The 72089-nt window shown below is 38.2% G+C and overlaps 1 protein-coding gene across 3 annotated transcripts; it reads left to right on the top strand.

The window, feature by feature from the left end:
• The first annotated feature begins 37161 nt into the window (after window positions 1-37161).
• On the top strand, window positions 37162-69921 carry PJA2 (praja ring finger ubiquitin ligase 2). 3 transcript variants are annotated; one of them, XM_041468345.1, is made up of 9 exons: window positions 37162-37189; window positions 48865-49056; window positions 53959-54985; window positions 59847-60032; window positions 61454-61639; window positions 63702-63810; window positions 67944-68058; window positions 68347-68462; window positions 69737-69921. In XM_041468345.1, the coding sequence occupies exons 2-9, from the start codon at window positions 48867-48869 to the stop codon at window positions 69815-69817; spliced, it is 2010 nt and encodes a 669-aa protein (XP_041324279.1). In that variant the 5' UTR covers window positions 37162-37189; window positions 48865-48866; the 3' UTR covers window positions 69818-69921. The 3 variants fall into 3 exon arrangements, with proteins under 3 accessions (XP_041324279.1, XP_041324278.1, XP_041324280.1); XM_041468344.1 differs by lacking the exon at window positions 37162-37189 and adding an exon at window positions 37211-37382; XM_041468346.1 differs by lacking the exon at window positions 37162-37189 and adding an exon at window positions 47937-48362.
• Window positions 69922-72089: the final 2168 nt, after the last annotated feature.

Here is a 72089-nt window from a genome sequence, read left to right as displayed (position 1 = left end):
TTTTCTTCAGTCTTCCTCTCTGCTATGGAACTGACTGTCAATTCTTCCCCTCAGGACCAGGAGGAATTTCTCTGTTAATGGAAATGCTTCATTTAGTGCATGTTGTTGACATTTCCTGAATATATATTCAGTGCTTTTCTTGTTCTAAAAATGGAAAGTGGTTATGACTACTAGTTGATAGTTATTTTCTAATAGATAATTTCATCTGAGTTTTGTACAACAGTAATGTGTAGCAGTAGCCTGGGTATGAAACTAGAAGGGACCATGCTTGTAAGAAACAGTCTTAGTCTGATGAGGAAATGAAAAAAAAAAACATGGAAACCTTTTTCTTGGTCTAAGAATTTGCAAAAATCAGTTTCACAAAGCCTGTCTCTCAGCTATGTTCGCTTTGATGTTGTGTTTCAGAAGAACACATGAAAGGTGTGTAAAAAGGAAAAAGGATTTAATCATATTCTGGAAAGTGCTAACAACTGTTACATCCTTCACAAAGGGACAACAGCCCTCATGCATCTCCATAGCACTGAATAGACTTTAGGCTTGTCAGTAGGACCATGTTGGGCAGACATAACCTTAGCGCTACAGATACTCCTTCTGTCTCCAGCAACACTTATTCTTCTTTTCCTTTTTGGCAGTACTACAAGGTTAATTTGAAAGAGTCACTGAACTGTATCCTGTAATCACAAGAAATTGCCACAAAATGGATGAGTAGAAAGAGGAGAGTTCAGCAACCTTTAAACATGCGTTTTTATGCAAAAAGATATTTGTTTCTGAAATAATCCTAAAGAACCAATTTTCAGTGGGTAGACATGTGGATACACACGTCAAAATTGGACAAGAATTATAGGCCTGAACACATAAATAAATACCTACTAAGCAAGCATTCGAACACAAATGTCCACCTAGCATGTGATATCATCAGTTACTTATTTTGCAACTTTTGTTTGTTGGACATAGTCTCCTGTTCACAGACTTCAAGACTGACCAACACTTCTACCTGACAGTTAAGAATGGTTTATTTGTTATCTGTGCAAGAATATGAACAACAATCATCTCCAGCTATTTCCTCACCTCTTTTGTGACTAGCAACATTTCAGAGAATTTATGAAACCAGATAAGACAGTAAAATCTTTATGTAATTTTAGCATTTCTAAAACGTTCAAATTAATTGTTTTCCTATTTTTATCCACAGTGTGCCAAGATCAGTAATTCTCTCCACAATGGGGGCAGTACCTTAACTCAAAAGCAGCTCTAATGAGTTTAGTGATTTCCTTCCAATTTAGTTCAGGGCACTGAAGGAAAAATGTCACAGGATTGTACTGTTCTTACAGTTGGGAATTCATTATGGAGGCCTCTGAAAATAATTTTAAGCAAATTTAAAAAGACACATTTTGAAAATGTTTCAGCAGTTAGTGGTATACATCCATTTAGACTCTTCTGAACAAGACTAAAGAGAAATCACCAGTACGGATCTTTCTCTTCAGCTCTCACTAAGCTTGTCAGCAGGACACAGCCTCTATGAGATGGGACAACACATGCAATTTTGAGGAAGACTATGATGGTGTGAGAGTGCAATGGGAGATGGACGTCTAATATCACCTTCTCTAACACTGACTTAAATTAAAGCTTCATTCAGCAAGTCCAACTTTTGCCAGATTGAGGTGAAATGGAGAAAGTGCAGCAGTCTCCCTGGAGAGCTGTGTGTTCTCTGGGCTGCAGTGAGTTCAAGCAGACTGTGTGAACAGAAAATGGGAGCAGTCAAATGAATCAGACCAAGTATCATCTGCATTCAATCCAGTCCTTTGTCTCAAGCCTACATCCTGGGCTTAGATGTCTAAGGATAAAACAAGGACTAGACAACTGCACAGTGATAACTCCCAAGAAGAGGTCCTTGCACTCAGCATTTTCCAGATGAAGGCAGGACCTTCTTCCAGGGCATGAGGTATTTCTCTCAGAGCATGAGGTGTTTTTTTCTCATTCAGAATCAAGTATTTGAGATGCAGGAGGCAAAGGCAAATGTCTCCAAATTTCACATAAATAAACACCAGTCTTGAAATTACTTTTAATAATTGTTATACAATAACAAAAAAATAAAACATGACATCTCTGCACCTATCAAGAAAAGGTTTTTTTCCTGAAAATTTTATCTTATATGAGATATATATCGTCTGGTAACCATTCTGTGCTGTAAGATCACATATTCTGAGCTTTTAAATTGCCAGTAAGAGTTTCTAGATATACCCTGTAAGTTCAGGGTATATCATAGCTTTAGATACTTGAGGTCGTATTCACCTCCAGAATTATGCTCTTGAAATTCCATGGATTAATTTTGCACAGAGTTAGTGTGATTTTTACAAAAGTTCACCCAGAGAGCAATTGCTTCATGTTGGATGATAAATTTAAGTCTTTTATTCTTTCTGACAAATCACTTCGCTGCCAAAGCATTTGAAAAGTTCACAGCTCTTCTGTTTCCAAGGTGCAGTATATTCATCATTCAATCCTTCACTGGACTACAAGGTATCAAAGATTTCAAGATCATGTCCTAAAATGTTGTTATAAAATTATTCAGGTTATAAAAAGTTTATGAGATTATTTCTGCTCTTATTTTTTGGTGTTTTTTCTGCAAACAAGTAGTAAAATTTTGACTAGGAAAATATCAGAAATATCTGTGGTCTTGTGCCACTTTACTGTTGACAGAGCAGCCAAAACGCTTGAGTGTGAATGGGCATTGCAGAGCCATATACACACTTGTGCATCTGTATTACTCTCTATATGTACACTTACCTTACACAGTCATGTGTATGAACATATACATGTATAGCTCTGCATCTATATGCACACACCTATGAGTAATAAAAGCATCTCCTAGCATTTTTGTAAAATATTCAGTTTAAACTATTTCTGTCATTAACTGATCTATTGAAAAATGAGAAATGAAAGAAGTCTTGGCAGATTGTCATTGAAGATTCATGCAGTCATAGTCCCCTCAGTTTTTATGGGCTTGCAAGGAATATGTTTTATCAAAAGAATAAATATAAATATACATGCCCAGCTGACTGTTTTATATCTTTATTAAAATAATGTGTGATATTTCCCTAAAGCAACTTTCTTTTCTATCTTTGTTATCAGAATATCAGAAGCTAAGGAGGAAAAATGAAGGCATTGTAACATTTTTTAGTACTTCAGTGACACTTGTTAGTCTAATCTTTTTCCAATCAGATTTTAAAATTGTTACAAGCAAGTTTAATTATCTTGGCAATAAAGTAATTAATTTTCTTTAGAGACTTAACATTGTGATTCAAAATACCACAGTGGGTCTATAATATATCTCTAAGACTCATTCCACAAAGATTACTAGGACTGTTCAAAACACAGCATAAATAAAGGAGTTAATGGAGAACTATCTAACACAAAGTAGTCTTCATCATTACTTGGACATAATTCTAATATAATAACTTACAAATAGAATAGCAGAAAATAATAGAGAGAACACTGTAACTTTTCTTCTTGCGATGCATGGGAAAATATTTTTCATAAAGAGAAAACACCTAAATTATTAAATAACCTCTTCAGAAAATAAGAAAAACAGACACTTTTGTGGCTGATTACACCTAGTATTTGTGCATTGTTGGCTACTGTACTTTCCATAGTCTACAAGAAAAAGGTGTTTGGGGTTTTTTAAGAATTCAAACACATGAGGACTTTCTATTCACCCTTATAAAACTTGCAGGCACAGTCATGTCATGTGTGTGACTGCACCATTCACAGAACCATTCTGTGTTCCCAACTCATTCCATGGACCCTGATACAAACAAGTTAATTATACAGCTGCCAAGATTTCATTACTTATAACTGCTAAGTTTTCTACCTGCTGGAAACAAAATTGGTTATGTCACATGCAGACTATGCCTGGTTGGGAATTAGCCTTGGGGAATTGTGTTAAAGGTGTTAAAAAATGTGTTGTTCCTTGCTGCAGCAATGTTGTCAATCTGCAGTACATAAAATATCATGTCACTTTTATCACCCAGAATCTGTATTGTTTACCCATTCTGATCACATAATCGCTCACATGTATTGCAAATCCCATTGTTTGAGAATACAGCACTTATCCACAAGGTGCTTCAGAAGCTCTACTATTTGTGTAATTGGACTAATACTAGATTTGGCTGCAAGCCTGAATGATGATGGATATTGATCAACCACTCACGCAACATTACAGTCTTCTTTTTCTCTTTATGCCCAAGGATTTAAAAATATTGAGGTTCTCCACTGGCAGAGAACACATATACTCAGAAAAAAAGAAAACTGGTTAGTATAGTTTCCACCCCATGACACAGGGGAAGAGGGGACGGAGAACATGAAGAGGAAGAGGAAGGGGAAGGAAAAGGTGTAAAGAGTGTCATGAAAATGACAGCTGTAGTCCTGAAATTCTCCACTATTTTCTGTCTTCCCTTCTGAGGATATCAGGAGAATCAAAAGCTTTCCATAGATGAGGCACATCCGGGGGAAAGAGGATGGGAGTGTAGGACAGGAAAGTCCAGAGCAGATGGAGAAGAGGGATAGAGAGAGCAGAGGAAGGGGTGGGAAAACAGCAGTGCTACAGGCAGGGTTCCTGGAGTGAGACTGAGCAGCAGTGAGACAGTAATATATCATTCCACAACAAATTACGTATGTATTTTAAATGCACAAAAAATAGTAGAATGGTAAACAACTACCAATGCCCGCCAACACAACCTATGAATAAGCATTTAAAAAAAAAAAAAAAAAAAAAAAAAGGGGGATTTTTTTTTTTTTTCGTGGGCTTGCAGCCTTTTATCAAATAAAGTCAGATCTTAAATCAGGTTCTTACAGCAGGACTTCTTGAAAAAGCTCATGGGGAGTTTCAATAGTGTGCTCAGGCAATAGTTTACTCAGGCAGCTACTAGATTTACGAGACTTGCATGTGCAAAATATTTGAGTTCTGTGCACATTTATGGAAAAGTAGTCAGACTGACATTAAAATACATTAGAGAACAAGATCTCTTAGCCAGGCTTTCAGTGTGCCATTAAGTGTACTGCTATGCCAGTTATGATTAACAGAAGAAAATAAAAAGAAAATTAGCTTTTAGCAGAAAACTGTTACCCTCAAGTGAGAAATAAGAGCTGTGAAGGGAATGACACAAAATCTCTGCCTTTCTCATAATTACTACAGAGTTAAAACATTGTGGAGTAAGTGCTTCCAGGAATAGATCAAAAGAATTGGATTTTCCACTGAGAAGTAGAAAGAAAAAAAAACGGTCATCACTTTCTGTGGTTTATAACAGGAGCACTCACTTATGGGCTACTCTTATAGTTTACATACCTATCTTGCTGGCTATTGAACACAACAGCTGAAGAGTTATAGAATATATCTATCTACATGGGAGGCCACATTTAAATTGATTTTTCCTTTTTGAAATTTTAGTTCTTGTCTAACAGTAGAATTATTTGAAGATGTTTATTATTGTGGTTGTTTTTGATTGCTTTTGTTTAAAACAACTTTACATGAAAGGCAGGCTTTGTAACATTGTGTTTTCAAAAATTATTAGGTTCCTAACTTTGCATTATACAAGGCTCTTAAAAACTATGTACAAATAACACTTTATTGACTAACCACATATGAGACCTCTATGTTTTATAATGGGTAGGTGGCTGATAAATATGAAAATCTGTTTGCAGTGGTTTATCTCTGGCTTACATGGACAAATTGCTTTATGACTCTCATGCTGCCCAGTATTTAGGAATGTGTTTCCAAACACAGTAAGTTGAAAGCTGTTGCTGCCCATGAAAATATAAATGTCCAGCAATTTTTTTAAGCTTTTTCACTTGTCAGTCTAGATAGTGTCTGCCCAGTGATTGAGTGCCTTTAAATCCAGCAATAACTCCACAAACAAACAGTGCAGGTGTCCCTCTGTGTCTTACAGGTACAGCACTCATAATTCAGTAAGTGTACTTGAATGAATTTTAAGGTCCCTGTGGAGCAGAATAAGAAAAGTTTTGCTGGGAGAGGTTATGTCCCATATTATACTAACTGATACTGCTGGGGAAAAAAAAAACAGGCTAGCAGACATGAAATCCATTTTTCATATCTAAAAGAGAAACCGCAAGTTGTTCTTCAGCCTGGGAACAATTGCTATGGCTCTAAATGAAATGTTTCAAGCAGTTATAAAACCTGAAGGGGAAAGAAAAAGGAGGGTGAGGGGTGGGAGGGGGAAGAAAGGAGCTTGCTTACATAAAAGAGCAAATTATTATTTGCCCCCTTATTATTACGAGGGGGAAACGTTGTGATGTGTATTAGTACTTGGAGACAGTGAAGAGAGATGACTTTGGTAGCAGGGCCCTGACAAGGATGAGTAATTAGCTGGCAATGGATTTTGAGATAAATTCTGAGGCATTGTGAAACCAGAGGTTTTACATGGTTAGAAATTTTCTACTTAACATAATTAGAATCTTTTCTTTTCTAGACTATATTGTCTCACTGGGTTCAACACACTGCTGTATTCCAGTGGCCCAGGACAATAGTGTTTCTCTACTATTTTCCTTCCGATTCATGGGCAATAAATTACTGATTAACTTTTCCTCATTAAGAAGATTTTCCTCCACAGTCACAACCAGTAAGCTGTTTTCCTAGAGTAACAGGTAACCAGAGTTTTCCCACACCAAAATCTTTCTTTTCCCTACAGTTTCAGTTCAGATGGAAATTTTTCAACAAACAACCCCGCTGTTTTCTTCCCAGGACCATCACTGAAAGTTCATATATTCCACACTCAGCAATGATGTGAGTAAGAGGACTGAAGACTTCACTTTGTTAAGCCTCTCAGAGTAAATGTAGATGAGCTTGCTAATCTGGACTCTCCACAATCATGTACTAACACCATCACGTCATCACTGGTTCATGTATTTTCGATTCCCTGCCACTGTCCATTATGGATTCAACTGTCCACACAGAAAATTAACTCTATGCCAATTTCTATTTTTAAAAAAAATTTGGGTTACACTATTTTCAGTCAAAGCTGTGAAGGTTTCCAATTAGCACTTGTTCTCTTCAGAGTGAGTGAAGACAGGAAGACAGGTGTCTCCATTTTCATTCTCCCGAGAGTTCATATCCTTACTTGAATAACCATTTAATGTAAGCTTAAATGTTTTTTTCCCCACAGGAGGTGTAGATAATAGAATTAATTAATAAAATCCCTTGAAATAGTAAAAGGTGTTGGAATGAACTCCTTAACAATGTGCTTATGAGCCCTATTTCTGTAACACTTCCTTCTTGGCAAAGGACTTACATTAAATCCTGCTTCAGTGACAGCTGAGTACAAGTTTAAGTATTATGTTAGTGTGTGGCCATCATATTCTCTACAACACAGAACCTAGCTTTTAGACAGATCTACTGGGCAAGAGAGGGGACGGGGATGGGTATTAAACTATAGGATACTGTCACCCATACCTTTTTTTAATCCATACAAAGGTTCAAGTAATATACTTTTGAATATGAATATTCATATTCATATTTGAAGGTGAATATTAAATTTAAAAATCTATAGGAAAATGTAAAAATTAATTTAAATATTATTACTATGAGAAGGTAGTGATGGAAAAAATAATCATTAACCATTTAAAATAGTATATCACCAGATGCCCTCACTCAACTATTAAGAATCCATTTGGCAGCCTTCCTTAAGTGTAAGTGTATTTATCCTTGTACAAAAGCAATCTCTTTAGGTACTCTGGGCTGTCAAAACATGACAGAAAATGAATGCGCCCTTTTCTGTGCTCTCTTTCCTTTAAATCTGCCTCGTCAAAATAGCAGATACTTCCAATGGCATATTTGTGGACTGGCTTCACTGCTTAATTGCCAATGTTCTGAATCACTGTAAATTAAACCCAAAGGCCAGTACAATCTATGGAGCTTCAAGGGGAGTAATTTTTTTATAATGTATGACATTTCTGAATATACTGTGTAGTTGCAGAAAGTTTTCTGATGCAATTTATTTCAGATGGCTTTGTATTTAATGATGAAATTATAATGATGTAGTACATTAAATACATGTATCTAAATTTCAAAACTTCCCAAGAAAAAGAACTATCTTGTATGAAGATAATAGTGCCCACTGCAATCATGTTCTATTCAGGAACATGAAAGGGATTAGATTAAAAATGGATTATCACACACACCTGTATATATATATATATATATATATATATATATATATATTTCCCCCCCCCCATTGTATGGATTAAAGAAAAGCAGTACAAATTTTGATAATTTATGCATGCTGTGATCACTATTTACCTTTAACTCAAATGAATCTGTAGCTATTTCCAACAGAAAACATGGTCCAAAATGTTCCTTGCCCAGTCGAAATCCTGCAGTCAAATACAATCCTTAGCTTATTTATTTTTCGTTGTGTTCACAGATGGAGGCAGAAACTGATGACCTGACTTTGAGCAGTTTGATGTTCATTAGGAATGTGAGAAAAAATTAGTAGTGCTGTGATAATGCCAAGACAAGGCTTTAGGATGCTGACAGACAGCTTTTCTGACTCACTGGGAACTCTGTAGAGCCAGCACAAAGACTGTGCAGCACCACACTCAGTCTTAACTATGCTTTCACCTCAAGTTGTCAGGCAATGCAAGATTAAGCATAAGAAGTGGCATCCAAAATGAAGAACACATAGGTAATTATGCAAAGTCAAATCACAGTCAACAGTGGTAATACTGCTGTCCTCCAGAGATTGCTGCTTCAACATTGTATACAAAAAGGTTTCACAATAAATTGCCATTCTCCAGGAACTTGCAGGCTGAACACAACACTAGAGGCATTGTACAAACCCACAACAGAGGCAATGACTAAAGCCCCTACGCTAAAATATCTCCCCCCAAATGTCTGTTCTAATGGCTCTCACAAATACTCCCAAAACCAGATTTTCCAAAATATAGAGCAGCATTGAGCCAATGATTACTGACTTCTGCCTCCTAATCACAGTGTGCAGCTGCACAGAATTGTGAAATGAATTTGAAGTTTACCCATGCAATAACAATGTTTCCTGGAAGATGTATGCATATTGCTTCAGATCAAATAAACAAACTACTGGTCAGTCTCCATATAGACAAGTTTACAGCTGCAGTACCAACTCTTTGTACAAAGAAATACAAAAATATAATGTCTTCTGACAAAATATAATGTATCCCTCCAAAGGAAAGGGCTGCACTGATATATTCTGTTGAACAAGGTAGAGAAGTTGTGGCAGCATTGACTAAAGCAATAAAGATCAATAAAAGTGACAGTACAATCCAGAAATGTGATTTTCTTGTAGAACAGAATGGTTTGCAATAGGCACTATAAAATGTAATTGAAAGTTTTGGATATGCATTAACAGTATAGTTACTTAAATGGCAATTCCTGTTTCAGAGATGGTTAGAGTAATAATTGTTCAATTCTGATTTTATGAAAATTCAGTGTATATTTCAGAAGTTGTAAGAAGTAATGAGTATTGTTTTAAGAGAAACAGCAAGTAACAGACAGTGCTGTGGAAATCCTCACTAAAGCTTAGCTGAATTGTTTTGAAAGCATGCCAGTACACATTGATTACATACAAGCTGATATTTCTATTGTTATTGAATACATTTACTCCTACAATGTTTACTCCTATTATTCCACAATTACCACTGATAAGAATAATACAGTCTAGAGAAGCACAGTTTCACTTAAGCAAATAATTTTCTGTTTTCTATCATCATGCTTCTATCATTCTGGCTATTTACCCAAAGGAATATCATAGCTAATTGATGTCATCACAATCTGAAGACCTGTTATCTTCAAAGCTTAAATGTATGCATCAGTACAGCAAAGGGCAGAAATCCTTTATTTGAAGGGTTGGCTTTTTGAGAATCTAAAGGCAGACCAAGAGCTGAAAAATAATGATAATTGCTCAAAAGTCATTAGGTGTTATTATGAATGGAAATCTATTTCATTCACTGCAATGGACTAGTAATTTACAGCCTTATTTTAAGTAAGATAATTTTCATACAAACAGTGAATAATGCTGCAAATGTCTGTAAACCATGCTCTTTGGACCATTCCTCCTGTCAGTAGAATTTAACTCGTGGGAACTCAAAATGAGGAAGGAGGTAATGAAAGCATTAATTAAAATTACGTTGTTTTTAAAAAAAGTAAATAGGGTACTTCCTGCACACATGAGGAATGCATGGGTGGACATAAAAAACAAGCCATAAAGGATCAACCTTTCCACCCAGATGAACTTCTAATGGAGGCCAGAAGCAGGCAGCAAGAGCAGAGTGTAAGGGCAGAGCCATACAGGATTATTTCAGCAGTAGCATCCCTGTGCTCACAGACCTCCTGGGAACTTTGTACAGACAGAAAGTGCTGTGGAAAATGCCTCAGAGGAAGGAAGAACCTGCAAAATGAAATTGTTTCAGTGCACTTGCTTTGTGTCAGGAAAAAACCATGGCTTGGACTTTGTCAGTCTACTGTCTATAAAACACACAGAGCCTTATTCTCACACTGTGAACAGGTTCACATGTATTTTGTCAAATGCTTTTTCTCTTTCACGCTTTGAGGAACAAACTCCTGGCCAGTTTTGGTGAGATTGGTGAATATGACACCTTACTGAAGTGCTTAGATCCTTGACAGGTTTACCAGGTGTCAGAAGACCAAGGGCTTGTTCACAGATTCTCACAGGTCCTGCTACTTACCCCTTGCATAGTGATACCCACATGAAAATCCCAATCCTAGGCAAGAGGACATACTTGCTGAGATCACTAATGCAACATCTCAATCGTAATTCAATTTAAAAGTAAGCTTTTGCAGGGTGTCTGCAGTATACATTTTCATTATATTACAATTAGCTTTCTGTCAGCCTCTCAAATAGTACTGATATTTTGGCTACGTCAGCCTTATGTTTCAGTATCTGTTTCAATTAATATGTAGGCCCAGGACAAAATAATGAGGCGCTTTCTAGATAAATTGCATGTTCCAAACAGAGGAATAGTCAATATATCTACTTGATAGCATAGTTCAAGGGGAAATGCAGAGGAGAAGAGTTAATCTGTTTTAAATACAAAAATTACCCAATTTTCACCCATACTAAGTCTATGATTTACTATTGCACTACTGCTCTTAGACACATTGTAACCAGGCTGTTATGCTCGTGGCTCTGCACTCCATTCATTCTGGGCAGTATTCTGCTCTAAAAATACATGCTTCTCATAGGTGTGGGGGAAATGAAAGTTTGGGAAGGGAAGAAACTCCTTTACTGCTAGTAACACAGCCAGGTACAATCTGGGTTGGCTGCTCGATCCAGGGGAGGAGGGCAGAATCCAGCTGACATTATGCCCAGGCACCTTGGTGCATGTGGACAGCATGGTTGATTAACACACTGATTAACACACTGATTAACACACCCAGCACTGGTCTGCAGGGTTGGCTGAGGTAACAGATGCAATCCTGTCCTTCCAAGACATCGCCTTCTGCTGGGAGCAGTTATCAAGGAGGCCAAAAGTGCTTTTTTGAAAGCTCTTGGTAAGGTTCTCTTCTTTTCTAAGTGTGGCCTCACTAAGAGGTATGAATCATGGAGAGTTTACTAATTCACCCATGACAATACATGGAGCATGAAAACCAGGTTAGGAGAAAACATCTCAGGCCATGCTGCCATCTAAGTTCTTCAAATAAATATTTCACAAGATGACACAGGTCCTCTCTTGTTTACTGCTGCACAATGGCACAGCTTCAGCAGCTTTCCTTTCCACGTACTCTTCTAACCACAGCTGTTTATACATAGCAAATTCTTAAGGAAAAAGAAGGCAGAAAATGTATGTTTGTATTCTTTAAGGGGGAAAACAGAACGGATTGTGGAAACAGAAGGAAACAGTGCAGCTCACTTCAAAATCACGTAAGTGCTCTGAAATGGGCTCTGAGCATTTGTCCTGAACTCATCTGCAATGGGCAGCAACAGGTCTTCCCCTTAGTTTTACCCAGGATCAGAAAAAGTTAGGATCACAGTTTAATATCCAAACTTACCTCAAAATGCTGAAATCCCCACACACATACTTGTCCCACTTTAGGTGTATAACTCTTCTCTCACAGGATTCTATCTCAGTTCACCAACCAGTGGTGTTTAATGGATCAGTGACTTTACTCGGTCACACTGCTTACAGTGCTCATCTCTGAAAACTGTTAAGAAAGGGTGGTTCATCTCTGAGTTTGATCATGTGGGACCTTGTTGGCCTGGGGTAGCTATTCAGGGCTGGGGTGATTTTTCTTAATGGCCCAATCATATAAGGCCATGAGTTAGATAAAACAAGTTCAGCTGGGAAAGCTCATGAAAAAAATAGTACTCTCTAGGCTCACACAAATAATTTGAAGAAATGTACAGCTTAGAAAGATGGAGACTTTGCTGAAGAGGCAGACATTGTAATTTGAGGTTAATGTATCTCCCAGTGTTTCTAGGCTGTTAACATAAAAAATATTTATAAAATATATTTGAAATGTTTTAAAATGAACGTTGGGAAACCTTGATGATTTACTATATTTGATAATGATAGTGCAGTAATTACAATTTTTTTTACTGAAAATTATGAATTATCAAGACCTAGAATGAAAAGCAATGTTACAAAATTGAAAAGGGAAAAGGAGCTATACCTTACCTGTGTTATTCTTCGTCATCTCTTTTAAAAATACACCTTAGTGCTTTGTCGGCATTAGAATGTAATTATTGAAATTTTGCACTTCTCAAAATATATTTTCTCAATGTTTCAGAAGAAAATGATAAAAGAAATTTGGAAACTTATCTGAAGCAATAAAGTGAAGTTGTAATCTACTGAGTCCAAAACTACTGCTTTGTGAAAAACAAGGTCTGAAAAGCTGATACTGGTTAAGGTTTCATTAAGGTATCAACTGTATAAGACAGAGAAAATAACCACTTCATTGAAAAAACAGTTGAAAGAGGAGAACAAAATTATCTCTGTTATTGCATGCACACAATTATGTTATGTCATCCATGTATGCAAATGAAATAATAAATGTAAAGCAAAATATTACTTTGGTGAAATCACTGAGGTTTTGCGAAAATTCAGAGAAACAGATTAAATGCATGTTACCAGTGGATGTTCAGGTGCTTTCATAAAATTAACATTATATATAAACACAAATCAGTGCTTAAGTGCCAGATGGTTAATGAAGACCAGCCAGGAAACTTCCATAATTCACAATAATGAGTATGGTAATGAGCCTGCATTATAAACTGAACAGCCAAGTGATACATAGTGCCTACTTGAAGTAATAAAGCATTTGGAGTGTTTGATATTACCAGAAAATATTGAAAAAAAAAACCCCAAAAACTGAAAAAAAACCTGAAAAAACCCCAGCAATAAAAACCTGCCAAAATCAAAACCAAATCAAACAAAAAAAAAAAAAAGGTCAAACAAGCAAAAAACCCCAACAACAACACAAAAACCCCCCAAAAAAACAGGGAAGAAAATTGTCAGATACTCTAAGTTTTTTACAAATTTTATAAATAAATATCTTCATTAATAGCAAGCCATAGAAATAAAGTGATGGAAATTTAAACATTAAAATTATTTCCAGTATTTTTTGATTTCATTGGCATTGTTAATGGCAACACAGACTACTACTGCTTTTTGGGGGGCTTCATTCTTATAAAAGTTAGATTTGGTACAACTGTGAGAGAAACACATCTAGTACTTGTCTATGATAGTGGAGCAGTTTCAAGACGACACCTGCAGATCATTCCTACAGCTGGAACCAGCCATTCCCACTGTGGCCTTTGCATGGATATGCTTTTTAAAAGAAAACAAGTTTTAACTGTTTTCTCCGTTATTGGCAGGACTAGCTTGGAGATCACAGATTGTATCTCAGACACTTGACTGGGTGGGAGGTGATGGCAAGATGCAGTGATGGGATAAGAAAATCCTCTGGTTCTAGGGGAAAGGTTGTAAAGGTGTTTCCATGTCTTCCATTCCTGGCTGGTCTCTGGTGGGAACTCTACTCTCCAGCTGTCAGAATGCAGGTCCACATCCACAGACATGGCTTTTGTTCTCAGACCTTACCTGAACAGCTGCTTTAATCCTTACTGGAAATACCTTCACCTTGATCTGTTTTTTCCCCCTTCAGACAGCTTTGTAGTCTTCTGAAACACTCATAAGATCTCACACATCTGTTTGGCTTTTCCTTCTGAGTAACCTTCAGAGAAGGTAATCTGCAAAAAAAACCCCCAAAGGCTTCCTCTTTCTTTCCTCATTTTCTTCCAGATTTGAACATCTGTTTTACCAGTGCTCCCTTCCACATTTCTGACTAGTTGTTCATGGGAGAAGAGATTAATCACAAGGTGGTGGCGTTTTCATCATCCTACATTAATATGTTAGTAAACATAGGCTCAGCATATCTATACTGCTTCTAGTTCCAATGTAATTAATTTTAAAGCATTTATTCATAAAATAGCTAAAATTAGTTAGAATGTAATTTAAAATTCTGAACAAAGTCTTATTTGAGCCAAAATGGGACTTAAGTATAAAATTTTCAGGGGATTCATTAACTCTTTTATCAGTTATGGAAATTCTTACTTTTTCACTAGAATTATTGCATTACATATTGTCGATCTCTTACAGCAATTACTGTTTGTGTAATTAATCATAACTTTAATTCTGATAAGTTGTAAACATTCCTTACCCTTGTACAGTCTCCATTCATCTGGAGCCTGCTGACTTTTCTGGTGTCTGGGCTAGTGAGAAATATGCTTGACACCATTTCGCTAGGAGTCAGCTTGAAAATGAAAATGAAAACAGAGTAGTGGCTCTCTGCTTCCTCCAACAGCTCTACAATCTGCCTCCTTTTTCTATTCTACGTCATCCTTCCTACCCTTCTGTCTTCTCAAATGCATGGCATGACAGTGCATTGTTAATAGAAAGAAGTGTATAAGGTGTCTATACAACAATTCTACACCTCTGTAAATTGGGTCATTCCAGAAACAGAATTCAATATTCTCTTTGGGTTTCTCTCAAGGAGGGTATCCAGCAGGGTGCAAAGACATTGTTTTCTTAGCTTCGTGCCTTGGATTAGATTCCTACATAAAACTCTTCTTGTGCTAAATACATGTCAAAGCAAAACCAGGCAAAATGATGGGCATTGTATAACATATTTGCTTCAGATACACTGCACTTATATTTCCTCCTTCCCTTTCATCATTATTATTATGTACCCATTTTTCTGTCTGCCTCATTAATCCTTTTGTTATATTTGGTATCCTGTTTCAGTCATTTCTGCACATTATTGTATGCTGTTTGGATTTGCTTGTTCTGCACAGCATGTCTTCCATCAACCAGTTTGTTTATATTTTGTTTCAAGCCATGTGGTTTCCCTGGATTCCTTTCTGGATGCTTGCTGTTGGTTGCTTTGTTGTTTCTCAGCATTTCTGTACGTGTAATTTTATTTTGGCTTTTGACTCTCTTGTTCAGCTTTGGTGTATATTTCATGAGTATTATATCACAGTATGTTCATCATTTTAATGCAACTATTATTTACTTTTAATCTAGGTATATCAAGGAAATTTTTAGTATTAGCAATAGGAATTCAAGCATGATATGATGGGAAGATGATATTATTGCAGGAGTGTTAGCAGATTTTGAAGATGCTTTTTCAGTATTTTACATATACAAACAAGATAAATAAAATTTGATGACTAATAGATTCCTATGTAAGTGAAAGAAAAATACTAATCTTCTGTGGGAGGAATAATGACTGATTACTAGCAAGATAGAAATCTTTGGAAGAAACATTAGAGATGTTTAAAATTCCTGACAGTAGAAACCTGCAAGATTTCAACAGCTGCCTAAAAAAGGGATCAAATAAGAAGGATAACACATTACTGACTTAAATAGTCTGAAAATAACTTCAGATAGAAATCTTTATCATAAATACTGTTGGGTTGGCTTTGCTTTCTGCATTTAATGAACATTTGTAACTCTTTCTCTTGCTTTTTTGCATTCCATTTTTTCTCCCCTCCCCCTCTCCTTTTTCTCCTGAATATTTCTCTTTTTTCATTTCACTTATCTGCATTGATTGTTATCAGAATTATAATAATCCACTTGTATTTTATTCCATTCTGATTTTACTACAAGGAAAAACCAAAAAAAACAGAGTCTTCAACCACAGGCATCTAAGACAATAGCTGGTTTTAAACTGCCAGCATACACGTGGTGTTTTCTGTCATGCATATATTTGTCCATATAAATGGAATGATAATTTGTTGCATTCTGATTTGAATATAGGAAAAAATATAATTAATGATTATATTTTATATGATTGCTACTCTTGCTACTATGTTTGTGTAATGAGCTTGTGGGTCTCGGTAGTACCAAGCACCATACAGATGTAAAGCCTATGTTTTGAAGAATTTGTAATGTGTTAATTTCATTCAGGTAGACGTATTTCACTAAAAAGTTACATGAAGTTTATATGCTCAAGCTAATATATAAATAAATAATTTTCATACTAATCCACTCCAGAAATACAATTTTAAAAGGGAAATTCAATGGAATTTATTATCTCTAAATGGGATTTTAGTCTCTCAATGGAATTTAGGCTGTCTTGAAATTCAAGCTTTGTGATTATAAAATTGTATTTTATTAAATGTCTCACAGTTAAGAATCTAAAAGCAGTTGTCAATATTGCTTTTCAATGTTATTTGTATAGCCAACTTTCTTTATTTGAGAAAAGGCCAGGATTAGCTATTTCTTCTTAAATGCTTTCCTGAATATTTTGACACACTTTGATTGAATACACATGATTTTTCTTTACTTTCCAGGGATTTTATCTCAGACTTGTGTCTGTGAGAATAGATCAGTACAACTACCTATATAGACACTGTAATTTTTTGCAGAGCATTAGCTACTGTATATATAATTTAAAACATTTTCAATTAATTGTGAATGACAGGGAAAAATTAAATATGCATTCAGAATACAGATGCTTTTTTATGTGTAATATGTGAAGGAAGAAAGCAGGGAAAAGAGATTGTGTTCTGCCTTATCATGATTAGATAAAAAGCAGGAATAATTACCAGCTCAGTGGGTATACTGGTACAAAGGAAGAAACACTCATCAAGCAGTTGTTTTTTCAGCTTCAGCAGATTGTGCACATAAACACACACACCCCCCTTGGTGAGTTTTGCTATCCTGTAAAACCTAATGAATTACCTCCATGGCACATTTTGATGAATATTGTTTTATATTACCAGTTGATGCTATTTCAGTTTTTGTATTGTCTAAGACATTATAATGGCTGCAATTCAAATTAAGGATAACAAGGTACTTGTGGAAATGATGAGGGCATTTTCCCAAGTCTTTCCAGATTAAGCTTGTTAGCAGCATGAAATGCAATGAAGACTCATTGAATAATACTTAAAAATCTAAGTCTAACATGTAGACCAGTATTGATAAACCCTAGTGAAACAAAGATTTGTTTTCCCCACTTGCTATTCTGGAATTTGTTGAAATAAGAGATTCGTTCTTTTTCAAGTGGTTATTCAAGTAAACTTCAGAACAGACCAGGGAGTTCTGTAAACTGATACAGAGTAAATACATTAATATGAAACAGTATGCTTTTTTATTTGAAATTGCTCAATGTACTTAACATTCTTTGCCAAAATGCCCTGAAGTGTGTCATATACATTGCTCACAGGAAGAAGGAGGGACCTTCAGAAAAAAAGGTTACAGAAATACAGACTTGGTACCCAAAACAGGAATGGTGAGAGCAACACAAAAGATCACATACAGAACCAGGCTCGTCAAGTCAGATGGTTTATGGGCCACTGTTCTGTTGGAAATGTTTGTTAGGAGTTAGGTAAATGTTGCGCAGACTTTTAAGTCTGAGTCTACCAACATACAAAGTTCCCTGTCTCTCATAACAGCATCGTTTCTGAGGTTTTAAGTATCTGTAATTCCTGCTTAGGTAGTGTGTATCATTAGTTTTAAGATAAGGATTGGGCAAAGGACTAGAGAAATTAACAATGGAGATATACAGATATATAAGCAAGTACCAGAGATGAGGAATAAGAATATTTTTAGAAGCATCCCTCTTCTAATCATTAGCAATAGGCCTAGAGCTATAGATTCAAGGGATACTGTCAGCAGAGAAGAAATGCTTACTGAAACTCATGGTTTGTGCTTGGTACAAAAAGCAGGCTTAGATTATGGTTGCTTCACATTTTATGTTCTTTGTCACTTAAATAAATGCTTTTTTCTCTTTAGAGTAGTAGGTGTAATATAAATCACAGAGTACACATACCTTCTTTTCTTTTATTTTTTAGCTTCATAAAGTCTTTCTCTTCCTATAATGATTTGAGGAACAAAATTATTTGCTCACTATATGGTGTTACACACAGTTAATAGACTATCCATGTTTCTTTCAGTGAAATATCCAATTGATGAACCTAATTCCTTTCTCATTGCTACCAAATTTAAACCCATGTTTAAACTCATGGGAGTACTATATGACATTTTACTGCTACTCTGGTTTGTTCTTCTCAATGATGCATGCCCCATAATTGTATTGAAATAGATCTTGAAAGTTAGAAACACTCAGTACTTGTTATAAGGAAACACCCATCAGTTGATTGTTTCAAGATTCTAATTTGTATTTAAGAGAAGGACACGTAAGGTAGGAAACACAGATGTGTTCAATGCATAAGACAATAATCCACAAGCAGATGAGGAAAGTAGAAAATTTTCCCAAGCAAGAAATTATGATCTGTCATCTACTGACTCACCTAATCTATGCAAATTTGCAATGTGCTTGGCAGAGAGTAAATGTGGTATCAGTAAAAATGGATGTTCCATATAGACATAAAGCAATGTTTATCCAGATGCTGCAAAGCCATCTTAATTTGTGGCTCCTTTAGACCAAGAACAAAGCAAATGGCCTGCAACCATAGCTACTAGTTCAAATGTCAAATTTCTCTCCTAAATGGACTGTGGAGGCAGCAGCAGCTGACAGGCAGTCCAAGTGTAGAGGATAAGTGGGTAATGGAAATTCCAGGAAAGAGCCTGTGCAACAACTGAGGAAAGCCAAAGGTGAAAAGAAATGCTTCAGTCACTTGTGTGTGAATGTTTGTGAATATTGCACTGAGCAGTTCTCAGTTCTGTTTCTGTTGTCTTCCTCACTCTCTGTCAGAAGACACAATTCTTTTTTCTGCCTTTATTACTGGAAATGCAAACAACAGCTATAACAACAACATCAATAAAAACCTAGCCTACTCAGCAAAAACGTATGCAGGGATTCTCACCTGCTGCCTCTAAGTGCACAGAAATTCTGCTGTCTGCCGAGGTAAAGCATAAAGCTGGAAGGATCCTTCACATATGGTGATCCTGCAGGAACACAGAGCTCCACAAGTCAGCACCAGTGCCTTGCAGGCTTACTGGACCAGGTAGTAAAACACAAAATTTTGACTAGGTTTATCTTTTGTCCTTTTTGATACTATTTTTGAATGGGACAATACTAATGGACAAATCTGACCATCCTAATGCTTTGGAAGGTCATTCATTTTTTTGTAACTCATATTTGAGCAAGAAAGTGAAGATTTATTTAATATTATTTTCTCATTCTCTCTCTCTCTCTTTTTTGGTTTTTTTTTTTTTTTTTTTTTGGTTTTTTTTTTGTTTGTTTGTTTTTGTTTTGGTTTTTGGTTTTTTGTTGTTTTTTTTTTCCCTTTTTTTTTAACATAAGAGAAGATAAACAAGACAGCAGAGGAAAATTCCAGAAACAGCAAAGTTCATCTACAGCACATCATATTTTTAAATTAAGTTCCTTGTCTAACATGTGTCTTAACCATTGTCATGCTGACATCTGGGGTGCTGTTTGGGATACAGGCTAGCATTTGCATGTGTATGTTCTTATGTGTAATTTACATAGGGGGTTTTTTGAGATACGTCAAAATTTACATCACTTTTTCTAAAGTGCTTGCAGTATACCAGATGGAATAACTGTTTTCCTTTTCTGAAGGATTATTTTAAACCAAGATCCAGTGCAGTACTGTATTTATAATTACAGAGAAAAGAAAGAAGCAAGGCATAAAGGAACTACATTAAATACTATTTTGTCAGAATTCTTAGGTGACATTTGACCTCTGTGAATAGTTACTGCTTATCTTCTCTCTGGAATAAAAAACTCTTTTATCCATATCCCATGTTGTATTCTAACAAAGACAAATGTTATAAATGCAAAGTGAAATGCATATAAATGAATTAAAATTTGAAATGGCTCTTTTTCACTGACACTACAGTGTTCTGACAGTAGTATCACCTTCTGCTTTGGGTTTCAAAAGAAAGCACAAGTATTCCTGCAGCAAGTGACTTAGGGAGAAAAAAAATTATTCAGTAGAAATCTCCTTTAAGAGAACAGTTTAGTTCCATAGTCTACTTTAAACACTATTCCTGAAGGGAAAGTTACCCATATGAAATTTGGGTTTAGTCACCTGTTTGAGATACCTGAGATGGCTCATACAAAACTTGCCATGACACCTCTGTACCTCTGTAACCCCTCACCTTTGCTTCAACATTCCCATCAACTTTTCAATATAGAAAGGTTACAAATTCAGTTTGTTTACTGACACTCTTCTTTTTTTTTTTTTTTTTCATTTTCAACACATTCAATTTGGTTACATATCATAAATATCTGAAAATCTACTTCAGAACCTATCTATCAGCTGATGGGTCTGGCTAGATGGCATAAAACAAATCTAATCTGAGAGACAGGTAACTCTCCAAGTTTCATTCCTAGAGATGGTTGATTCCTAGAGTTTGTTGATTAGATGACAGACTGGCATAATAGACAGACATAAATAAAATTAACAAAGGAGTCTTCCATCTTGGAGCAGTATCTGATCTTCCTGCAGCTCTGTGTGAAAGCAGTCAAAATTCTAAACAACAACAACAATAATAATTTCCCCATATCTTCTGAAGGCCTAAGTAGTACATATCCAGTTATGCACACTTCTTTTGGCCAGGTTTTCATATTTTGAGATTTGCATAATGCTCATGAAAACTAAAGGAAAATAATCCTTTTGAAACTACTCAGCAAGGCCATCCTGAGAAAAGAAACTGAGCTATTTAAAATTGCCCTAATTTTTTTAAAAGATAATAACCATGTAAAGTATGTTACCTAGATCCTTTGCCTAATTAAACCAAACCTTTCCTAAATAATTCTTTAGTTTGAAATGTAACCTATGAATCTTCCACATAATTAAGCTTTACAGTAGATTGAAAACAAGGAAAAGCCTGTATTTGTCTTCAATTTTTAAAAATTTGCCATCCTATTTCTGATAAATACACCTGTTTCACACATATTCCCCAGCATGCAATCAGTGAACACAGTGCTGTCACAAGGATGTCACTCTTCACAAGCACCAGAACCAAGATACTCTTTGCAGTAGCAAATTATAGACTATTATTTTTCCACCACTTCTCACTCCTTAGTGTTTACCTGTAATGTACACACAACTTATTTAAGAGACCACATATGACTTCACAAGTCCTATGCCCTTAAAAAGACTCGCAATATTACAAGATATAACATTATGTAAAAATGGTGCCAGCAGCAACAGCTTTAAACAGTTTATCATTTCTCATCATTTTTTTGAGGCTCAAAATATGGACAGCCTACTACCTTGAGTGTCATGCCACTGTTTTCTGAGTATAGCAGTATTATTCATAAAGAATTAACTGTAACTATACCAGTAGGAGGGTATTTGCATGATGAAAGGAGCATAGATGTAAGAAAGACTTTTTAATGTTTTGGGAACCAAGAATATATGAGACCAAATTTGTATCAAAAAGTGTGCAAGAACTGCTGTTGGTGTGGGGTATTTTTCAAAGTCATCACACTATCAAAGATCATGACACCATGTAGCAGAAAATAACACTAAAATACAGAGAAAGCATAACTTATAGTACTTTTTTAAAAAACAATATTCTTGTAAAATAGTTTTCCATTTTCCAGGAAAGTCATTCTGTTTCATTTTGTTCCTCATTAAAATTCTCATAAAATAACTTAAATTGAATAAATTTCTGTGGAAAAACTTGCTTTGTTACTGTGACTGGATGCTATTACCTGATGGCTGCTTCCCAGCAACAAGAGAAGTCAAATTCTGGAATATGTGGATGGTGTGGAAGAGATTACTATTATTTGATAACTACGAAATTATTAAATAAAGAGAGTACAGTTCAGAGCCATCTGGCCGCCACTCTGGTTAACTGCTCCTCACCAAAAAAATCCTGTTTCCTTTTGACTAACTTGCTTTGCCTCTCTCTTTCTTTATTAGCTGAATCCACACTGAGTACAGTAATGGAAGTTAGTGTAAAGTACATATTGCAGAAATTATACTGAAGTATCACATAATAAATTACTCTTTCACATATGACTGATGGAGAAAGAGAAATTCGTAGACATGGGAAAATGCTCTGGTGAGACCCCACCTGCAGAGCTGCCTCCAGCCCTGGGCTCCCAGCGCAGCAAGGACACACAGAGCTGTTTGAGAAGGACATTAATGGAAAGGCCATGAAGCTCCGGGGAGGCTTTTAGCAGCCTTCCAGTACCTAAAAAGGCTACAGTGAAGCTGGAAAGGGACATTTTGCAATGGGCACATAGTGACAGGACAAGGGGGGGGAATGGTTTTAAAAGCAAAGAGGATAGTTTTAGAATAGATTTTAAGAAGAAATTCTGTACTGTGAATAGGATGAGGCAGTGACACATGTTGCCCAGAGAAGTTGTGAATGCCCTATCCTGGGAAGTGTTCAAGGCCAGGCTAGATGGGACTTTGAGTGACTTGGTCCAGTGGCAGATGTCTTTGCCCTTGGCAGGGGTGTTGGAAGTAGATAATGTGTGAGCTCATTTCAAACCCAAATCATTCTCTTATTCTGTCAAGTGAAATACAAGTAAGCAGTCAGCAGTGTCCTCAGAATCTTCCTTACTCTCATAATGCAACATCTTTAGAATTTTCTGGTGTTATTTCCAGAAAAAGTCAGCACACAAATCAGCAGCAGAAATCAAACAAAATTTGCAAGCTACTCACACTGTCTGCTAATTGCAACAGGGTGAATGACCACTAATGAGATTCCCATTATACTTAACATCCTCTGAGTTTAACAGCCTCTCTCTAGCTAATAAATACATTTTAAGCATTGAAACAGAATGGCTGCATTTAAAAAAAAGTTACTGGAATACCTAATTGTCATGCTTCAATAACAGACAGCAATTAAATACCATGCAGCTTCTTGTTCACTCCCCCCAGCTCATCCTAGCAGGGAGAAGAATTGGAAAAGATAGGTAAAATTAATGGGTTGAGATAAGAATGATTTAATAATTGAAACAAATATAGCAATAATAAAAACAATTTTGAAAAATAGTAAAGCCAAGCAGAGACAGAGTAAGAGAACCCAAGAGAAACAAAAAATACACAATACAATTATTATCTGCTGACTGATGCCCAGCCTAGCCTCAAAGAGCAGCCACTTTCTCCCAGCCAATTCCCTCCAGTTTATGTACTGGACATGACAGTCAATGTTGTGAAATATTCCTTTGGCCAGTTTGGGTCAGCTGCCCTGGCCATGCTCTCAAACAGCTTCTTCTGCAGATCCTCACTGGCAGAGCATGAGACACTGAAAAGTCCTTGACTAAGGATAAGCACTATTTAGCAACAACTAAAACATAGTGTGTTAGGAACATTATTCTCACACCGAAAACAAAATCCACATTATTGTAGCAGCTACTGTGAAGAAAATGGACTCTGTCTCTCAGCTGACAGTAATGTTAGTGTGTTTACACAGCAGCCTTCACACTTCCGCATACAGGGGTTTTCACCCTGTGCTTGCATCCTGCTCTGTCAAATGCTCTGGAACATCCAGCAATCAAGAAGTCAAAAGGGAGTCCTAAAGTCATACTAACACACAAATTATTCCTAAGCCTCACTCATTTTTTAGAGGATTGGGGCAGTACTACTGTTGTAATGACATTTACTCAGGTGAAGAATTTCTCACAAACTTTGTTCAGCATTAAAAACAAAAATTTGTTTCCTCACCAGCCTTTCTACAAGAACTGTTCTTCCATCTTGGATACCCTAGATGCTTATTTCCAGCTTCCTGATTTGCAGACTTCTCAGCATACTAACTTTTTGGCCTGTCAGCCAATGTCTGCTGACCTCATGGAACACAGCCTTTACGGATTTTAGGCATATGCCAAGCTCCCATGGCAACAGCAGCAGTGGATTATTGCAAAGGCCCTAGAGATAAGAAGTGGCATCATGCACTATTGTTACTGCTTTTGCTAGCTCAGCAATACATGTATCCATACAGCCATACACTTTGTGGGCTTCCTCTCCATGTTGTGTTTCATCTCTTACAGATGTGAGCCCTGTGAGAGTCACGGACTTATCCAAACAATTAGTTCTTCAACCACAGTTGCAGTTATGATGTAAACTGCTTGTGTTAGATATTTTTTTGGTATGCTAAGAGCTGTAATCTGTATGTGTAGTCCTCTTTATGTTGTGACGTAGCACGAGTCCACTGTCAGCTATGGTATTTGTATCCTCTCTGGACATAAAAAAAAAAGGCAGCTAAATCACCATAGTGTCATGAAATTGCAGCATATTAAGTTGCTTGTGCCATAATGCTTTGGATACTTCCCATATTCTGAAAAATATGGATTAAATTATGTTTCCCAAATCCCCCACCCCTGAGGAAACTGAAATGGTAAGTAAATGTTATTAAACACAATCACTGAAAGAATTCATGTAAGGGCTGCACAGGTGCTGCCCCACACCTTCCACAGCTCCTCCACTTGTGCATGTGAAGTGTCCCTGGGTGTGATGTCCTGCCACGGCAGAGCCCGGGAACACAACTTTCCCCATTAAACAGCTCATTTTTCACGTCATTGTGTCCAAATCAGCATTTCCAGAAACCAACAGGGACTTGACTGAGGGCAAGAAGGAAGGGATGGGGTTTACAAAAGAGAGTTCGATCCTTGCTTATCTATTTATTTATGTATTTGTCTGGCTAGCTGTCATCCCTTCACTTACTTGTTTCGTTAATTATTTAATTAAGGCTGTCCGCGCTCCCCGCCCGGCCCGGGGTCGGCCTCACGGCAGCCGCGCGACGCCACCTGGCGGCCGTGGAGGAGAACTGCCGGGACGGGAGCGCGCTCGGGCCCTGCATCCCGGAAATTCATGGAATACCGACAGCTGCTGTCCGCGCCCCCGGGGCAGGCTTTTCCTTCCCTCACCTGGCAGAGGGAAACTCGTCCCTGCTGCAGGCGGGGCCCGAGCAAGAGAGCGGCAGGCCCTCAGGAGTACTCGGTCAGAAAAAACATCTTTGGCAGCAGCTGCAGCGCAAGGTTGCGGCACCAAAACAGGTGTTGGTGGCTGGGAGCTGAGTAAGAGCTGGCTCTCTTTTACTCCTGTGAGCCGCAACTGGATCCAAGCCATGTTCTCCAGATTGTGCTGGTTTCCTCCTGGAGCTGATGTTGTCAATCATTTCCCAGTGGCTACACCAAGGTCTCTGAGAATTGGTCTAGGGGCAGCCCACACCCCTGCACCTCTGCAGCTCAAGGACTAAGACCTATATATGCTACTAAGCATCTTTGTCTGCGTCTTCGTCTGCGACCAAAACCTCACAGTTTTGTCCTATTTAATAGCTGGGTGCTTTGGAGCATTGTGATAGTCTGTAAGTTGTGTCAGATCCTTAGACTTAACCTTTAGTATTAGCATTCCTTCTTGTTAACGGCAGGGATAAAGTGTGTATGGAGACTCTGCTACAAACCTTGACATAGCTTGCTAACAGGCCCATTAGGCAGCACTGCAATTCACCCCCTGATCCTCTATAGATCTCTGCTCTAAGTGGGGGGGATAGACTTTCAGCACAATAATTGGCTGCAATTTGGACTGAAGTGCATACGAGGCTAGCTGACCATTAGTGTTAAGTTGTAGGAACACATTGCATACCAAATCCTTTGAAAAAAACTCTTCCATTCTAAAATTTTATGCTGAACATATGTGGCCAATTGCCAGCTGACATTCTTCTCTTGTACTGTAAGAATGCTCCTCTCTTGGCTCCTCACCTTTACACTGCAAGCTCTTCAGGGCTGGAACAAATATTTATCTTTTTTGTCTGAAAAAAACAGAAAACATAAACCAGGTAATAATAGATAATAAGTATTCACATTGTGCTATGATGTTTGCATATTCATACAGGTGAAGGAAATGCAGGGCAGAGATTCTTGAACATTATCTATCTCTCTTTTTAAAATATCAGTTTTTCAGAATGAATGCCTCCACAGAAATGTCTCTATTTAGGAAAAATGCATTTAGAAATGTATAATATGAGGTGACTGTGTCATAAGGCAAAGCTGAGAAATTCAATTTTGGAATTTCAGCATTCAACTTTTTTCTGTTTCAACAGCATATTGTGTTATTTTAAATTTTTATATAAGGAAGCCTCTAAAAGCTGGAAATATACACTGGTTTACAAACCATTCAGTCTTTACTCACTCACTTTTTCAAGCTGTATAAGCTACTGCTGAAAGAAATTCCAATGAGTCTTTGCAAGCAGAATAGATCACCAGGGTTTCTTCCTTGAAATACTGCTCAAATGAGTATACACTCAGATTTCATTGTTGATGTCTGCAAGTATTGTGAGAAACTTCACTGTATTTTATTCTAATTCTCCTTCTAATAGTGAGCTTCACTGTTTTCTGTTTACTTTTAACAATAAGATCCTAAAATCTGTAGATTATCCACCTATAATAATGTCATTATATTGTCTATTATTTATTTTAACATAAGAGATAAGATTTGGGAAATTTTGCAAAACAGTGTGATTTGCTGAGTTTCTCTCTAAAGCCTGTCTCTCAAGGCAGAGAGCCAGACCTCTTCCACAGTATTTATTCTCTGTTTACATATGGACAGTATTATTGGATCTCATTCCTTAATGTCATCTCAGGGTCACAAAGGTCTGAATCATACCTCTTTACATATGTCCTGTGGTACAGCTTCTTAATGAGACCTAACTGGTACCTTTTCCATGCCTACATACAGAGTACGTGGAAAATACCTAAACTTATATATTCGTAGAAGAGTAGAATGGTTGTCAGTAGACTTTCCTCCTTTAAAATTAGATGAGATGTTGCTGCACTGAAAACATTCTTTCACTGCTTATTTCCTGGATGATACATTAAAATACTGGGAAAATCAACACATATTTGAAAATGTATAGAAGCAGTAAAAAAAGGGATGAAGAAAGTTGGGCATAATTTTGCATGTTATAGCAACTGTTTTAAGTCAGATAACTGTGTTTTGTGTAGTTATTAACTGGCTGAGTTTGAATAAGTAATCTGACTGGCCAGGGAAGATTATGGGCTCAACAAATAAAGAAAATTCAGACTGTTTATATATGCCACTTTCTTTGCCAAGAAACAAATTAGCTTGAAGTGTGTAACAGAATAAACAAAACAGACTTGGCCTTCCCAGCATGATCTGTGAGGGTTGCAGAAGCCATGCATAACTTTTAGATTCTGCCAATGATCTACTAATGTTTTACACATAAAAGATATGAACACAGCCAGCAGATTCTAGAGGATAGGGAAGGATGTAGCAATCAATAGCATAGTAGATTATCAACAAACATAACAAGGTGGCTTGATTTAATGTAGGTCAATATGTACATCCAATTTAATATTCCCCAATTGTCCTACACAATGACTGTATAAAAAATCAATCACTTCCTCCCAAAAAAAAAAAAAAAAAAAATTAGCAAAGTTGCCATCTGGTTTGCTAGTTACATCAATAAGATCTTGCAGGTGTTGTTACTGAAACAGAATGAAGATAAGTAGCAAGATAATTCCTATAATAACTCCTAGGTTCTGGTTGCTGAAAAATCAAACTCTAGCAAATGCTTTATGTCATCTTATTTAATCTGGAATGTTTCCACTCTGAATTTTCAGTTCCTCTCTTAATTATGTTGTTTGTATCATGCTTAAATCAGTTGTGCTATGAAGAGAAGCTGATGGGTCAGGCCTCCTGTGGATAAAAGAACAGGTGCTGAACAAACATAGGAGTTACTCCACATGGACTGTGGACTATGTGTTTTCGCAGTGAAGCCTGTTCTACTCACTGCCTTCGAAAAAAATTCTGACACAGGCAGACAGACAAATAATCAGAGTAATTAGGGAACCAAACTGCAGATATGACATATTTAACCACAGAATTTGAGTATTTTAACTTTCTAATAAGTAGGCCATGTCAATTTTTTGATCAGTTATCTTTTTGATGAAGCTATACCTGAGAACTGAGAGATTTTACCCTTTTCATAAATTAGTTTACATTGCAATAATATTTGCCCTTCTTAGGTTTATCTTAATTAAAGGGATAAAAAATTCTGTTTCCAAAACAAGTGCAGACTGTGTTTGTGACTTCAGCCACAGTATCTCACACATTTCTGCTGTGCAGTGTTAGGGAGGGAGAACTCTGTGGTGTTTTGTGTGCAGCAATGCTATAAATGTTAGGAAGCAGTCCTAGTTTCTCTGGGGTGGTACAAGCTGAGCCTCCATAATTTCAGGATGTGTAATTATAGTAGCCATCTAAATTCCTTCTTAGCCATTCACACGAAAACTCATTATAGCACTACCTGCAGAGAACAATTTGTAGTCTTGAGTTTGAGGAAAAACATACTAAAAGGTATGGGAGAACAAAATCTACTAAATGTAAGCTACTCTTTTTGGGGGAAGGATGCACACAGCTCTCTTGAGCCTTTTGGAAAAACCTTAACCACAATACCTACAGGTAAGATCACCATATGAACATTTATCATCTCAAATAACTTTATTCCACTTTTTTAAGCCAAGAACATCTTTTTCTACATATGATTGCAGTCATGCTTAGAAAGTTCTTAATATCACCTAGATTCAGTAAGGAAAAGTATACTGAAGAAGTGAAAAATAGATTCACAGCACTACAAATTGGTGTCAGTGTGCTGGATGGGGATTCTTCAACTTCAGTAGCTGAAGATGGAAAAAATCCCAGTTCACATGTAAGCAAAAAAATAAAAAAAAAAAAAACCAAAAAACATCAGTTCTCTGTGGACATAAACACATATTCTCACAGGGGAAAAAAAAAAAACCCAAAAAACCAAACCAGGCAGTTTTAAAATATGGGGGCATTTTGTAGTACTTTCTGTATAAATATAGCATACAAGTTTTTGAAAGACATGTTTGCAGCAGCTATACAACTCATACAGTTATTTTCTTTCCATTTTAGGATCAAGACTTCTTCACCCACAGCACCTAGTAAATGAAAGAGTACCTTAATGAATTAGTCTCCCTTCTCTCACGTAAGATATTCCATCATTTCAAGAAGGAGAAGGGAGTGGCTTGAGCATTTGTGTATTCAAGTGTGTCAAAAAAAAAGGCTGAAAGGGAAATTTGGAATTTGGAAAAAAGTACAGTAATTCAGACTTTACTGACAATTACACGAATACAACTCCCTGGATCATACTGCCTTTGCCAGAAATGGAGTCAGAAGTAAAAATGCATCAATGTTATCTATTCTTGAACCTGTACCTAAAAGCAGAATTTTGTTCAATACTTATAAATACATCTGTCAGATCAATAAGCTAAGACAAACTCCTCTTCCATTATGTTTTTTGCTAAAAGGCCAGGCTGAGGACTGGAGATCCTGAGACACAGGAATGGTTTTCCTTATGAGAAAGGTAATATTTGTCTTTTCCAGGCTTGGAATAGTAATCTTTTTCTTCTCTGAGCAGCAGAAATCCTTATGCAAGCAAATTCAGAAGGCACTTCTATTGAGCTTTTGAGGAACTTTCGAATATTTTGTGTCTTTGTCCTTCACTAGGCCAGGATTTATTTTTAAATTTAATCATTACCATGACACCAATAATGACAGCATGGCAGACCTCTTAACTTACCTGGGTCCTAATGCATGAAACTTGTAGCACAGCAGGCTTTGAGATCCCTCTCAATAAAAAATTGCTAGTCCTAAACTCCAAAATTGTTTCTTTTCGACAAATCAGTTTCTCAGAGTTGCATTGGGCACAGCAAGGCTTGACTGCTCTGGAAAGGAAGGCAAGCCAGGAGCCAAGTGTGACAGCAAGTCAGGTGGGAGCAGTGGCCTCACTGACAAAATCACAGAGCTCAGAATTAAGGTCAAGGACTGCTGATGCCAGTCGGACACAGCCCAGGGTGAGACTGAGCTGGGAAGTTCCTCCCAAGGGTCCAGCTTCTGGGCCAGACAGGGGAAGGTCCAGGACCATGCCCAGACCAGCTGTTGCACAGCTGTGGCACCAGCAGTAAACCCACAGCTAGAAATGCCCCCTGGGGGAACTATGGGGGCAAGTCCTTCCCTCCAGCTTTCCTCACTGCACTGGTGGGAGAGCCCACCTTGGACTCTAACAGCTCTTCACCGTTCACTTCAACTTCTTCACTCTGTCAACTAAATACCAGAAGATGTACAAAACTCACAGACCTGACAAATTTGACTTTGTGCCAGAATTTGGTGATGTAACACACATACATAGACATACATGCTGTACTTCCATCAGCCTCAGAGAATAATGACAGAATTTCTTCACCTACTCTGGGCTTTGATACCAAAAAAAATTTTAATTCTATTCTGAAAAGCAAAAGTTACCCATTTTAGAACAGTTGTTAGGGCTTCCAGTTAAGCTGGTTTACTTACTATAAATGGCCAAAATACAGACTTTTGAAACTGGTGGCTGAAACATTTTGCTATATATTTATAAACTAATCCTAGAATCTTTTCACTTTTTTTGGCTGGAAAATCAAATCAATCACTGTGGCAGTTTTCATTTCTCTCAGTGTGCCTACAGGATGCAGTATGACTATTTTCCTGTGTTACAGTATCACACTGGCACCCCAGCCATTTGGGAGAGGGGAGTCTTGCCTGGCTACTAGCTCTTATTTCACCCAATTTTGTTGGACCTTTCATGACTAGTTTTAAAGGCTAGAACATGGCAAGTTTGAAGCAACAGCTGTAGCTGCTACAGTAGATTAAGAAGAGGTGTAAAAGCATTTAGTTGTTTTGTAACATTCTTTAGTTCAGGACAAAAAAAGTTGGCTGCTTCTGTTTAAAAATACTGTCATTTAGGAAGGAGGTACAGGGTGAGATTTCCACAACCAAAAGGGAACCTTTGACTTGTCTGTGCACAGACCTTCTGTATCTCTTTGAGTGTGTTCCTGATGAAGAACGTTTTCCTGAATAAAGCCTTTTGAACTGTAATCCTAATATGTGCTGTCTTGATGGATTAACAGGATATATATTTGTATATTGATTAAGAAAGCCTCAGATCTATAACTAGTAGAGTACCTGTTTGTGTAGCAGCTTTTTGTGGAATTTTGGAGGGTTTTGTGGGGGGTGTATTATTGGGGTACATGGTAATACATGGTTTTTAGATCCTATATGCTAGGGTCTATCCTTTGATTAAACATATCACTGCCAAATGAGTTAAATTAATCAGAGACCTTGGTGGGAATTCAAATTACAAAGAACTTTTATTTAGAAATTACTTTTAGAGATAGAGAGATTGCATGCAATAATTTTTTCATACTTAACACCCTGTGCATATGCTGATATATTAATGTGAGATACAAATATATGTAGACTATTCTGTCTCTTTAATGAAACTTTAATTTGTTATGGTTGCCTTGAGAACTTTTGCTAGTTAGTATTTAATTTACTAGTCTCAGTTACCCTGCAGACCTTAGGTTTTGCTAAACCACAACAACAGGTATTTGAGAAGATCTGGATGATAGGAACATGGCTGAGTCTGTAATCCATAGTTTAATAGGTATTTATTTGTGCAATGGCCTTCATAACACAGTTTACCTGTTGGTCAAGCCTGAAGGGGTCAAGCAATTGGAGTAGATTATCATTTTATGTCCCTTACAACTGAAAATTCTAATTCTATTCTATTCTATTCCAATATAAAACATACATTTATTAACCAGTTAGTAATTGCTATGAATAACAACCACATGTTACCAATAAAACAGTCATTTAAATATTGCTATTCCTTCATAACTGGTTTAAATGTCCAGCACAAATGAGGACTGTCCGAGCAATATTTTATTCTTATAGTTTTAGCATCCAAGTGGATTATCTAGATAATGTGACCTGGAATAAAATCATGTTTCATTTGTTACTTTTTTTTTCTTTGTTTTTGGAGGTGTAAAAGGATCTGAAACAGTAACTAGTTTGTTTAGCAGCTCAGTAGGCTGAGTCCTAGTGTGATGCAAAGGAAGTGATTTTAGCTGTAAGAAAGAAAAATAATTTTTATGAAGCTAGTTTTGTGTATTTGCAGGACTATTTAATTGATTTTAATACAGAAAATAATGTTTTGTTACATAGAAATTACCACAGTGAGTGAAGGAAAAACTTAAATCTTATTAAGTCTTTGCTAGAGCAGCAGGAATAAAAGGACCTTGGGGAAGTACTCTGAAGTACAAGGGCAGGAAATAATCCAGTCATGAAGAAATAGTCTTCTTAATCAATTCAAAATAGTTTGAAATCTAAAATTTTGGTCATAGATTTATAATAATTCCCTCCATAATTGTTGGTATGCATTTGTTATTTATACTAATGTAAACTTAGATGTTGACCTTATCTCTATAATTTGCAACGTATACCTTATATTATGCTAGACACTTGTTCTTAATGATAATTTTAAATAACACAATTTGTAAGTAATACTTGCTTGGGGAAATACCCTTTGGCTAGTTTTACAATGTGTCAGCAAAATTATTTTAACCAGTTAAAAATTTCTACCTTTATTTTATTAAACTGAACGTTTCCTTATTCTTGTGTCACATGGGATTATATTTATATTATCTGTGTTTTAAACTGGAACACAATATGCTTTCCTAAACTTACAGCCATCTGAATTTTCTGGAGACAAGATTTCATTTGCAGTTCTGTATTTGTTAGTGGTGTTTTTACAGCTTCTTGTACTGTAATTTCAGAGTTTGGGGGATGCCTCTGAGTAACTGTACTTAAATAAATCACTTGTAGTGTGTACATACAATAATTCTCATCCTTCCAAGAAATATTTGCGCTGCTGTGAAATACATAATATCTTCTTTGCTCAGAAACATCCTGAAATAACCAATTGTACGACGTTTCTAACACAGAATAGCAACTCCAATTGAAGCTGCTGTTCATGCACACTGTGGGAATACCAAGCACCTGGAAAAAAAAAATAAAAGAAAATACTTGAAAACTACCGGACAAAATTTTTGCATAGAAAATGGGACACATCAAGAAAGCACGTAGGCATGACAGTTTATGGTTTAATAGAATTTTTTTACAGCAATCATATTTTCATGTCTGCCTTTCAGTATTCTGTCACAGTTTTCTTTGAAATCCTCTGTGAGGAAGGACGATCATCAAAATTTTTTTCAATCATTATAAAGCATAATAATCTAGGGTTGGAAAAAGAGGTGGCACTCCTTGATACAATGATCTTGATACAGTATTCTGTATGCTCTTTCTGGGTGCAGTATCAGTATGAGAAGCTACAGTTTGGCTTCCTGAGGAAAAAAACCACATTGTCTGAACACTGGAAGATTTAAAAAGTTATGAAATACTAAATGCTTACCTGCACAGATCTTTCTATTTATGTGTTTATTTAGTCCTTTGAATACAACATGAATGATAGCAGGGATACGTCAGTTGCAGCAGAAGGGTCTTAAGCAAACATTAAAAATTCATCAGGAAAAAACTTAATGGACTTTTGTATTTCGTTTTTACTGGAGTACAACTATCAATCAGCAAAGCAAGTCTTCAGAAACAAATCCCACTTATTCCTCAGCTGAAGATACACAACCAAGGTGTTTGCACAGTAGTAGCATTCCTCTATTTAGACATATTTTCAGCCAAAACTTCTTGTGTTGCCGTGGGATGATGAGTTGATGACCATGATGAGAATTCACAGAGGGTCATTTTAACCTTTAGTGCCTCATTTCTCCTGTTTCCTTTTATGCCAGCCTGTGGGTCTGGGGGTTGATTCCTTAAGAGGGTGTTTTTCAATATAAGCCTAAATTGAAAAGTTGTATCCTTTGTCACTGAGGGAATTAGGCTCTACTAATAGAAGAGATAGTCTACAAACACTAGCCTATCTTGACCTTTTTGAATAACTCACATCATTGCCTCAAAGTATCTGAATTGGACTTGCCTTTCCATAAGTCTGTCCACATACATTCCTGTAAGCACCCCTCTCTAACAATTAGTTTTGAATCATCAGTTGTTTCTAGCAAAAGTAATTTTAGAAAAAAGGAACTGAATAGAATAGAATAGAATAGAATAGAATAGAATAGAATAGAATAGAATAGGCCTCACCAACAGAGAGTACAGCAGCACAATCCCCTCTGTTGGCTGTTGGGCTGTGCTGTGTCTGATGCACCCCAGGATGGGGTTTGCTTTCCTGCTGACTGAGGTGGAACCTGCTGTCCACCAGCACCCTCAGACCCCTTTCTGCAGAGCTGCTGTCACGTCAATCCTCTCCCAGTTCCCAGGATTGTGCCTGGTGTTACTTGATCTCAGGGTCTCAGCTTAGTATCATCAGCAAATCTGTCAATTCCTGCATCCGGATAATTGATTAATACACGGAATAAAACTGGCTCTAGAACTGGGCCCTGAGGAGCAACACCAGCAGCCAATCAGACACATGCGCAACAGCCCTTCAATCTCTGCCCTTTACCCAGTGCAGCTTGTACATTCTCTTTGGACAGCTTGTCCAAAAGGATGTTGTGAGAGATGGTGTCAAAATCCTTATTAAAATCCAAAAAAACCAACATGCATTTTGGATGAAGCCTTCCCTTCATCCTCTGGGCAGGTGACCTGAGCATAGAAGGATAAAAATTAGTTAAGCAGGACTTTCCCTTTCTGAATCCATGTTGACTGCACCTGAGGATTGTATTGCTCTTTGACTGTCTTTCAGTGGTATCCAGTATGTTCTTCTCCATAACTTTCCCAAGTCCTCAGACCGACAGGTCTGTCATTCCCTGAGTTCTCCCCAACACCCTTTTGGGTAAATTGGAAAAACACAGCCAACTTCCCGTCAGTGGGGACTTCCCTGGTCTCCCAAGACCTTTTAGATGATCAAGAGGGGTCACGCCATAACATCCACCAGTCCTACCAGCACCTTGTGATGAATCCCACCAGACTCCATGGCCTTGTGAACATTCACCTTATACAGATCATCCCTTACAATTTTAGTAAGGAATAGAACATGACTGTTCCCAGAACTGGTGGTTCTGACTCAGGGGACCAGAACCACACAGTTTACTAAAAGGCCTGTCAGTTTACTAAAGACTAAAGTAAAAAAACGGAAATAAGTATTATAAAAAAAAAAAAAAAAAAAAAAAAAAAAAAAAAAAAAAAAAAGTCTGAATGTCATTGAATACCTCTATGCCTCTGCTTTTTATTCATCCCTATTAGTCAGGTGACCATCTTCAACATACGTAGACTTTTCTAAGTTCTGCAAAAAATTAGCAGCTATGTAAAGGAGAAAGAAAACAAAGTCAGGATTTCTGTGGAGCATGAATTCCCCAGTTAGCTATTCAGGAGGCTGGCAGCTGGCATTGCACATACTGGCCAAGGTACTAGAATGCTAGAAATTAGCTGCAGTGCATCCTGTCACTTATCTTGCTTAAACTGGAGGGACATGAAAAATAATGACAGAAAACACAGAAGAGCAAAATGAGTAAAAATGAGATCTGAGATAATGTAAGGGAGGAAGGGAGGAGTTTGATTTTTTTTTACTCTTTTTGCTGAATGGCAGCACAAATATGGGCTACATTAATAGAAATCATATTTCTTTAGGCCTAGTGATCACTTGTTTTCTTCTTTGGGGATAAAGTTTGTTCTCTTTCATGGTTGCCATGTTTCAATAGGTAGATATTGGCGTTCCTAAATTAATCACTCCTAAGCTTTTAAAATGTACCAAACATGGTAATACTGAACAGCCAAAAAAACTTTTGCTGTAGATGGAAGCAGGTTAGGGTGCCATAATCTAATACTTTTTTTCTTTTTCTATTTTCCAAGAACTGATTTTGTTTATCATTGGAACAGAGGGTAGGAATACTTGTGCAGGTAAGACTGTCAAACAATGTCAGCTTATCTTAGTTGAAATATTCCACACAAAATTGACATTGAGAGATTCCCTTAACAAATTACTAATATTGATAAAAATTAATAGTCAAGTCTGTGCTGGTTTTGACTGGGGTTCAGGTAGTTTTCTTCACAGCGTCTAGTATAGGGCTGTGAATTGGTTTTGTGCTGAACAGAGACTTGATAATTCAGAGGTGTTTTTGTTATTGCCGAGCAGAGCTTGCACAGAGCCAAGGCCTTTTCTGCTTCTCATACCACCTCACTGGGGAAAGGGCTGGGGGTGCCTGGGAGGTTGGGAGGGGACACAGCCAGAACAGGTGACCCCAAACTGGGGATATTCCAGACCATAAGGCATCACAGCAGTTATAAAGTGCGGAGAAGGAAGGGTGGGGTATTTGGGCTGATGGTGTCTGTCCTCCCAAGTCACCCTTAGTGTGATGGGCTGTGCTCTGCTGGAAATGGCTGAACACCTGCTCAACAACGGGAAGCAGGGAATTCATTCCTTGTGTTGGTTTGCTTGTGTGCGGGCCTTTTGCTTTCTCTGTTACAAACTGTCTATATCTCAACGCATGAGTTTTGTAGTTTTCAGCCTTCCAATTCTCTCCCCAGTCCTGCTGGTGGGGAGCGAGAGAGCAGCTGCCTGGCGCTGGGCTGCTGCCGGGGTTAAAGCACAGCAAACCCTACGAGGCGGTGCTGAAAAGCAGCAGAGGCTAACGACGGCGCAGGCCGCCCCAGGCGCCGCACACCCCACTGCCGGCCCGGCCCGGCCGCCCGGGTCCTCGTCGCGCCCCGCCCCGGGCCCCGCTCCACATTCGGGATTGGCCGCTGTCCTCCGCCCTGGCTCGTGATTGGCCGCTGTCCTCCGCCCTGGCTCGTGATTGGCCGGTGCGGAGGCTGCTGGCGGCGGGATTGGCAGCGGCGGCGGCGGCGGGCGGGAGGCGGCGGCAGGAGAGGGCGGGGTGAGTGCGGCCCCGCCCCGGCCCCGGTCCCGGCAGAGCTTCCGTGGGGCGCCCATAAAAGGGGGCGGGAGGGGGCTCCGGGCACCGTGTAGAGCCGCTGGTAGTCCTGGGGACGGTCGTTTGTGCTGTGGAGCAGCCGCTTTACTCCCTCCCTCTGGGACGGGCCTGCGGCCGAGGGCGGGGGCCTCAGCCGGTGGGTCAAGAGGCAGCGCGGGCGGGCCGTGGTGGCCCCGCGAGTGCCCGTCCGTGAGGGGCTGGGGCCGTTTGTGGGCGCGGGGCAGCCGGCGGGGCGGGCAGTGGTAGGGAAAACACGGGCAGGCCTTCGGGGGCAAAGGGCTCGCAATTAATTTCCTTTTTTTGTTGTTGGTTTGGTTTGTTCTTGTTTGGTTGGGGATTTTTGTTGTGTTTTGTAGTTTTTCTCCCACAACACCGTGGCGGTGACTCAGTACCCCGGAGAAAGGGGAGGTCCCGGTCCGGGGTCTGCGTTGTGCCATCCAAGCACCCATGGGTGTGAGGAGAGTCACTGACGAAGTGACATCGCTGACATCGCTTCAGCGAGGTTGTGAAACACACTTCTCTCTTTGCTTTAGGAGAGAGGGTCCGAGCCAGCAGAGCAACCCTCAAACGCAGGGTCAGAATCCAGGGGAGATTTGTCAGTGCCTTTTCTTGCGCACGAGTGAAATTAATTAACCTGTAGTTACACTGCCTGGGAAGGTTTTTGCACCTGCAGGAGAGCAGCACCTCCTGCTGCACCTCTAGTTCTCTTGAATGCTTGTGGTGCGCGGTGTTGGCTGTGGTGGAGCTGAGTGTTCTCAGGATGCCCTGCCCTGCACATGGGCTTTACTGGGTACTGCTGGCCAATTAACACTACAACATTTGAGTTACATAGCAGGTGAATCTCCGTGGGGCACAAAAACTTAGAAAGTTTATTCTAAGTTTAGAGGCTGTGTATTTTGTAATACGTGCTTGAACGCTTAAAGACTGTGTTTTGGTCCTTTTTCTATACTGTAACATGTTCAGCACTTTTTTCCCAGTGCAGTTCTTGATTTGCATTTGTCTGTGCACGCAGTAAAGCAGTTTAGAAGAATGACTTTTGATTGGATTTTTGCCACACTATCTAGAAAAAAATGTGTACTGTAGCAATGAAGAGTGGTGTGAGACTGTTAGTGTTCTCTTTAATGCAGAAATGAAGAATACATACTTTATGGATTGAAATTTCATTTGGGAGAAGTATGCTTATTTAAAATTGTGTAAGCAAATGTAATAAAATAAGTTTTCTTGCAGCTGGGTCAGACTCTCGCAGACTTTATTTTTCTCTCACCCACTAAGAGAGGAGGAAGTCTGGAAAAAAGTTGTTCACAAAAATCTTTATTTTGAAATTGCATTAAAATGCATTATGAGGAAACTTCTGTCAAATAGGCCTGTTTTTAAAATTTCCTTTGCTGATAGAGGGAATAGCAGTGTAGGAAGGTGCAAGAGTTCTTGACAGATCAAAACCTCATCTAAATAAGAAATACTTACGAATTTTTGCCTTGTTAAGATAACTGATCCTAGGAAGATGTGTTCCTTACAAAAGTAGTTTAGGATAGCAAGTGAAAAACACTGATAGGATGTACTGAATGACTTTCACAAACATTGTAGTGGGTATTTGTTGCAAAAAGTTGAGCTGGCATTGCTACCATTTTTACACAGTAATCTCCCTGGTGGCTCATAGTCCTTGATGAGCTGTGTTTCTTTTGATTCTTAAGGAGGCTTCAATGAAACCAAAAGTATTACTGTGCTGTACAGCAGTAGGGCTGTTTTTGGGTCAGACAGGTGCTTTGCAGGGTGAGTCATGTTCATTTGGCATCTGAGGTAATTGGAGGTGTGGTTGTCATTTGAAGCTGTGACTACAAAACTTACCATTCTGTCAAGGCTTGTCCTGATAGTATTTTGAATAGTATTTTGACCAAAGTAGGGGGAACAAATTGGTTCTAGTTAATTTAATTCACTGATACACTAATTACCCCCCTGCATTTTAGTGGATATATCTAGAAGTCCAGTAGAGCCCACTTCAGTTAAAATGGTGCTTCAACAATCCTGTATCTATATGTTTGTAGCAGTGTAGTGTATTTTAACAGGTTCTAAAGGGCTACTTTGCATTTATTTCAGTTGGAAAAATGTGTTTAAAGACTTCAGTTACTACTGTGAAATAAATGCTCAAGTTACAGACACAACTTCAAATGTGGAATTAGCAGATAAACCCAGACTACTAGAGAAGGTCATCTCAGCCTTCTGTTCAGAACATCCATGGACAGGGGGTACTGTGGTTGTTCCTAAAGGACACGTTGACCTGAACCAGTGTCTGGAACTTGAGCTTTTGTGGTTTTGATAGCCTGGACTCAGACAAAACTCACCATGCCATTTATCAGGGGAATCTCCTGAAGCTCTTGTAGTGGTGCTGTGCACATTTAATATGGGGGCAGTTACTTGAGTTTTCAAGGTGCAAAATGCAGTAGTTCTTACAAGAGCCTTAGTTGTCATACAGGCCACACCTGGCTGTCTGTTTATGTGGAGCAGGGCTATGACTTATTTATATGGGAAATTGAGGTAATTATTGATGAGCTTGTAGTAATGAGTGCAATACTGTGCTAGGATGACAGAGTGGATGGCCATGTAAATTGCTAAATGCTCGTGTGTTATGGGAAAAAATACTTATAAATTCTGCTGCCAATGGCATTAATCATTCTGAGTAGTTTTAAAACAGCTTTTCAAATTTGATTAATTTAAAGTGTGGTGTTTTTATACCAAATCCTTATGCAACATTTCAGGTAACTAAATATGTGATTGTGGAAGCAGAGAGAATTCCACATGGCGCATGTGTGTGTGTCCTTAACAAGTATTAACACAGAACCTGAAAAGTTTGTGGTTGTTCACATCCTGAAGTCCCCTGTGATTTTTATGTATTGCTGTAGCATCATCAATATCCCTCTGCTAGAAGCAAAGCAGGGAAAAGAAAGTCCAAGGTCATAACAAATTTGAGATTTAAATGATGCCACTAGTTGATACTATAGAATAATACAGAGAAATAGTTCTGATCCTGAGAGTTGATTGTAGATTATTTCTCAGGAGATCAGTGATAATTGGTTATACCAAAGTGTCCTGTCATGTCAGCTTAGTGTCAGAATGTTCCATAACATTCAAGAGGAGTTTCCCTAACCCAGGTGCTTTTAAACAATAGCAAAATCTGCCTTTTGTTTTGGTGGTGCTATAGTCAACTTCATATATTAACTAGATCTTTATTCATTATGTGTCTGGTTAATCAGATATTTATTGTTTGGCAGCTTAAAAAACATTGTGGTGTAGGGTTCTGGGAGTACTGTCAGGAACCTGCAGCAGTATTTTTAAGGCCTAAAATTTGGCTCCTAGGTAATGGATCTGTAATATGTTTCCATGATTGTAATAAGGTGTTTTAAGTGCAAAGTAGTGTCTTTTAAAAGGAAATTACAAAAAAAAAAAATAAAGTACTTGTACCATACTGAGTAAACCCAGTGTAATTTCATACAGCATGTTAATTGTGTAACCTTTGAAACACATTTGAAAAGTGTAAAAATAATAAAAATTGTGATTTATCTTCTATGCGAAAACAAGCAAATAGTTATCGGTAGTCACGTTGTAGCACCAGCAGTTTGGAGGAAAAAACCCACGGATTTTCCACTCCATCCAAAAATAGGTATGTAGAGCTGTGATTCCAGCCTGGGGACAGAATAAATATCTGAAATTCTGGACCTTTGGTTAGGGAAATGACTGTGGAGCTGGTAAGGACCTCAAACTTGGCAGGCTTATCTGCTTTCCCAGCCCTTCCTCCCAGTGATTCTTCACCTGATGTTTGAATACTTTTCTTTGGGCTGTGTTTCTGATGGATGTTCTTCAGCCTCCCCAGGTACTCTGTTTGAGGGATATAATGTTCTTACTGGTAGAAACATTTCCCTTATGTCATTTCTATGTGTGTTCCTATGTGTCAGGGAAAACAGTGATCTTTTTTGAAGCAAGGTGTTTAAAAACTATATGCAGAGCATAAGATCTGATTTACATTGTTGGTCAGGATACAAGGGTTACTTTTCCTGTCCTGTAGTTTTCAGTCTAATGCAGCTCTGTGTTGCCATTTGCCAAAACAGAGGGAAGCAATGACTTGACTTTTGTCTATTGTGGTCCTCTATAATCCTCCACTGCCCTTCTGCTTAGCTAAACATTGCCAATTGTTCCCCCTTTAGTAATTCCCTCGGTTGTTTATTCCTACTTGACAATAATCTCTTGTGCTTCTCTTTTTAAGAATGACTTTACTTCTTCACAGGTATATTGGAATCACTTCAGATTCTGTTTCATGACACTTCAGGTGAACTCTCCTGTCTGTTGATTGGATCAGAGGCTTTTGTTACCCTTGTATCCAAGATAAAGAATTAAGTTTATGAAAGAAGAAGAGTTTGAAGTGCTGAGACCTCACTCTTCTTCAGGGAAAAAACCAAAACCAACAACAAAACAAAACACCTTCAAACTTTGAAAAAAGGTTTAAAAGTTGCTTTTACTGCTTCTGATAATGGATGAGGCTTGATTACATGTTTTAGGTTAATTTTGCTTTAATAAAGACAGTTATATAAGATGATAGCAATGCAAAAACACATCTTTTGGTCTTCTAGTCCAAGAGATAAGAATAGATTATAGTACAGTAATTATATCTCTCCATCATGTAAGAGTTTCCAGGGACTGCAATTCCACCTTGGGATTCTTTTGTCATTTCTAGTTGCTGTGTTTATCAGGAGGAAAGGAAATGATTGTTCTGGTTTCTTAAAGTGTTTTGGGGGGAATCTGCACTGACAAAAGTAAAAGTCTACCTTTTCTGCGGAAAGTAGTTTAGTACACCTACTTAGAATACAAAAACTTGTGATATTGGGAAAAGAGAGAGATAAGAAAGCTTGCCTCTTGATTAGCAGCATATAATAGTGTTGTGTATTAACAGAACAGATTGCTACAGAGTCTACTGGTGAAGTTAGGCTTTTTATTCTCAAAGTTACAATGCTAGCTTTCTATGGGAGGATGGGGCTTGCTGTTATTTGGTTAGTGCATTGTCCTCATCTTTAAAAGCTTTTGGTACTGCAGTTGCTTAATCTTCCCTCTTGAGATTTAATATATAATCTCTGCTGAAGCTATTAGTTAGGATAAAAGCTGTAAAACTGATTATTACAGTGGTAAAGCAAAGCTATCAGTTTATCAGATCAAACAGAGGATTGAGGATTTTCATCAGCAGAGATGAAAATGATGCATTCAAACTATTTACAGTTATGTGTAAGAAAGTAGAAAACTGGGCTAAAGTCAGACCAAGCCAGTATAAAAAACCTGGAAATAATGCAGGAGGTGTGTATAGCACTGAAGCAGATAGAACCTCGGAAAATGGTGTCAAGTCAGTAGTGGAATGGCTCAGTTCTGTCGCCTCAGCTGTGCTAATGCAACAGACTGGTGAGCTTCTTAAAAATGTAGACAGACTTAGATTATCAAAGAAGGAGATCTGGCAGAGCTGAGTAAGTTAATGGAGGCTGCTTTAGAGCTTGACAGCCAGCCATTGCAGTGACACCTGAAGCTATTGCATCAGAGCAAGCCACCCTAGCTCTGGCTCCTTGGCTGAAGTCACCAGATGGCAAACATCAGCCTAGGGGGATTCTGTGCTTTCGTGTTGGTCAGAAGAGCCTGGATGAGAAGAGATGTGCAGGATCTTCAGCTGTAGGAGGATGTTTTAAAAGAAAGGAACTGCCTCAAGATGGTTGTTTGTGACAACCTGCCCATTCAGACACCTCTGTATGGAAGGTGATGACTGGGCTCCACTTATTAAGGAAGTTCTGGACTTGAAGAATTTTTGTCTCTGCTTCGTGACTTGTCCTGTGAATATATCCAATGCATTTCTTTTAGAGCAACCACTGATACTTTCATACATATACTTTAATTCAATCTTGTTTGTATAGTGGCAGCACTTGGTCCATTTCAAGTGTAGCAAAATTTTTTCATAATTTGGGTAGAGTTGTGAATTGTTTATGATGTTTATAGGAGGTCATTACTGAGATTTGGAGTATGCAGACAACATCCAAGATAGTAATCAACTTCTTTCTTTTAGTCTTCATGTTGATTAATGCTTTGGTAAAAGCAGAAATTTAATTATTTGTAAAACTAGTAGTTATATGTGTAATATTAATAGGCTGTCATAATGCAGAACTTCATTTTTGCATTTATGGCACAAATGGCATACAAAACTGCAGACTTTTAGGGAAATGCAAAACAGAAACCATATAGTATTTAAGTGGGAGGAAGCTGCTCTTTGCTTGCTGGTGATCATTTGCCTCTTTTGGGAAGAGTTTCAGATCCGTATCAGAATATTTTGATATAATCGGGGCTTTTGGGGGTCTGTTTTTTAAAAATGTAATCTGAGAGGTAAAAAACCCGCAACTAATCAATATTCTAATTTAAAATTAAACTAGTAGTGGACCAGCATTTTTGAATTTGGGCTACAGGCTACTTGCAGCTTTAGGCAGAGAGAAGGAACTATACTGAGTAAAAACATTGACTTAGTGGAATCTGTAGCTCAAAGGAGAGTTCAAAATGACGTGTAAGGTTGATGAAAAGACAATACCTGGAAAGTATGTCCCTGAAGCATATTCCATTTGTCAGTGTACTTGTAACTGAGCTGATACTGCTTATGAAAATAATTGCTGCTGTGTTCTTAAATATCAGAATTAGGAGCCTTAAGTAATTTCTAAACCAGAGAGTTTGAGGAAGGAACTTTTGGTTGAATGGATTGGATCCATAAGAAGAAGATTTGATATTTCGTTATCATCCAGTGTACTCTTTTAAGCTGTGATAGAGCTAGATTTCTACACGGGAGTTTGCAAGGGATCATGTTCTGTATGTTTGACTGAAAACCGTCTTGATAACACAGGGATATTTTTGTTATTGCTAGCTGAGCCCTTTTCTGCTTCTCACCCCACCAGTGAGAAGGTTAGGGGTGCACAAGGAGTTGGGGGGGGGGACACAGCCAGGACAGTTGACCCCAATTGACCAGAGGGATATTTCAGACTACATGGCATCACACTCAGCTGGTAGGGGGAGAAAGGTTGACCAGGCTGCTGTGACTTTGGAACTGTCTTGAGTATTGTTGGGTTGCTGGTGAGCAATTAGGCGTTATTTGCATTATTCGTTTTTCCTTGCTTTTACGTCTTTGTCGTCTTATATATTCTTTCCCCCAAAAAAATCCCAGATTCCAAAACTTTTTATCACAGCCCATGGGTTTTTTCACTTTTACCCTTCTTATTCTCTCTCCATATCGACTGGATTGGAGAGTGAGGGAGCCACCTGTGTGGTGCTTAGCTGCCTGCCAGGGTTAGACTCTGGTATATGGTTTTCTGAGGCTGAGATTAATACCAGACTGCAAAATAAATTTTAACTGAATATTCATTGCTTTGAGCATTAATCTGCTAGGGTATGTAGTCTGAAGCTTATAAGCATTGTAAAAAATATAAATAATTTCAGTGTTAATCTGCCCATAGAGGCAAGAGAAGGAAATTGTGACAGTAGTATGTTGTTTCACTTATTTAAATTGAAGTATTCCTCTCATTTTTGGGATTGTGTGCCTTTCTTCTGTTAACTGAAATGTAGTAATCTGTTTGCAGTCCTGAGCAGTGGTGCTTAGCAAACTGAAAATTCTCCATTCTAATTATTTTCTTTTTTTAATTCATCTGCGTTTATAAACTTTCAATACCTGCAGGGAAGAAAGAGATGTAGAATACTGGTTTCATGTAAAGGATATTGGATAATACAGTTTAAAAGAATTTGAATACTTTTCCTGCAACATTTATTTGTGTTGATCAGGGGTATGATTTCATTATGATTCAGAAATGGTCCATTATGGGGGAGGGTGTGAAGAATATGAGTTGGTTTTAAGTTTTGTGCATTTGGCAGCCAAATGAATTCACATACTTCTGGGAATAAATGCAGATTTTTTTTTTTTAAGATGGTAACCTAGAAAACAGTAATTGTGTCAGTATAACATGCATTCCCTTTTAAAACTTTGAATGTGAGATCGTGTTGTTGCCTTGTTGGAGAAAATGTTTTTGTTTTTTTTTTTTTTTTTTAATTCATGGATATAAGAGAAAAAGGAGCAATTGAGGAGGATAAAGGATTTATTTTTATTTCTATGTCAAATGTTGAGATTGTCCAAGAATGTGCATGTAAGATTTCTTTGCTAGGAAAATCTGAGGAAGAACATTTTAAAAAGTTATTTGTTAAAAGTTTGAAAAAAATACTTCTTAGAAATATTTGGGCTAACTTCACATTTCTTAATAATAATAAAAAGCTAATTAAATAGTTCCTGCAGCAGAAGGAGAAACTTGGAGCTGTTTCCTTTCACCTTCTTGCCCAGTCTCCTCTGGGCCCCCAGCCACATTCTGCCAAGCTTTTTCCTTCTGTGTAATAGGCCTACTGTAAGAAGTTCCTCTCCAGCTCTCTTGTAGCTCCACTTTAGGTGCTGGAAGGTTGCTGTAAGATCTTCCTGGAGCCTTCTCCAGGCAGAACGGCCCCAGCTCTCTCACCCTGCCTTCATAGGAGAGGTGCTCCAGCCTTTGATCATCTTCGTGGCCCTCAATCATGCAGTCCTTAACCCAAGAGAGCTGCTGCTCTTGTCACTAGTGCACAGGATGTGATGTGGTTGAGGAGATGGGAGATAGGTAATGGAGAGGAGAGTAAAGGGAGGTGACTGGGTTTCAGTCGGTGAGGACAGGATCCTGCCAGCATCTGTCTGAGCAGGAAATTCCAGTCCTACATGTAGCTCTGTAAATTGGTTTGAGATTTTTTTAATGTAGTATTGTGGTCAAGAACATGGATGATTTCTGTAACTTAAGTTACAGTGCTATGTTGTGAACACTTGCAGGCATTCATCAACTCTAATCTTGAACACTTACATCTGCAAAACAGGTTTTTTTTCCTTTTTTAAATCTGTGGAAGAGGACAAGTTGGTTAGGATTTGGTCTAGATTCTGAGACTTTCTGTGCTACAGCCTGTAATTTGCTGTCTCCAGGAGTGGTGTCCTTAGTGCAGTGTTGGTAGAAGTAGAGGAAGCACACCACTCTGTCAGTGATTAAGGCAGTGCCTATTAAAGGCTGGAGACCTACCTGTTTGTGAACTTTGCATTTTATGAGACAATCGGTCCCATTTTTTAATCAGTTCTGGTAATCCAAAATGCTTTCCTGTTCATGATCCTTTTGAGGAATTCAGGTGACTGTAATAATGTTCTGGAAGTATGGAAATGTGTGTATAAACATCTTCAGCCAGAGAAGTGAATAATTAGCTTGTTTGCCCTATACCTTAGTTATTTATTTTAGCAACACCTGTGTGTTGCTTCTCTAAGGCTGGTCAGTTTTGCAGAAATGCATCTTGTCAGGGACTATTGGGTGTGCTTTGAACAGGTCTAATAAACAGACCTTCTGAAGCAATACCTACTGCTTAGGCTGAGCTAGCCTGGAGGAAATACCTGAGAAAGGATATTGTGTTTCACAGCTTCATTGTCTGAAGGGTTTCTTGTAAATTGGTCTCTGCATTCATGTGGTTAAATGCTGCTCATTTTAGACATGTAGGTAAATAAGTGCATGCCTCCATCTCTTATTTTTGAGATGTTTTGTATTTAGGTAGAAGTTAGCCTCCCCTGAAAACCAAATGTGACAACCGTACCTCCAGTAAGTGGTGAAAACTTTCACTGTCTTGAACCAATAAGTCTTCCCCAGGACAGAAGAATAATAACTACCTGCTCTATCTTCTAGAAACAGTTGAATATGTGATGAGAGACTCTGTATGCAAGAGCATTATTTGGAACAAAAAATGTAGTGCATTAAACAGGTTTTGCATGTTGTGAACATCAGTTTTTTAAAAATTAAACATTTGCATTCAGAGAGCTTAACTCTGTTGAGTGGACATCTGTTTTTGAACAATACTGATGTTTTAGAGAACAAAATGAAATTAAGAGTTATGCAATTTTGTTGTATTTTTACCATGTTTGTTTCAACCACTTGTTTGAGAACAGATTTCTGTGTTGCTATTCTGATGTTCTGATTTAACTATTGGATTTTATTCTGCAGATTTGGATGTGGCTGCTAATTATCAGCTCCCTCTGGCAGTCTGCTGACCAACCATGTTGTGATGAAGGCAAATTTCAGAATTGTCAGAGCTTGGTTGAAAATAAATAACTTGCTGGTTGACTTAATAAAGATATTAACTACTGGCTGACTAGATAGGAAAATGAATTGTCAGTCCTGTTTTTTCTTGCATTAGTTGCCAGGATTTTTGTTTTCCAAAGACACCAGAGTTTTCACCTTTCTAAAGATTGCAAGAATGATACAGTTAATAACAAAACAAACATACAAACATTGTAGGTTCTGGTTTTTAATGTAGGATGGGCAGGTCCGGACAAATACTCAAAAATATTTCCAGGGAAAATTATGTGTGATCAAACTACATAGAGCTTCATAGATGAATGAGGAAAAAAATGCCTCAGATACTCGCTAATTTTTTTCCTGCCAATGTTCAATCTCTTTCATATGTCTCTGCCCATAGGTACTCTCTTTTTAAGTAATGAAGAGATTAGTTGCACAGCCAGGAAATCAGAAAGCTTTCATATTTTTCTGAAGTTCATAATACTCTGTATTAATGGTTGCAAACTTTTATCTTCCTTGTCTTTAATGTGAACTTTTTAATTTGGTGAGTTTCAAGAACAGAAACTTTTAAATTCCATATCAACTAAAGATTAAAAGTGACTTAGAAGGACACAAAGAAGTCACTGTATATATGAAATAGTGAACTTCTAATTGCATTTGTACAAGCAACAGCTTTTGGGCATGAGCCCTTGTGTTAGAATATTAATACCTAATAGTACTGCTGTATTAAAATCTCTCTTTATTACAATATTGGCAGCCTTTTTTACTGTTTCTCAAGTTCCTTTTTACCTTGTCCTATATTTTCTTGGTAAAAGCTGTAAGTTTCATTAATGTGAAAAACTGCTGCAAGAAGAAGCAGTGTGTGGGCAATGCTTTGTATGGCCATGCCTGAACATACTACCTCTAGCAGTAAGAATAAAGCCTTCTCCCTGGGACTTTCATTTTAGAAGGTGTGATTTGATTAATTATACTTTTCCAGTCACAAAGATAAGCTAGCTAGGGCAGCTTGAATTGTATTGTATTACCTGAAGGATTTGCCATTATACTGCTTGCAAATCTTTCCTGCAAGCTGATGTGTGTATTGCGTCAGATTTATGAACAGAGTGGAAAAAAAAAAAAGCTGGGACATCTGGGATTGATTAAAAAAAACCCAAAAACATATTATTAAGTCTCTGTTATGTACTAAAAACATGTTAAGATGGGGGCGCAATCAGTTTGCCAAAATTATTTCATGTAGATGAAAACTCAATTACATGCTTTCATAACATATGGGCCTAGAGCACTCTATGTTCTTAGTAATCATATTGTAAATGAGGCTTAAGACTTTAGAGAAATAAAAAAATGCTTGATAAAAAAAGTCTATCAAAGTGTTAGGGGAGAGGGAAACTGCAAAGACATGTTGTTGTTTAACAAGTATCTCTGTCTTTTTCTTTCCTCCATAATCTTGTGTAGCAATGGGCCAAGGACTTGGCAAAACTGCCTGGCCCAAACCTGCAGGAGGATATCAGACTCTTACAGGTAGAAGAAGACATTCCTATGTTGGATTTATACCATTTTTAAATAATCAAGACTTAGATGGACATCAACAGAGCAACGACTGCAGACAATTAGAATTGGAAGACGTTCAGAAAGAGCATTCTTTATGTATGTACTTATCTTTGTGTATGTGCCATTTTGTTGCAAACTGGGATGCCTGGGGCTGGAGGAGAAAAGCACATTGAGAGCCATATAAATGGCTCATGTTATTAAGCCACTTAAATAACATGAAAAGTAAATTTCCTACGTCTTTAATTTGCTTTTATACTAAATTTCGTTCTATAAAGTATAAGTAATCTAATAAATCTATATTAGGCTATATAGTTTTGCTTGAAGAACATTCATAATGAGTTAATGTGTTCTAACAAATTAGAAAACAATAACATTCTTCAAATTATTTTGTCTCCAAATTAAAATTCACATTTGGAAGAAAATGCCTATTCTAACCTTCTGTTTACATTGAGGCTGTGAAATGTTTGATGCATCACGAACCAGGTTGTTCTCTTTGTCAACGATAGTGAAAATTAGTTTAAGCCTCTAAAACATCTTTAAAAGTTCCTTTTTTTGTGTATACCAATTAGACCACTTCCCTTTCTTGTTTAATGAGACTTGGATGTTAGTATTTACCAAAATTCCTTCTGTGACATTAGCATCTGAATAATAATTTAATAGAGGAATACAGAATGCCTTCTTGGATTAGAAATATGGTCCCATTTCTTTGCCTGAGGTTTTCGGCTTAAAAAACCTTATTTGATGTAACCTTAGATCTTTGAAAGTGCCTGGCGGGAAAGGACCTGGGGGTACTTCTCAACACTGACTCAGTATGAGCCGTCAGTGTGCCCAGGTGGCCAAGGGCACCTGACCTGTGTCAGCAATAGTGTGGTGCCAGGGCAGTGACAGTCCCCCTGTGCTGGGCACTGGTTAGGTTGCAGCTCAAATGCTGTGTCCATCTCTGGGCCCCTCAGTGCAGGAAGGACTGGAATGTGTCCAGAGAAGGGCAGCAGGGCTGGGGAACGAAATCAAATGAAGAGCCACTGAGGGAGCTGGGGGTGTTCAGCCTGAAGAAAAAGAGGTATGGGGAACCATCCTGCTCTGTACAATTGCCTGAGAGGAGGCTGGAGTGAGGCGGGTGTAGTTCTTTCTGCGCAATAACAGCCGATGGAACAAGAGAAAATGGCTTCAGATTGCACCAGAGGAGGTTTAATTGGCTGTTAGGGAAAATATCTTCACCAGAGGGTTTGCCAGGCATTGGAAGAGGCTGCCCAGAAAAGTGGCAGTTGCCAGTTCCTGGTGGTCCTTAAAAGGTGTGCATACATAGTCTAATGGTGGATTTGGCAGTGTTAGATTTATGGTTGCACTTGATACTTTAGTGGTCTTTTCCAGCATAAGTGATTCTATTGCTCTACAAGGTAGCTTTTTTTCCCTCCTTCCCTTATAGACTATTTTGAAACGGCTTTCTTATACTAATTTTTTTTCTTCTTAAATGACAATGGTATAGTGCTGGTTTAGCTTTGTATTCAATTGGTTTTGTAATCTGTTATGTGATATAGATCATCTTGGGTGGTTGTAATTTTTTGTAATTAAAGTGTGTTTACTGTTGTCCATGCTTCATACATTTTCTATACTTTCATCTAGTTAAAAGTCTTATTTCCTGTAAGGCAGTGTTGACGTTAGTGGAGTCTCTGTATAATGCTACCACATTTCTTGTTTCAGTTACACAGAGATGCATGCAGTTATTTTATGGGTCATTAGATACATGCAGTTTAAGGGTGTATTATCTCCCTGTTCCTAATACAGTTGCTTTGTATGTAAATTAGTCTAATAACAAAATGCCTTTCCTTTACATTTGTTTATGTGTATATTACAACTCTTCAAATTTATCTTACAGAACCATTTTGGATTGATTTACTTTCTTTGTCTCCACTAGGCTACATTTTTCCCTGGCTGGTATTATATTTGGATGGATAGGATCTAAAATGCTGCATATTTTCAGAATTAGAAGGAGTTCACAAGAATCATTGAGTCCAATTCCTGGTATAGGACATCCCCAGGAATCACTGTGTGCCCAGGAGTATTGTCCAGACGCTTCTTGCACTTGGTCAGGCTGGTGCTGTAACCACTGTCCTGGGTAGTCTGTTCCAGTGCCCAACCACCCTCTGGGGCAAGAACTTTTACCTGATACCCAGCCTAAACCTCCCCTGACACACCTTCAGGCCATTCCCTTGGGTCCTGTCACTGCACACCCCAGAGAAGAGATCAGGGTCTGCCCCTCCTCTTCCTCTCTGGGATTCTTGAAGACCCAAGTGAGATCTCCCGTCAGTCTCCTCTTCTCCAAGATGAACAGACCAAGTCACCTCAGCTGCTCCTTGTGTGGCTTCCCCCCACTGGTTCTTCACCATCTTCATGGCCCTCCTTTAGACATTCTCTAATACCTTTATATCTTACATGGTGGTACCCAAAACTGCCCCCAGCACTTGACATGAGGCTGCTGACAAGAGTAGGACAGTCCTCCCTTGCCGAGTTGGCGATGCTGGGCCTGATGCCCCCAGGACAGGGCTGACCTTCCTGGCTGCAAGGGCACTGCTTGCACATGTTGAACTTGCCATTGACCAGGATCCCCTGTGCTGCTCTCCAGCATCCCAATTTAGTGTCATCAGGAAACTTACTTAGTGTACCTCTGAGTCCTATGTCTCAGTTTTTTATGAAGATCTGAAGAGCACAAGGACGAGGATGGAGCCCTGTGGAATTCCACTAGTTACAGGTCACCAGTGTGATTTCACTCCATTCACTGTCACCCTTTGTGCCTGACCTGTGAGCCAGTTACTCACCCATCACATGATGTGTTTATGCATCTGTGTGCTGGGTGTTTTGTCCAGAAGGATCCTATGTCAGGCAGTATCAAAAGATTTGCTAAAATCCATAAATATTACATGAACTGGTTCCCTTGATCCAATAGTTGGGATACCTTGTCATAAAAGGAAATTAGGTTTGACAGGCAGGACTTTACTTTCATGAGGCTGTGGTGGCTGTGACCAGTGGCTGCATTTCCTTCAGATTTTCCACTACACCAGAATAGTCATCTCTGTGATTTTATCAGTCACTGAAGTGGACTGACAGGCCTGCCTTTCCAGGGTCATCCTTGCCCTCCTTGAAAACTGGGACAGCATTAGCCATGGTCCAGTCAGCTGGGACCTCTACAGATTCCCAGAATCATTCAAAAATCATTGAGAGAGGCCTTGCTGTGACATCAGCTGACTAGTTGACTACCCTCAGATGAATCCCATCAGGTCTTATAAACTTACAGAGATTCAGCAGGAAGAGCAGATCCCATACAAGTTAAGGATTGACTGGGAGTTGATCATTCTTCAGCCCAGGTACTGGGACCTCCTTGGACATACTCTCTTCATCAGTCTTAAAGATGAGCAAAGAAATCATTTAAACAAATCTGCCTTGTCTCTGTCCCCGTCTGTGAGGTGACCATCCTCATGCTGTAATGGGCTAATGTTATTCCTCCACTGCCTTTGCTACTGACGTACTTAGTGAAGCTCCTTTTGTTGCCCCCCATGTTTCTGGCCTGCGTCAACCCTAAGTGAGCTTTGGACATACGAATTTTCTCTCTGCAGTGGCAGCAGCATCTCTGTATTCCTCCTATGTCACCTGGCTTTGCTTCCACTGGCCATACACCTTCTTTTCTTGCTTTAGCTCCAAAAGAAGATCCCTGATCATCCAAGCCAGCCTTCTGCCTTACTTGCTTGACTTCCAGTGTTTTTGGAATCACCTGTTCCTGTGCTCCTGGGACATGGTCCTTAAAATTGACCAGCACTGACCCCAGCACCTTCCAAAGCGTTTTCTGAGGGTCTCACTAACTAGTGCCCTGAGCAACCTGAAGTCTGCTCTCCTCGTGTCCAGAGCTGAAGTTTTTACTTTTTCTTCTGTCACCAGAGACTTTGAACTCTATCACTTCATGTTCACTGTGGCCAAGACTGTCACTGGTCTCCACCTGGATCATGAGACCCTCTGTTATCAAGCAATAAATCAAGGAGGGCACCTTTCCTAGTTGGCCCCTTTAGTACCTGTACCATGAAGTTACCATCCAGGTGCTTTAGGAATCTAAGAAACTGTAGAAGATGGGTCAGAGAAGATATTATTTACAATATTTAAAATATTACTGGATTTGATCCTTGGTAGCTTACTATATATGACTGCTTGAGCAAGAGGAGTTGAGTGGATGATCTCTAGAGGGGCCTGCCAACCAGCCTTGGCTCATAGCAATTTTGTGGAGAGCTTGAAGATTCTAATTAGATACAGTATTATTTCCTAGAAGCCAGACTCCTAGTGCTGAGGGATGTAGCTCTTACAAGATTCCAGTGCCAGGAATTCACGAGCATAGTAATAGAGCCTCATCTAATGATTTCGATGAGATTTTGGACAAAATAGTCTGGACTGTTGCCTTGGTTAGAAGTTTAAAAATTACTTGAAAAGTATTGATTTTGTAGTAGCAGTAGTGTACATATTTTTGCCTTCTTTAACTCTTGCTGCTAGATTTGATGTTTATTGTCCCTTTATGCAAGAGGTGCTCAAGTGTAATATAACTAAAATGCATTTCTGATGAAGTAACAATAAGTGACTTTATCTGAGTGGGGCAGAATTTAACCAGTTAATGAATGGATAATCCAATATGGAGAGAAATGTTCTTTCAGTTTTCCTGTTATCTTATAATTCCCGTTTATATAAACAATGTAAAAATTCTGCTTGTGTATGTTCCTTTAATACTTTTTTCTCTATTATATCTGTAGCTGGAATTGTATAATTTAGATCTATTTCTGTAGGCTCAGTTTGTAGAAATGGGAAAGTACATACATTATTGAAGAATGACTGCATCTCTGATAAATGCTTCTATCACTTTGTACTGCAATCCTAGTAAATTATCCCTTCTTTTTAAATGAGCCGTTGTTGTAGACAAGAATATTTCTGTTGGTTTTGATTATTCCAGTACATTCTTTCTTACAGCTTTCTCTGAAGATTCTAGTCCATTGGTTCAAGTTTCTGCTGATTTATTAGATGAGCCTTTATCGAAAGATGCTGGCACTAGAGAACCTGTTTGCCAAAGTGCACCAAGCCAAACATCACCGTTTTCTGTATTCTGTTATGGCCTAGAAGGCAACCAAATCTCACGGGACTTGATGAATCCTTATGAAAAATCTGAGGACCTTGCAGAATACTCGTCTGGAGGGCATAATGATTTGAATGGTAAAAATGGAATTGCTTTTGTAAACGTTGACTCCTATCAGCCAGATAGCAGTGATGGAGAGGAAGAGGATGCTCTAGACAAATATTCTTGGATAAGAGAAGCAGCAGGTCTAATTCAGGGAAGACTAGATAACATACTTTCTCAGTGTGAAAAAGACATGGAGTCTGTTAATGACTTACAGTCCCGACTGTCTGCTTTCAACCACAGTGTTTATAGAGAAAGTTGTGAAGAAGCAGGACCAATGCCTTTGGCATGTCCAAACAATAGGACACTTAGATCTGCTGAAGATGAAGCTAAATCAAAAATTAGCTTGAGTGATAACAGTTACGAAACACAGCAGATAAAACATATAGTGGATGTTGGAATTGAAACCCTTGTACCAGTTGCTGATGTGTTAAACGTCGGTGATGGAGACACTGACCAAGAAAATTCATCTGAGCTAGTAGTGAGACCTAAAATTAGAAAACAAAATACTGCTAAAGAACTGGAGAGAGAAAATCATCTCCCTAGTGACGATGAAGAGGAAAATGATTCCTGGAGAAGAATTGGAATTGCTGATGTCCAACAGTGCCATCCTGAGTGTCCCTTGAGAGATAGCAAAGATGAGATGAGTTCTGGTGTGTTCTTTCTCTCAAGAATGCACAGTCATCAAAAGAACATAGAAATAGGCTTAAGAAGAAATGCACTAGCTCGAGAGCAAAACAATGTTCTAAGTGGCAGTGCTTTTTGGAATGAGTTTGAAGACCACAACACACATTACTTAATGTCCCACAAAGATGAAGACAGGTAAAAATTTTCTGTCTCTTTTAGTATTGAATCTTTTGTGTAAATAGTGTGTGAAACTGAACAATATGTTAGCAAATGAGACATAAAAACTTAAGGCATTTCAGAATATGCTCAGATAACAAGATGTCAACTTTTCCTTTCAGTTATCCTTCACTCTTCTGGTAATGTAAAAAGCATTTCCTTATGTCTGCAGTCACAGCATCATATCACTGAGGAATATTATTTGTTTATTTTTATTTCATTTTCACTGAGCAGATGGAGGGTAAAGACTGAAAACCTTGTTCAGCTTTGAAAGTTTCCTTCTATGCTTACTCTTCAGGATTTGTTTTTTTGCTTCCAAATCTCAGTATTCTGCATGGCAGCCTATTTATGTTATTGTCTCCAGCCTTTTGAAAGAAATTGTTCTTCCTTGTAATATCTGAAGAATAACTTGATAGGGTTGCTTATAGTCCGATTTTAATGGAAATTCTTCAGACTACTAGGTGTTTTCAAAGTAGCTATTAATTATGACAGTTTTAGAGTTACAAATTGCTCTAACCTTGACAGGAGAAGCAGTGTTCAGGTTTCTCCTACTTTGAGCTCTTCAGCTGTCTTGGTTTAGGGCAAAGTTGGGAGGAAACTCCAAAACTGGTCCCTGTAGAAAGCACATTCAAGTGGCCCTGTCCCCAACTGATTCTGGAAAATATTTCCTTGGAGAAAAGTGGGAAAAACCTGTTTATTTAACAAGAAAAGTATTCACAAGCATAAAAAAAGAAAAAATACTAAAATTCAGGGAGTCCTTACGTGGTGTAACTTGGCTTGCTCAGTCTCTTACCAGTCCCTTCAGTGCTGGAATGCAACGTCCTGGGCTCTGATGGAACTTACACTGGAACTCCTAGAAACTCATACTCACAGGTGTGAATTCCTGGTGTTTTTCTGTCCAGAGCCAGTTTGAACAGGTACAAGAAAAAGAAAAAACACAGTCCAGGGAACTTGTCTGCCTCAGCTAGCTAAAACTAACTAAAAGCAAAGGAGAGCTCTGTCCCGCTGTCTGTCCATGCTGCAGACAACACAGTCCAGGAGCAGGAATGTGGAGCAGTGAGTGCAGTTCTGAAAAGAAACTGCGCACTTTTTTCGCCTGCCTTCACTCTCAGAACCAGTCTTAAAGGTGCAAAACTTAACATCCAGTATAAACAGAACAGATGTTTGGGAATTCAAGCACCATATAGTCACCCTAAGGCATCACCCAAAAGACAAAGTAATTTGGATAAACATTACGTTGATTAACTTCTATTCATATAATGTTAGCTTAGAACTCTTCACTATTAATTGGAATTATATAACCGAGCTATTTGAGGCTAAAAACATTTCTAACCTTATGATAATTTGTGGAAGATGTGATAGTGTTTATGATGGTTTTTTTCCCTCTTTTTCTTGCAGTTTGCTTTCATCTTGTTGATTCCGTTCCCACTTTACAAGACATGTCTTCTGGGTGTTGATGTGGCTCTCTTGTGCATGTGCTTGCCATTCATAAACGAACCTGCTTAGTAGATTGCGTGTCCTGTATTTTTGTAGAGAGAAGAGCAGGAAAATTAATTAGCATAAAATCTTGTCCTTAAAATGTTGCAGACTTGCAACTATGAGAGAACAAAATGCATTTTAAAATAGTAGACTTGGGGGCTTTTCTTCTTCAAGGTGTTAAGTGTGGGGTCCTGCACACCCAGTAAGAGCACAGGCTGAGGGCTCACCCAGCCTCTCTCACCCAGAGAGCAGCTCTTCTGGGTAGGACATTGGTGTGCTGGTGGGTGACAAGTTGACCATGAGCTGGTCATGTGTGCCCTGGGGGCCAGAAGAGACAGTGGTATCCTGGGATGCATCGGGAAGGGTGTGGTCAGCAGGTCAGGGAGGTGATCCTACTCCCCTTCTTGCCCTAGTGAGGCACATCTGGGGTACTGTGTTCATTTTTGTTTTCCACAGTTGAAGAAAGATAAGGAGCTACTGAAGAGGGTCCAGTGGAGGCCACAGAAATGATGAGGGGTCTGGGGCATCTCTCTTAGGCGGAGAGGTGGAATCTGGGTCTGTTTAGTCTGGAGAAGACTGAGAGGGAATCTCACTAATGCAAGTAAATAGCTCCAAGGTGGGTGCCAGGAGGATGGTGCCAGACTCCCTTCAGTGGTGCTCAGTGACAGGACAAGGAGCAATGGCCATAAACTAAAATACAAGAAGTTCTACCGCAGCAAGAAGAACTTTAGGGTGAGGGTGGCAGAGCATTGAAACCGGTAGCCCAGAGAGGTCATGGGGTCTCCTTCTCTGAAGACATTCCAAACCCATCTGGGACCATTCCTGTGTCCCAGGTTGGGCTGCAGAAGGGTTAGATGGCAGGGTGGCGAAAGGGTTGGACTGTGGATGATTTTCAAAGGTCCCTTCCAACCCTGACAATTCTGTGATTCTTAATACTTGGAAATATATAATATATAATAATATAATACTTGCAAATGAATCCTTCACTTCCTTGTAAGGCTTGTTTTTCAAAAATTTTCATTAGTGCATAGTCGTTTCCATTTTTTAAATGCTGCTGCTAGAAAATTAAAATGCCATGAAGGAAGTGTAATGTATTCCACAATTGTAGCATTGGCTTCCATGATGCACAGCAATGGGTTATTGTAGCATGACAAAAAGAAACATGGATTGATTATTTGAAATGTTCTTGACAATGACAGCAACTGAACTAGTAAACAGGAATCATGTGTTTTTAACTTAGAATCCCTGTAATTTATGTTCTAAAACCTAAAAATACTTATATTTATGAAATAAATTGTCAATTATTAGTCTGTACAAAGAAGTAATATGTTCATTCTTGAAAGGTGAAATTTTATGTTTAAAGGTTTAAACCATATTTTATGTTCATGCAGATCTGTATAAAAAGTGGATTTGACATATGTGTCAAACTACATCCTTCAGCTCAGTTTTAGCTTATTCCCAACCCAGAGAGAAATGTACCTTTTGATTGCTGCAGTGTGGGCCTCCACCTCACATTTTTGCTTCAAGGAAGCGCACAGCTTTTGTGGTGTTAGCATGTGGAAGCTGTGAGGGAAGGAGAAAGTCTTGCATGTTTGTTAGAACCATGTATGTTCGAAGGGTGGTAGAAGGTCCCAGGGCAGGGTTGGAGGGAAGACGAACATAACCATTAGCTCTGTCCATTTAATTTCAGACTGTGTGCCAGGTACAGGTTAGGAGGGGGTTCAGCCAGGGGAGGGACTAGTGTCAGCAAATCCACATGCAGATGCTAAGTTCATATGCTATGCTTTTGGCAAGTGACAAGTCTGTAACCCTCTAACCATTAAGTAATGTTCTGTACCCATGCAGAACTGAGCAGAGTTAAATCCCGAGTTCTGAAATTTAATGTTCTTCAGTTGTTTAGTGTTAGTGACTTTAGGTATATCCTTTTCTGGTTTGAATTAGTGTTTGTGTATAAACCTTAAATAGAACAAATTTGACTAAAAGCAAAGGAGTATTTTAAAGTATGTTGACATTCTCAGATTGTAAAATAGAGACAGCTAAAACAAGGCATCTGAGTATTTCAGCTATATACAATTTCATCTGAGATGAAATTGTAAAATATGTATTTAGAAACCTGATCAAACAACATAAAAACAAACAACATTCCAAACCGAACTCCCAACCCAAAAACAAAGAACCAAACAGAACAAAATATTAAAAAAGTCAATATTCAGCTTTAGATGTTGTAATATGAGATGCATTAGACTATGTATCAGAAATCATAATAGATATGATTTCCATTTTAAAGTAATCCATTAAAATAGCCCAAAATTAATGAATATTCTCATTTCCATCACTTTTCTTAGTCATCAAAATTGTGATAGAAAGATTTATTCCTGCCTCAAATTAAAATGCTTACATATAATTTGTGTGTTGAACTTATTTATTCTTGTAAAACTTGCGGTATATACTATGCAGCTTTTCAAAAACACTTAAAATTCCTTAATTGAAAGTTCTATTGGCATGCATTTGTAATATTCAATAAGGGGAGGAAATCAGTGACTTTTTAGGTGGGGAGGTAACAATACACTTAAGCATACTGGGTTTAACAGATGAGACATGTATGCTGTGGGTGTTGTGGATTGCTTTATAAAGTGAGGTCTAGTAAGCATGTTGGCTGTTCACATGTATGTTTTCTCTAACTTTTTGAAGTGACATAGCTATTTGACTTTATTTTGAATTTTGCTAATGGTCACTGTAGTGACTGAATCATCTAAGTGCCATTACCAATGATAGCAGTAGTTTATCCTTCCTAAGATTGTGCCAGCACTACTATTTTGTTTAAGCTGCCCAAAGCTTATTTATTGCCCTTTTCTATGTGGTGGCTGAGCAAACTGCCTTTTCAAAACTTCCTGCCGTTCATATTGTTCAGGGTAGTGAATCAAATAGTTTGCAGTAAGTCATCCATTATATCTTTCTATGTTAAAAAAGGTCATTCTATATGGCTTGTATGTTTGTTAATCAAGCAGTGCCACTGCTGCCATTTTTCTAATCTGGGAGAAAGATGTTTATAGTGAGTCTGGTTTCTGTTCCTGAGTTGTTTCCTGTACTCTACATATGTGGCAAAGGAAGAACAAAACATTTTTGTAAAGTAGCGTGGGTAGAATGTTTGAATTCTTTTTTACAGACTAATTTTCCTTTTTTTTTTTAAATAATAGTATGTGCACTTGATTTGTAATGCATCTATAGATAGCACAAAATTAATTTCTCTTTGAAAAAAGTTGCTTATATTGAGAGCACTGTTGATAGAAAAATAGGAAATTAATTTCTTTCCCCTAAAGCAGTGTTTGAATTCATACTCTGTTATTTGTTTAAATTGCAGCTCGGAGTGCAGTGATGGAGAATGGTCTACATCTGTGCCTTCCTATTTTACTGCTGTGGAAAAAGAGCAATCCTCAAGTGATGAAAGCTGGGAGACTGTCTCGTGCAGGGAGGAGCGTGACCCTAGTGTGCAGAGGAGCAGCAGTGGTGTAGAAGAGGAGAGCACAGACTTCTGTTTCCAAGAAGAGTATGCCTTTATTTTATTGGCCAATTTCCTATAGCTTTTAGCATCGCCAGTAGTAGGGTACTCACATAGCACTACATAGAATAACATCAAAAGCAGTTACCATGCTAGCAACAATCATTTGCCTACATCACAATAATCTGTAGTTGTATGTATTTCAAATCAGGGAAAATATTAATTTCATGTAGGCAGTTCTATGTAATGAGAAATAGAGACAATGAGTGTGTATTGACATGTAGTGTCAATATGGTTAATAGACTTAGTATATTGACTTTAAAAAACCAGTTAGGCAAGTTAATTGTTAAGATATACGTGTTACATAAACATCCTTTGATACTGCTTAGGACTCCTTGAAAAGAACTTGTTTATCTCTCTACTTTATTGCTTCTCCTATTCAACTGCTGCTCCTTATTTTCTGCAGCCCTATCAGTGATTAAAGAAAACTTGAATTTCTTTCCTGCTCTAGTAACTTTAAACTTTATTTTTCCAGTCATTCAGTACTTTATAAACTGTAGCTGCCTTTGCTATAAGGCAAAATTTGTACCTGTATACAGCTAAAAAGAATGTTCTTGGCTTTTTTCTAAGCATCTAATATTGACTCTACTTTGGATCTTTATAAAGCAAAGGCTACACCTGAGTGTTCTTTCAGATTCTTCCACTCTTAGGTGCACAGTACCTATTGCTAAGCAGCCCCATTTGTTGTTAATGCTTTTTTAGTATTCTCCACGTTCCTGGGTCTTGAAGAACTAGTGTGACTTTAAAAACCTTATAACAACTCATCTCTTTCAGAACAACAATAATGGAGCTGTGTGCTTTTTAACCTTTTTTTTTTAATATGAACAACATAAAAATGTGTGCATCTTTGACATAATTCGTGTTTATTTTCTCTTTTGTAAGGAAAGTAGGACTCACAGCCCCATGACTCTCTGCATCCAGGTGACTTCTGCTCCTCTAGAATATCCAGAAACGAGAAGAGTCTTTCTCTTGCAAGATAGCTTCTCTTGCAAGAGTAGTTCTTTGCATCGCATTCAGGCCAAGCTTTGCCATGGAGGCTGCTCTGGGTGTCGAGACAATCTTTCTCCTTAATGCCTTTAGGAACTTGTAGATAAATAAGAAAATGTTTAGTACCAAATTTATTAACCCTGGCAGGGATGCCGGCTGTACTAGGGAAAATTAGAAATAAACTGCTTACTGTACTGCTAGCCTTGAGCATTAGACAAAACTTCACCACAGAATCATGGGTGTTACTAGATTCTGAGCTCTGGGAATTTCTTGAATTTTTATGGCAATTTTCTAATCTGTGACTCTGTAGTCTGGGAAACATGCCTATTTAGTCTTTGTGTTATGTTTGGCTTTTGTTTTTTATGTGTGTTTGTAAATTCTCTTAGCTTTTTAGTTTTAGCTTTTCACTTATTTGTATAAAGGGAGCAGATATTATTGGAGGAAGGTGAAATTCCTTGGTTACAGTACCGAGAAGAAGTAGAAAGTAGCAGTGACGAGGAAAATGATCCAATTTGTGATTTTGTACATCTTGGATTCTTCTTGTTGGATGGAAATAACAATCTTGAGGATGACTCCAGTGTGAGTGAAGACCTGGATGTGGAGTGGAGGTATGCATTTTATAGTTGTCTTCTTTCATTTCAGAGATTTTGTAGTTACTATTTTGTTTTCTGTGTAAGATGTCAGAAGTACTTATGGCTATCAGTATGCAGTTGCTTCAATGACTAATAATCTCAGTTTTAAAGTTTAAGGTATTTCAAGTGCTATATATCTTCTAAGGAGGGAATAGATTTGCTAAATCAGGCGATGATTTGAGAAAATTTTGGTGCCCTAAATATGCGAGGCATGGGTTTATTTTCTAATTTAATTTTCAAGTGAAAGTGTAACAGAAATAAGGCAATATAAATGTAATCAGCATTCAAGTCAGTCCTATTTTATAATTGGTCTTTTCCTCCTTTGAAACTGATGTAAGTTAGTCATTATAAATCTATATTTCTCTTTGAAATGCCATGCACTTACCCAATATTATAATAATTCTGAATGCTTCACTCCATTTTCTGTCATTAGATTACTGAAGGATATTGCAATCAATTTATTGTAAAAATTATTCAAATACCAGGAATAAAGTGATTGGAGCCACATACAAAATAGTATAATGTATTATAGTATAAAGTGTTTGTTTTAGAATGTGATAGACAAAAGGCTTTCCAGTGAGAGACATAACACTTGCTCTCTTCTGCTTATTAAAATACAGACTTGAGTGCAGACATACCAACACTCTTGTTCTCTCCTTGTGAGGTTATATTGTAGAAAAGGGTAACCTTTTATGGTATGGGACTAATGCATGAGAGTCCAAACTAGAACTAAGGCCTGTGTTCTTACACTGTCAGGCAGTAAGCTAGTAATGGAATTGTATGTTAGGGACAGAAGCTGTCTTTTAAGTGTTGGAGTTTAGCCTTGGTAAGCTTCCTAGTTACTAAAAATAGGAGCAAAGATGTTGATGGTTTGTTAAGTTTGGTCTGCTGAGCATATGCAGACCTGTACATCATTTCACTTGTGCCTGTTTTAAGATTTAATTTCTGAATTTCTAAAACAGAACTCAAAGAACCTGCCAAGCCATGAACTGTGACACATGATGTAATCAAAATCTGATTGTTAGTTGTAAAACAACCTTAATAGCATACATATGAAACATGCTAGCTGAACTTCTACCCTTTCACAGTAAGAACTCCCAGCAGGATGTTCTGAAGTATATACTGTGGGAGTGTGATACCATTGTGCTGGGACCAGAACTGCCTCTGGGAGGCTGGGGCTGCCCCATGTGGAACACAGCTTGTTCCAGCTGACTCCAGTGGAGCCACCATAGGGTGGGGGCTCTGGGAAGATGCTAAGAAAGGATAAAAAATGCTGAACAGCAAGCAGTGTGTGAGAGAGAGATGAGGATGATGTGAGAGAAGCAACCCTGCAGACACCAAGGTCAGAAAAGAAGGGGGTGTAAGTGCTCTAGGTGCTGGAGAAGACCGTGGTGGAACAGGTAGGAATTTGATGATGGACCTGTGTCTGGGGCAAACCTGTGCTGGAGTAGTTAATGAAGGACTGCAGCCTGTGGGAAAAACCCATGTGGGAGCAGGGAGACAGCATGAGGAGGAAGTAATTTCACAGAGGAGCTACCCATGGACAGACCACAACCCCTTTTCCTTTCCCTCTGCCCTTCTTGGGATAGGGAAGATTAGAGGCCTCAAGGATGAAGGAGTGAAGTTGAGCCTGGAAATAAAGAGAGGGCTAAGGGAAAGATGTTTTAGTTTTTGTCTTTGTTTCTTACCATTCAAATCCATTTTTATTGGCAATAAATTAATAGAATCATAGAGCAGCCTAAATTGAAAAGGAACCTCAAAAGATCATCTGGTTCAACCTTTCAATTAAATTAAGGCTTTTCCTGATTTAAGTCTGTTTTGCCTGTGGTGGTGATTGATGACTCATGGCCCTTTTTCTTGACTGATGAGCTTTTTATGTTATTTACCTGTCCAGTTGAGGCAAGGGAGGGAGAGGTCAGCTGGCTGGGTATTGGGCTGTTATTAACAGGTGATGTGCAGTAATTTGACTTATCCAGACTTTGTGTTGTAACTATTTATTTTGAAAATAAGATCACATTTCCTGACCCATGTTTTTCAGACTACTTGATGAGTTTGGTGATGGCCTAGGACTTGCTCAAGCCATTCCTTACATGGAACCTCAATTTCTCACATATATGGCATTAGAGGGACACTTAGAAGCTGTGGAGGTATTAAAATATTTTTGATTGTCTTATATCTGTGATGTTGTGACATAAATATTTATAGTTGAATCTTTTTTCAACTTAATCTGAAAATCAGGAGAGTAAGAGAAGAATACTTTCCTATGTTAGCTTAAACTTTTGGGTCGGCAAACATGAAAATACATCTTGAAAGTTCTTTTAAAGGACATACTCCAAGTCATTTATCAGTACCTGCTCCTTTTAGTATATGCATTTATTTCCTCATAAGGCAAAGAAAGTTAATGGTTTCTGCCAGTGTAAACATATTCCATTTAATTCTAAAGAATTGTGCCAAATTCTCTACATAACAAAGGAAAGCTTATGCTTGAATCTATGTGGCTTGTCCCAGCTGGTTTTTTTTTTATTGCAAGAGTACATTTGGATTTCTCAAATTTTTGTTTATCAGTAGAAGACTCTTCTGTATACTCAATATTTTTTAAATTTTAAGAAAAAGTTTAAAAAAAACCCCATTGAATAACAAACAAAAAACTCCAATCAGGAAAAGAAACCTACCTGAAAAAAAAAAAAAAAAAAGTCTTTTATCATTAACTTGTTCTATCCCTATCCATTTCACCGGTCTAATTTTGGATATAGACCAAAGCATTTATTATCAAGAACCAGCATTGTTATGGTCTTTGTCTTTTGTTTATTACTTCAGGTTGGTCAGTGTCAGAGTGAATATAGAGCTAGCTGAGATCCAGTTTGATGCAGTATGACAATTCTGGCACTGCCAGAAATCTCCCCTGCAGGGTATTTGTCAAAATAAGAGCTAAATTATGTAAACACACGTAATATGGTGTTACAACAGCTGAACTGAATGTTTTGTAGGTTATGTAAGTTTAGGGCAGCGAGGGGCAGTTTGACTGCTAGCACTCACTTAAAGGGGTGAACTGGGCAGGCTGTATGTTATAGTGTGCCTGCAGACAAAATACCAAGGGCATTTTGAAATGCTCTCTAAAGCTGGCAGACAGTTTAACATAGATAATGGGTTTTTTTTCCATGAATATGAGCAAAGTCAATGGTTTTCTGAAAAAGGTTCCCAGATCTTTTCCAAGGCAGTGGAAGGGGCCGATCCCGTAAGTAGTCAGTCATGCAGTTTCCAGGTTTTGTACGTCCCCCAAGGTATATGGGAGGTCATAATTTGTGATCGAGTATCACAGGGCTTTCTCCAGCTGTGTAGGGTCTTGTTAGCATTACTTATTTAGAGACACTTCATTAATGTGGAGAAGGTCTGTTGATATTCTTATTGTAAAAGTAGTGTTTTGAAGCCGTATGGAGAAGATTCTTGTCTCTTTTGTAGTGGCTGTTTCTCACTACATCAAAAAAACCGGAACTGCAAAAACGGTTGACCTCCTGCTTTGCACCAAAGCAAGACGATCTGTGTAGAGAGGGGAAACTAGTCCCATCTTTTTTTTTTTTTTATCTGCACATTAACACTTGAGAAGGAGACTGAGTTAATTACGACTCTTAAGCTTTTCTTTCTCATTTCTGTATAACAACATTTGCCTAAGTACTCTGTCAGAAGAAATGTGTGCACTCCTATCAGAGTGACCTGTAAAAATAATCCTAGGTGATTATGTACGTGGCTGGCTGAGGAGGTGCTGTAATTATGTTTGTCACCAGGAGCAGCAGAGTGTCACTGAACCCCATTAGCAATCAGGCAAATAACTACAGAGGTACCTGTGGTACAGGGCACTGTGAATGTGGAAAAGCCAATTCTCTTACGTAGCATTTGTGCTTGAAAGTAGCAGACAAGCATATGAAACTTTATGGTGGGCATAGAAGTCTTGGCATATTTGAAATTAGTCAGCAGAAAGTGGTAACTGAGTAGTAAATAGAAGAGTTGTATGGACTCTCACCACATAGACAATACAGGTTTTGAGTAAGAATTCCAAATACTCCATTCAAACCTCAAGCAGAATATAGAGCACATATTTTTACAGAGGTGGTTACTAAAATTGTTCAGAAAATATGAGCAAAATAATTTCCTTTTGCTTTGAAATGCTTGAAAGGAATGTGACACAATAAAGCATCCAAAATTCAAGTGTATCTTAGTTGGAGGGGAGAGAGTGGGAGAGATCTATTCCAAATAATTGTGACATTTGGATGGGAGAAGTAATGCAAGTATTAGATATTTGTTTTGAAAAGCTACATTTTATAGCTTTTATAGCTCTCTGGGCTCCTAAAACTTAATAGAATATATGTGTGTTTGTAAATATTTTTCTCTTCCATCTGCTATAAAGAAACTACATAGCTGGGAGTGTCTGGTTTACGTCATTAGCAGTACAGAACAGGCTGGTTGCCTCTGCTGCATCAGTGACTTTATAAGTATTTCATGTGCCAGTTTACAGGTGTGAGGAGCTCAAACCTTCATAGCCTGTAGCACTCTTGCTTTTAACAGAAAAATGTCCAGCATTTTGTTTTTGGTACATGGAGAACTAAGCAGTCACACAAACAATAAGAGGAAGTACATTTATTTTGAAGATACATCTTATAAATGTAACAAAACAGACACTACTTTGCTTTGGATTTGAAAATGTGGCTTTCCGCCTCAGAGTAACTGCATGGCTTTGTGTTTATAATGTTTCTTTTGTGTAGGTTTTGGAAGCAAGCAGCAATACAATGCTTTCTTTTGAGAATACTCATGCTGGATATTAACAGAGAAGTTTGACACATAAATAATACTGCCACCTTCTGTATCCCTGGGATCTTATCTAGTTTTTCCAGGTGTAGTAGCTACTCTGATTAAGCATAGTATTTTTACCTACTGTTTATTTTCATTGAAATTGGACCAAAACCCAAATACAAATACTATAGTCATCCTAATGTTAGTAAGGTCCTGCTGTCTGCTGTATCAGAATTGATAGGTATTAGCTGTAAAATTGGAGCATTGTACTTGTTTTGTAGGGGAACTTGCACACTGCAGTAGGAATAACCCCAGGTTTTCCCTTAAACTGACAGATTTCTTGTGGCAATAGGAGCTGTAAAGATTTCTTAGCTCATGCTGAACTCTCTCTGCCACAAAGGTTTGACTGTAGATATAAAACTGCTAGTTTAGATCTGTGGTAGTGTGGTAGCTTGAGCTACCTTGTCGCTGTGATCCAAGTCCAAGCATGTTTTCAGGTTGCAGCTGTAGTAACTTCAGGGAAAGCTTAAGAGGAGAAACTGTTGAAGAGGTTTCTGTATAGTCGAGTGTTTCTCTAGTATATAGAGATTTTTAGTTAAGTGTATTCCAAACATTACAAAAATAATCACATTATCTTACACCTCTTACTAAGAGAGTTTTGTGGCCAATAGCATAAATAATTTTCAAGCTGATTAGAACGGTAAGTAGTTATACTTAAAGGATGTGATTAATTCATTCAGGGTGTGAACCCAATGTTTCTGTGTTCTTGGTTCTTCAGTTTGTGTGCTGTTCAAACAGGTAGTACATTTCTCAGCAAATACAACCAAATATTCTGAGTTCTTTGATTTTAATATTTTTTTTCTACTGGATATCCACTGCGTGTCTTACACAGTTGAATGTATGATGTGCACAGCAATTACATGCAGCAAATATGGTGTAGACTTATAGTCTTAAAAATTTTGTATGATAAAAAAATTGAGTTTAAAAAAAGTTACTTCACAGCATTTTGTCTGTCTTAAGATTAGAAATGTTTGCATGGATCTTGAAGTTTACACTCAGTGTAGTCAAGGTACTTAATATTTTTTGTTTGTGTCTGAGTAATATAATAATTGAGGCCAGGAAACACATTAATGAGGCATTTCTTTTCAGAAGCACAATGAAAGGACTGTTTTAGATTGGCAAGCTTTATTACATTTTCAACTTGCTGCTTTTTCTGTAACTTTATAAAATTAACAAATGTTCACTGTAGATTAAGTTGTGACTGTCCTCACATTTTAAGAATGCTTTAAAAGCAAGGCATTGCTGTTTTGACCTTCAGTTTCACCTCATTCATTACAAAAATAAAAATGATGAACTGGTTAGTAGGACAGACATATTTTCCATTTTAAAAAGTAATGCTGCTAGAATTGGATTCCTTTCCTTGCTTGTTTGTTTGTTTTGTATGAAATGTTACATTTATGAATAATAGAACTTGATCTCTGCTTTCCCCTTTCAGACTGCTCTGGCACAGTTAGAGTCTCTTACGTTTGATGTTGAGCAGACTCATCCACCAGCTACAAAAGAAACCATAGATTGTCTGCCACAAATTATTGTCACAAGTGACTACAAGGGTATGGAAAAATAATCAAAAAGTAATTTCCACAAAGTTTGTAAGAACAAGTTCAACTTTCTCTAATACCATAGGTGCAATATTTAAGTATACTTATTGCATAATGTTGTCTTAAGATCTTTTGACTCTGAGTATAATTTTATCCATTTGGAAAAGTAATCTTTAATGGAGTTACTGTAACTGTACTTTGTAACCATTAGTGATACTGTTGATAATACATGTATTTTAATCTGAGCTCATCTTATATGTAAAACAAGGTATTAATGCTTTTTCTTCATCATGGGTTTAGGTCAAGAGCAGTGTTGTACTATCTGTTGCAGTGAATATGTGGAAGGTGAAATGATAACAGAGCTACCCTGCCATCATTTGTTTCACAAACCTTGTGTAACTCTTTGGCTACAGAGAGTAAGTACTACAGGATTGGTGGAGGGTTTGGGGTCAGGGAGTGTTGTGTACATTGTGTATTCTTCGGGAAGAACAGCTTTTAACTCTTGGAAAATATGAGATGAAATACCAAGAATTTATGAAATACTCTTTGAAATTATGCATTATGGAACCAAATTCTAGTGCAAGTGAGGAAAAACGTTTATATTTGTACTAACCTGAAGGGCAGTTTATTTAATAGAGGGAATATTTCTGTAAGGGAAAACATGTTTTCCTTTACTAAGAATGAAAGACATGGATGAGTTATAATTTGTTTTGGTACAAGAAAAGCTTTCTTTACTATATTCCTGTCTTGAAGTAAAGACAATGGAATAATTTTCTCTGTGAAGAGCAAAGAGTTTAATCTGTCTTATCACAATGTCAGGCCCATTTATTGTGACAGCTAAGGCTGGCAGAGGAAATACTGAAACGCTTGTAGATTAACTTTTTTTAAAATTACCTTTACTAATTCTGTACTATTTAATTTTCATGATCTGTAATCAGATCATGATTCAGTCAGATTCATTAATCGGTTCATGATCAATTTGCTTTCAAATGTCTTTAAAAGGCTTGCATCATGTTGAAGCTAGACTAAAACAACCATAATTAATGAACTGGTATTTTTTTTTAGTTGCAATTCCATTCTCCTTTATGTGCAGTGCAAGCCTGGACTTGGTAGTTTTCAGTGTGCTTACAGTGTAACACAATTTCCTCAAGAGTATAAGAGAAAGATTCATTGATTTTACCATGGGGGTCATATCAGAATGCCTCTAGCATGGAGGGCTGACAGATTTAGTTGGTGGGTTTCTATTTTCTTTTTCTGTGATAATATTAATTATCATATTCATTTTTCTTGTTTTACACATCCTCCCTTTTTTTTCCTGTTGTCATAAGTAAAATGCTATTGCTGAAAACTAGGACAAAATACTTCGTCTTAGATTCAGGCTGTACCTAACTTATTTTTAATCCTTGCCTTAGAAAAAAAATGTCCCACCTGTAAAATCAATGCTGTTGGAGAGAACCTGATGCATTTGCTATGTAGCTTAGGTGTGAAAACAAAACAAGTCTTTCTTCTGAGTTTGTCAGCCTTAGGTAGCTGTTAGCTCTAGGTAGCTATGCTGTCAAATTCGAGTTTGAGGTGGTGCTGTTGTGGAGACCCTAAATACTTTATAAACAACAACTTTTAGCTTTTCAGTAAACTGAATGCAAACTGTGCAAATAACCTGGTTTTTTTGGTTTTTTTTCTCTTTTTGTAGTCGGGAACGTGCCCTGTTTGTCGTCATGTGCTTGCATCTGTACTTCCTGAAGCAGCTGATGACACTGTTTTTTTTATTTGATTGATGATTCAGCATCTTCTGTTAACATTGCTACAGGACCCTCAGGGTCGGAAATAAAATCTGCCACCAAAATAAAAATGTAAATTTTGCCCGATTTAATTATAATGTGAAAATAAATCAGTATAAAATATTGATATGTAGTCATGGATTGGCTTGGGTTGGAAGGGATTCTATAGATGATCTGGCTCCAACTCCCCTTGCTGTGGGCAGAGACAGGTTGCTCAAGTCCCATCCAACCTGACCTTGAACACTTCCAGGGCTGGAGCATCCACAGCTTCTCTGGGCAACCTGTGCCAGGGCCTCATCACCCTCACAGTAAAGAACTACCTTCTAATATGTAATCCAAACCTACTTTCTTTTTGTTTGAAACCATTCTCCCTTGTCCTGTCATAAGCCATTGTGAATAGTCCCTCTCCATCCTTCTTGTGAAATCCCTTCAGGGACTGGAAGGGACCTCAAAGCTTTCTCCTCTCCAGGCTGAACAACCCCCATTCTCTCAGCGTTCCCTCATAGCAGAGGTGCTCCATCCCTCTGCTCACCTTGGTGCCTTCTCTGGATGCTCTCCAGCTGCTCCGTGTCCTTGCTGTGCTGGGAGCCCAGGGCTGGAGGCAGCTCTAAAGGGAGCACTTGATCCCTTTGTCTGTGTCATTAATAAAGACATTGAACAGTTCTGGTCCCAATAGGGATATTCAAGGGCCACCAACTGTTGTTGATCAGGACTCTGAGCCATTGAGCACCACCCTCTGGACACAGCCATCCAACCACTTTTTAGCCACTCTTCAAGTCCATTTCCAATTAATAGAGAAGAATGTTGTGGGGAATGCTGCCAAAGGCTTTGCTGACATCCAGATAAATGACACGTGTAACACTTCCTTTATCCACTGCTGTAGTCATTCCATCATAGAAGGCCACCAGATGGAAAGGAATGTGAAAGCAAATGGAAAAAAATAAGCTTGTTTCTGTTCAAGTTTCATGTTAGCTATACAGGCACTAGTCCATTGGAAGTATTCAGATTCTGGCAGGTGTTGGTAAGTTAATTTGTTTTGACCATTAGACAAAGAGATAACAATTTTTTCTTAAATAGCCGTAGCATCAGTAATTAACATAGTGTGAAGAGAATTTCCCTCAAGTCAAAGGGAAACTTCTAAAGGTTTTGGATAAGGTTACATGGTAAGCTACCTCATAAGTCGAAACTCTGTAGATGCCTTCCATGTTTTACAACGCAGAAAGCTTCTTTTTCCCCTTCTTTTCTTATTCTGTGCTTGATTGAACACCTGAGAAAAACAAACCGTTTTTTTAATAAAGTAAAGCTGCAAAATGCAACTACTCTCTGCCTCTAAAAAATAACTCTGTGCAAACCATGTAAGCTGCTTATATAAGCTGTGAAAAGTGTTTGATTTAAGAGTGTCTGAGTTGAAAGGGCCCTTAAACATCACCTGGTTCTAACCCCTCTAGTGTGGGAGATAGGTTGTTCCAAGCCCCAGACAGCCTGTTCCAGTGCTTCACCACCCTCACATTAAACAATTTCCAATATCTAATCTAAACCTTCTCTCAGTTTAAAACCCTCACCTCTCCTATCACCCTGGTTAAATGTTCCTCTTCAACTATTCTGTAGCCCCCCTGGAAGGCTGCTCTTAGGTCCCCCTGGAGCATTCTCATCTCTGGGCTGAACAAGCCTAGCTCTCTCAGCCTGTCCTCACAGGGCAAGTTCTCCAGCTCCCTGGATGTTTTTGCAGCTCTCCTCAGGTTCTGCTTGAGTATGTCTATGTCTTTCTTAAGCTGAGGGCTCCAGAGCTGGACGTAGCACTCCAGACAGGGGGAGAATTCTCCATGGGAGTGAAGCAGGGAGGCAGAATCATCTCCCTTGACCTGCTGCCCACAATCTTTTAACACAGCCCAGGACATGTTTGGCTTTCAGGGCTGCCAGTGCACGTTGCTGGGTCATATCAAGCTTTTCATCATCCAGCATCCCAATTAAGTACTGTTATCAATCCATTCTCTGCACTGTGCTTTATGTTGTACTTGGAACTGCCCTGGCCCAGGTGCAGGACCTTGCACTTGGCTCTCTGGAACTTCATGAGATCCACACAGGCCCCTCTCAGGCCTGTCAAAGTGCCTCTGGGTGACGTCCCCTCGCTGCAGTGTGTCCATCACACCACACAGCTTGGTGTTGTCAGCAAATTTGCTGAGGGTGCTCTGATCCCACTGTCTGTGTCACTGACAAAGGTTTTCAGCAGGGCCAGTCCCAACAATAACACTGGAGGAATCTGCT

This window comes from Pyrgilauda ruficollis, unplaced genomic scaffold (genome assembly GCF_017590135.1).
Source record: "Pyrgilauda ruficollis isolate IOZ18807 unplaced genomic scaffold, ASM1759013v1 scaffold218, whole genome shotgun sequence".
In the NCBI taxonomy this organism is placed as follows: domain Eukaryota; kingdom Metazoa; phylum Chordata; class Aves; order Passeriformes; family Passeridae; genus Pyrgilauda; species Pyrgilauda ruficollis.
The sequence above is the reverse complement of the archived record's forward strand: the minus strand, read 5'-3'. Positions and strand labels throughout refer to the sequence as shown.

Excerpts from the sequence above, each read along its gene's own strand:
- PJA2 (XM_041468345.1), top strand. The coding sequence starts at position 48,867 with ATGGGCCAAGGACTTGGCAAAACTGCCTGGCCCAAACCTGCAGGAGGA. Across the intron at positions 63,811-67,943 it reads GACACTTAGAAGCTGTGGAG|ACTGCTCTGGCACAGTTAGA; the intron begins GTATTAAAATAT and ends TTCCCCTTTCAG. Across the intron at positions 68,463-69,736 it reads TAACTCTTTGGCTACAGAGA|TCGGGAACGTGCCCTGTTTG; the intron begins GTAAGTACTACA and ends CTCTTTTTGTAG.